This window comes from Erpetoichthys calabaricus, chromosome 3, assembly GCF_900747795.2.
Source record: "Erpetoichthys calabaricus chromosome 3, fErpCal1.3, whole genome shotgun sequence".
Lineage (NCBI taxonomy): Eukaryota > Metazoa > Chordata > Cladistia > Polypteriformes > Polypteridae > Erpetoichthys > Erpetoichthys calabaricus.
In genome coordinates, this window is record NC_041396.2 from 248,646,140 (window position 1) to 248,714,640 (window position 68,501).

General features: G+C 38.3%; 1 protein-coding gene across 8 annotated transcripts; it reads left to right on the top strand.

The window, feature by feature from the left end:
* Positions 1–6,486: 6,486 nt before the first annotated feature.
* zgc:92664 (uncharacterized protein LOC436695 homolog) lies at positions 6,487–37,461 on the top strand. 8 transcript variants are annotated; one of them, XM_028797985.2, is made up of 6 exons: positions 6,487–6,949; positions 12,616–12,710; positions 18,795–18,896; positions 29,078–29,292; positions 34,400–34,507; positions 36,868–37,461. In XM_028797985.2, the coding sequence occupies exons 1-6, from the start codon at positions 6,929–6,931 to the stop codon at positions 36,930–36,932; spliced, it is 606 nt and encodes a 201-aa protein (XP_028653818.1). In that variant the 5' UTR covers positions 6,487–6,928; the 3' UTR covers positions 36,933–37,461. The 8 variants fall into 8 exon arrangements, with proteins under 8 accessions (XP_028653818.1, XP_028653820.1, XP_028653819.1 ...); XM_028797987.2 differs by having other exon boundaries at positions 34,403–34,507; XM_028797986.2 differs by having other exon boundaries at positions 29,081–29,292.
* Positions 37,462–68,501: the final 31,040 nt, after the last annotated feature.

A 68,501-nucleotide genomic window follows, 5' to 3' on the forward strand; every position in this document is an offset into this window, starting at 1 on the left:
TGTCACTTAAGCAATATGTGCTTCATCAGCAATAATTGAGTTCTCGTTAAGGAACTGGGTTGGAACAAAAAACCTGCACATACTGTGGCACTCCAGGACCGACGTTGCCTACCCCTGATCTAGCAGACAGTGGCTTTAGGTAGCAATGAAGTTCAATCAATATTCAGTGTATTAATACATAACCTGCTAATGAAATACTCTCTCATATACTCTGTATATGAGCTCTGTAAGTAGCTCTGTATTTAAATATGATTTCACAGCTTGATTTGGACAGGAAGCATTTTCTAATCCTGTATCAAAAACTTTTCTGTATAATAGTTCTGAGTTTACTGCATCGCTGTCTGCACTCTTAAAAGCATGGATACATTTAACCATAAACTGTTCATTAGTTCCTGTTTCTGAGGACATGACAAACTAAAGAAATTAGTTTTGGATTTTTATTTTAGAATATAATCTGCCACTGCCTACTACTTTATATTTTACTATATTAATAAAAGGTCTAATACATTTTTGCAGCAGATGTCAAAACTTTGACCACAGCAGCTCCCATATGTTCCACTTCTTGCTGTATTGTGAATAACTAGAGTAAATGAGCAGTCATACTTTTTTTTTTTTTTTATTTAAAAAATAAAAAAGGACATCCTTATACTCTTTAGCTCAATGAAAATGTGGGTACAAGTGGATGAAGTATGAGAAGATGATGTAATGCAACAGTATGGTCTAAGAAAATAGCTGACAGACAACATCGCAGAGTGTCGCTTAAGATTGGGCCTTACTGTGTAAACCCAGGCTTTCTCTGACAATCAAAGAGCTTACAGAGATGATGCATAGAGCACAAAGCCAACACAGTTCAATGAAGTGAGTGCTGTTAGTTTGGCGGTACCTTGTTTTAATACAATTGCTTATCATGAGATTACCTTACTCTGTATATTTTTCTCATCATTATCTGATTCCTACATTCCTGGATGTCTGCTTAGTCACCAATATTTTCTAATGCCTAATGAACATTGATAAGATTCTAATGGATATAAATACCACGTTACCTTCACCCAAGAGGCATATCGGCCACCTGGCCAAAGGAACAACCCGATCTTTAATTTATCTGTAGCATTTGTACCCTCTGGCTTGTAAATTCTATCAATGTTTTTTTTTGTGCTTAGTGGGCATAAATAATCTCTTATTGGACATGATCACCTTTCCTCCCTTATCTCTTAACCTAAGAGGCATTTGGCCATCTAGCCACAGGAGTGTCCATCTCTTATTTACTTGGCCTATTCTTAACATCTCTCTTGTAAATATTGGTGGCCTCCCAGAATTCTTGGACAACAGGTATGGGCATTACCCTTTAATTCTTACACTGCCTGAGGCTATCGATTACAATATGTGAATAAAATGAATTCTTTATATATTTTCTTTATATAATATGAATTCTGCACCTATTTTATCTATTAGCACAGCACACCATGAAACTGCTCTGCTTTGAGTAACTGATGTTTGTTTTATGGCAGCAGACTCTGGACTAACCAGCATATTGATTCTGATAGACATCTGCGCAGAATTTGACAGTGTCAAGCATGATAATGTACTATCCAGAATGGAGAACATTCTGTGTGTCTCTGGCACTGCCTTCCGGTTGTTTAAGTCCTATCTGACTGATAGGAAAGAGTTTGTTAGTCTTGGCAACAGCAGCTGGTCACACAAGTAGTTCTGCAGGGCTCTGTCCTCGGCCCTCTGCTCTTCTTGATCTACATGCTTCTGCTTGGCCATATTATTTATAGCATTGGCCTGGGTTATCATTTTTATACGGATGGTACTCCGGTCTGTTGCAGTGTTAAAAGTGAAAGTTCATCAGAGATTTCTCGGGTCACAACTTCCCTTGGTGAAGTTAAAACCTGGATGGAATATAACTCTTAAAAATTAATCTGCAACAAAGTCATGCTAATCAGCACTAAGCCCACCTTAAGAAAATGAACTCATTCACAGTTATCCTTGGTGGTAAAGTCAAACCTTTTTCTTCTGCTTGGAATCTTGGTGTCATTTTCAGTTTCTCCCTTTATTATTCTACCCCCATTCATCACTTAAAAAAAAAACCTTCTTATTACAACCTCTGTAACATATCCCGTGTCCACTCATTCCTCTCCTTTTCCAATGCTGAGAAACTTGTCCCTGCTTTTATTACATCTTCTCATTGACTACTGTACCTTCTGACACGCAGATGGCCCTTCTTTTATCACAGCTCCAGTTGGTTCAGACCTCGACTTCATGAGTCCTTACACAGTGTAAGAGCCATTTGCTAGTTATTTAAGTTAGATGAAATGTTTGCCTATATGTTAGTGCATAGTCTATTGGAGATTCTTACTACCCCCCCCCCCCCCCCCCCCCCCCCAACAAGCTGATTTGAATTGGTATATTCTATTTCTTAGTCTCAGATAGTGACCTGCCTTGCTGTGTGTAAGGCATGGAGGGCACACGGTTTTAAATCGTGCCTTAATGTGCCCAATAGTATAAAATCAACGCGCTGTATTAAACTTGCTGTGCTGTACATTTAGAGCGTACTAAAGGCAAAGTAAAGCATGTATAAGTATAAAAAAGCTGAAGTTTGGCAAGAAAGGCTAACTTTAGAGAAGAGACTTTTCCCTATTTTTTCCCATTTATTCTACGTGTGTAACAAACAACCTTCTTTCTTTATTCTTGTGTGGACTGTGCTTTGAATTTTCACTAAATATTTTAAAATGAACTTTTGAACTGAGAGATTTCTTTTGGCTTGTGTTTGACTCGTGCTTGATCCTGCCTTACTCACCAGCAACTACACACAGACCTGCCATAACGAGCACTGAACATCCATCCTGCCATGCCTTCACTGGTTCTCTGTGTCTTACCAAACTGAATATAAAATTATATTACTAACCTATAAAGCTTTACATGGCCTTGCATCAGAATGCATCAATAACCTCTTTCATCATTAAGTCTGCCAACTAAGGTCCACGGATTCTGGAAACACCGTTGAGCTCCAAACTAATCTGTGCTCTGTGGGTGACAGAGCCTTTACCTCTATAGTGCCCAGACATTGGAATGACTTTCCTAAATTAATGAGATCAGCCACATTAGTGCATTATTCTTTGTTTTTGTCCATGACTGTAAGTTGCCTTTGTTATCTTCCATGTGTTTTGTGGGTAGTTCCCCAAGAAGCTGGACTACCTACCAATCACTTGCAGGAACTGTCCTCCACCCTATAAATATGGAGGGTCCCCCATAGTTCCTGGTGGTTCATTTTGAATATGGAGTGGAGTCAAGTGTTTACTTATGTTTGCTGTGGTTTGCATCTTTGTAATTACTGGATTATTGAACCTGTACTCTCTGTTTCTGACTTCACTTTGGGATTCTGTATTGGGGCTGTTTGCGCTACAGATTACCTTGCCTTCTCAGGTAATTCTATTTGTGTTGCTCGGCTCTTCTTGTGCTACAGAGCATTTTTTAATCTTTTATAAAGATTCTTCTTGGCACTTTGTGTTTCTAGTTGGTGTTTTGACAGTAATCCCCCTAGTGGTCAATTTTAAGTATTTATGGGATTCAAGTGCTTTTGGGACTCTTAATTCATGACAGAAAATGACTGGGCATAATTACAAGTTTGATGTGCTAAAAAGGAGATGGACTAAGCTAACGCCCCTGAACCAATTGAATAGAATTCCCTCCCCTCCCACTGCTACCTTCTTCCAGTGACCAGTCCTACACATCAACCCTACTACATCATCAACTCCTACCACGTCAACTGGAATGGCCAGTGATGAGTCCACCTTTGAACCATCAGTGTGGGCTGTCCATAACTGAAGACCAAGTAAGGAAACAACTGAGGAAGCTACACACATGAAAACCCACAGGACCAAATGGAATCAGTCCTCAAATTCTTAAGACCAGCGCTGACCAACTTTGTGTCCTCTGTCAACTGTTCAGTCTGCCAATAAGGCTCCAGAAAGTATCACTGCTGTGGAAAACATCCTGCATTGTACCTGTTCCAAAGAAAGTGGGCGTCTTCACCTAATGACTACAGGACCAGTGGCACTTACGTCTCACATCATGAATAACTTGGATAGGTCCTGGATTATATGAGTCTTCTTGTGGTAGTCCACTGCAGTTTGCCTGTCGGTCAAAGATTTGAGTGGGGGAAGCAATTATCCATCTCCACAAGGTTTAGACTCACCTAGACAAAGCTGGCAGTGCTTTGAGGATAATTTTTTAAAATTTCTTCAGTCCCTTTAATACAATCCAGCCATTAAGGGGTAAGCTCAGTGATATGCAGGTGGATGAGCCTATGGTGTCCTGGATAATGGGCAATCTGTTGTGCAGACCGCTGTTTTTAAGATTCAAAGACTATGTTTATGATTCAGATGTGAGAAACACTGGAGCACGGCAAGGAATAGTTCTGTCTCCTTTTTTCTTTACTTTGTACATCTCAGACATGGACATGTCACTTGAAGAAATTCTCAGATGATTCTACACTTATAAGGTGTATTGATAAGGGGAAGAGACAAAGTATAGGAGTCAGATGAAGAATTTTAATTCTTGGTGCGGAAAAAATTGTAACTTAACATCAGCAAAACCAAGGAACTGGTTATTGACTTTCAACGCACCAAAAAGCCTCTCTGTCTAATCACTATTCAGGGAGTACATGTTGAGGTGGTGCACTCCTACAAGTACTTTGGGGTCCACATCAATGACTTGTAACACAGAGAAACTATATAAGAAAGGGCAGAGCTGGCTCTTTCTTTTTAGAAGACTGCTTTCCTGTAATGTGGTAATCTGACATCCTTCACATCTTCTATAACTTTGTGATGGCCACTGTGATTTTCTATGCTGTAGTTTGCTGCACTGGTAAAAGTACTTCAAGAGAGGCCCAACGAATCAACAAGCTAATTGATAATGAGACACACTTTGGACCACCTGGAGTGAGTAGCAGGAGGAGAGAATTAAACAAAACTGAGTGTCATTATAAGCAATGCTACATATCCTCTCTCTAACACATTAACAATGAAGACTTTCAGTCAACAAATTATTCAGTAGAAGCGTGTCAAGAAGCGCTACTGGAGCTCCTTTATACCAATAACAGTACACCTGTATAATACCTCACTGTGAATGGTCAAGTCAGAAGATTTAGTTTTTTTTTTTATTGCTGTCTGTCAATCAACATATAATAACATAACATATAATAATGATGTCCAATTTGTACAAATGTTGTTCCTTGTTCTACATTTTCAACATAAAAAATTACCCCTCTGTATTATTATATTGTCATATTAATTGCCTAAATGCACTGTGGCCCTGGGAAACGAAATTTTATACCACTGTATACTGTACCAAGGTAAGTGTATAGATGGTACGACAATAAAGCCTAAATACTTCAGATTCTTTTAATTTTCTTTTTTTTTTCTACATAAACCCTTCCATGGATATTATTCTGTCAATAAAAACAATATATTCAGTTTATTAAGTAGATAATTGAACACTTCCCCAGAACAATTTCAGAGACCAGTTTCAATTCATATAATTAAATCTTGCATTTGAGCAAATGTAACATTTCTTTCCTTCTTCCATACAGCGCCAGTAATTGCATTATCTTCTAAAACAGTACTGTAAACCAGCTTTTTTACGTTAAGTAAATCATTCAAAATTGTGTTGAATAAAACGGCACAACATTGTGAGGTATCATTAACAGCGTTTATTTCTACAGACAACCCACTGCCCATTTAAATTTATACACCTTTTTGCCATGAAACACCAATCCACCCAAACATTACCCCATAACACGCTTTTAAGCCTTTGTTTGTTCAAACCATGCCATACGATATAATGTATATACAAAAATAATATTTAAACAGCAATTCAGAATCCCAAACTGGTAATCCAGGCCTATAATATTTATTCTTTATAACCTACGCTGATAAGCATTACAAACTATTGCACATTTCTTATTTACTCCATTATTTTACATATATTTGAAGGGATTACGTGTGTTCTATTGGCCACCTTCTGCTGGATTTAGGAATGCACACCAAGTTTATAGCATTAATAAATGGACTGTTCATAAGGTTCAGGTGTATTTTCAATACAGTGCTGGGGCTAACGGAGGAATAGTCGGTTGGACAGAACGCCGTCAATCATCGCATTCAACCAATCAGAATTATGGAGTTAAATTTATTACCGAAAAAAGCAAAGGCGGGTATTTGCATCCTTCCACTTAACCGCGTTAAATATAAACATATCTTTTGTATCGGTTACTTATTTTGGTTGAAGAACAACATTCTTGTGCAAATGGAAAGATTATAATGCTACTGTAACAGTTATCCGTAGAACGAGCGCGAAGCGTCACTTCCGGATCCAGTCGCGGTTATAACGCCCTGGTATGTATTCTGAACCAATCAGAATTTAAGAAAAAATTTCTTTGTTTTTCATTGGTTGTAAAATTGGATTGACGTGTGTGTTTACCAATCTGTGCATGCCAGATAAGGCGCCAGACCAATAGGCGCCTAAAGTGCGACAACAGCGGGGTCTTCTGTTTGTTTTTTTTATTTACTTTGTTTTAAGTTTTTTTTTCTTTCGCTGAATTAGGATGCTACCATGAATGAAAGTAAAAAAAGTTGCTATCATTTGTGATAGCAACCTGTTTCCCTCAAGGAAGATCCTTCAACTGACACAGCTGTGGTGTCTAAAGCCAGTAGCGAGGCCTGTGATTATTGCCCGCTAGTGCCCGGCAAGTAAAGCCGTCCGTTTGGCGCTAGGTGCCAGTCTGTCGGTCTGTTTTGGATAGTTTAACTTGTGGGGTACAGTTCAAAAGTGAGCCAGCGGGACGGAACGACATGCAAGCGAGCAGCTAACCAGCACACTTCAGCCTAACTCTGGCTTTTTGGTTATTTATTGTATCTAAAGGAGCAGCATGACGTCGGCTTCCACAAAGGTAAGAGTGGTGCGGCTTTGCTTGCTTCTCCGCTAGCGTGTTTGAAAGTGATGGGGAGCAGTAGCTGGGCAAAAAGAACCATGTCTTTGTTTTATATAGTGCCTTTTATAACAAGCTGTATTTGAAAACCCACTAGAGAGCAAATCAAATTGTAAAACAGTCTATTAGTTATACTGTATATGTACACACAAAATGAAATTATAGGTAGTACGGAAAAGCGATCAGATTAATATACCTATATGATAAGGTGTATGCTGGCTCTCTGATTACATACATTGGACTTTGTTTGTCCCCAGAAGCGAAATTTGGCGATTATGCCGTGTAATATAAAATGTGTTATCAGTTCAGTCGTTTTATAAATGTGTCAGAGAAACTGTATTTTAATTAAACATTTAAATTTAAGTAAAAGAAAAAAAACAAACAATTGAGGCATCACAGTTTAAAAGGATGGTCCTGTTTATGTCCACTTTTCCATGCAGTTGTGATGCTGAAATTCATTTATTAGTATTCGGTAATGACGTCTTTAGGTTGCCACTCGTGGGGCTTAAGATTGCTGGCAGGCACTTTGGCACATGTAGAACTGAACAAGAGCCCTGGAAACCTGCCCCAGAAATTTGCACCCTGCAGTATTTCTATCAATAATATTTGCTTTTTTTTTTTGTCCTTTCTCTTACCAGTCATCTTGCTCCATGTTTAGCTTTTTTACATAATTCACAAAGGGGAACCAAATGCATATGGCCCAAATCACAGTTGCAGATTCACTGTCATACTCTAAATCCTAAGCTTGTATAGTGCCTTTCCCACTTAGCACACTTCTTATGCATTTTTCACAACAAATTTAAAGTGATTCTAAAGTATAAAACAAAATGCTTATCTGTAAATTGTTTCATAATGCTAATGTTAAGCAGTTTAGGTGTTTTTCATGTAAACTAGAATATCTCTAACTTAACGACATGGGGGAAATTCTTCATTTAGATAGATAGATACTTTAATAATCCCAAGGGGAAATTCACATACTCCAGCAGCAGCATACTGATACAAAAAACAATATTAAATTAAAGATTGATAATAATGCAGGTAAAAACAGACAATAACTTTGTATAATGTTAATGTTTATCCCCCCCCGGGTGGAATTGAAGAGTCACATAGTTTGGGGAGGAACGATCTTCTCAGTCTGTCAGTGGAGCAGGACAGTGACAGCAGTCTGTCGCTGAAGCTGCTCCTCTGTCTGGAGATGACACTGTTTAGTGGATGCAGTGGATTTTGCATGATTGATGGGAGCCTGCTGAGCGCCCTTCGCTCTGCCACGGATGTCAAACTGTCCAGCTCCATGCCAACAATAGAGCCTGCCTTCCTCACCAGTTTGTCCAGGTGTGAGGCATCCTTCTTCTTAATGCTGCCTCCCCAGTACACCACCGCATAGAAGAGGGTGCTCGCCACAACCGTCTGATAGAACATCTGCAGCATCTTATTGCAGATGTTGATGGACGCCAGCCTTCTAAGGAAGTATAACTGGCTCTGTCCTTTCTTACACAGAGCATCAGTATTGGCAATCCAGTCCAGTTTATCATCCAGCTGCACTCCCAGGTATTTATAGGTCTGCACCATCTGCACACAGTCACCTCTGATGATCATGGGATCCGTGAGGGGTCTGGGCCTCCTAAAATCCACCACCAGCTCCTTGGTTTTGCTGGTGTTCAGGTGTAGGTGGTTTGAGTCGCACCATTTAACAAAGTCATTGATTAGGTCCCTATACTCCTCCTCCTGCCCACTTCTGATGCAACCCATGATAGCAGTGTCGTCAGCGAACTTTTGCACGTGGCAGGACTCCGAGTTGTATTGGAAGTCCGATGTATATAGGCTGAACAGGACAGGAGAAAGTACAGTCCCCTGTGGCGCTCCTGTGTTGCTGACCACAATGTCAGACGTGCAGTTCCCAAGATGCACATACTGAGGTCTATCTTTAAGATAGTCCACGATCCATGCCACCAGGTATGAATCTACTCCCATCTCTGTCAGCTTGTCCCTAAGGAGCAGAGGTTGGATTGTATTGAAGGCGCTAGAGAAGTCTAGAAACATAATTCTTACAGCACCACTGCATCTGTTCAAGTGGGAGAGGGATCAGTGTAGCATATAGATGATGGCATCCTCCGCTCCCACCTTCTCCTGATATGCAAACTGCAGAGGGTCGAGGGCGTGTTGAACCTGTGGCCTCAGGTGGTGAAGCAGCAGCCTCTTCATGGTCTTCATCACATGTGATGTCAGAGCAACAGGCCGGAAGTCATTCAGCTCACTAGGACGTGATACCTTTGGGACTGGAGTGATGCAAGATGTTTTCCAAAGCCTCGGGACTCTCCCCTGTTCCAGGCTCAGGTTGAAGATGCGCTGTAGAGGACCCCCCCAGCTCCGATGCACAGACCTTCAGCAGTCGTGGCGATACTCCATCTGGACCCCGCTGCTTTGCTGGCACGAAGTCTCCTCTGCTCACCTGCGCTGTTGTAATTATGGGTGGGGAGGTCTCTCCTATGCTGGTATCAGCAGAAGGATGTGTGGAGGGTGCAGTACTCTGAGGTGAGAGTGAGAGTGGGTTAGGGTGGTCAAACCTGTTAAAGAAGTTGTTCATTTGGTTTGCTCTCTTAATGTCTCTCTCGATGGTGGTACCCCACTTCGAGCTGCAGCCAGTGATGATCTTCATCCCATCCCACACTTCCTTCATGCTGTTATTCTGCAACTTCTTCTCCAGCTTTCTCCTGTACTGCTCCTTCGCCGCCCTGAGCTGGACTCGGAGTTCCTTCTGCACGCGCTTGAGCTCATGCTGATCACCGCCTTTAAAAGTCCTTTTCTTCTGGTTCAAAAGGCCCTTGATGTCACTTGTAATCCATGGCTTGTTGTTAGCATAGCAGCGTACAGTTCTTACTGGAACTACAATGTCCATACAGAAGTTGATGTAGTCAGTAGTGCAGTCAACAACTTCCTCAATGTTCTCACTATGAGATCCCTGCAGGATATCCCAGTCTGTAGTTCCAAAGCATTCTCTCAGAGCCTTCTCTGCCACCGGGGACCACTTCCAGAATGAGCGTGTGGTTGTAGGTAGGACCCTCACTCTTGGTTTGTAGTGAGGCTGAAGCAGAACCAGGTTATGATCTGCTTTCTCAAGCACAGGCAGCGGGGTGGCGCTATATGCATCTTTAACGTTTGCATACAGTAAATCAATAGTCTTATTTCCCCGGGTGTTACAGTCCACATACTGGGAGAAGGCAGGTAATGTTTTGTCCAGCGTCACATGGTTAAAGTCTCCAGCGATTAGCACAAGCGCTTCAGGGTGCTGCGTTTGTAACTTAGCAACAGCAGAATGGATGATGTCACTCGCTATCTCCACGTCCGCCCGAGGAGGGATGTACACGATGACAACAATGACGTGTCCAAACTCTCTGGGCAAGTAATAGGGACTCAAACTTACGACCAACAGTTCGATGTCCCTGCAGCAAGTGGAGACTTTGACGTTAACATGTCCAGAGTTACACCACCGTGTATTAACATAAAGAGCGAGTCCTCCTCCTTTGTGCTTCCCGCAGATACTTGCATCTCTGTCCGCTCTAACTGTGCTAAACCCGGGTAGCTCCACGTTAGCATCTGGGATGGTGGTAGTTAGCCACGTTTCACAAAAGCACAACAAACTGCATTCTCTGTAGGTTCTGACATTTTTCACCAGCGCAGCCAATTTGTTGATCTTATTTGAGATTGAGTTCACATTTCCCAGAATCACAGAAGGCACTGAAGGCTTAAAACGCCACTTTCTCGCAAGCCGCTTCATTTTTAGCTTAGTGCCGGCTCTGCTGCCACGATACCACCTTCTTACCTCGTTGGGTAAATAAGGAACCACACCGGCACTGGCATTTGTTCTCGGCGCTCAAAGTTGAGTACTTGAATAGACGAGTCTATTGTAAAAGTAAGTGTGTACAGGAACAAATCCACATAAAATAAAGTAATAGGAGTGATCAATAAAAAAGAGAAAAATAAAAGTAGAAAAATAAAGTTGTACACAGAGCTGCTGAAAAGGCTGCCACTCTCTGCGGCGCCTGAGTCATAAGTCATAATTTATTGGCACAGAGTAAACGTAATTAATGAGAAATTAACTAGTTCTGTAGTGGGTGGCACATGTGGGTGCATGTTCTTCCTATGTCCGTGTGTGTTTCCTTTAAGTGGTCTGGTGTCCTCTTACATTCCAAAGATGCAGGTTAGGTGGAATGTCAGTGCTATATTGGCCCTAGGGTGTGCGTGTATGTGTTCAACCAGTTATTGACTGGCGCCCTGTCCAGGGATTGTTCGTGCCTTGCTCCCCATGCTTGTTGTGATAGACTCCATCTTCCTCGTGACTCAACTCAGGATAAAGTGGGTTTAGAAAATGGATTGATGGATTGTTCTACAATGCCTGTATAGAGGTTGTGGTACCATGGTGATGTTTCATTTCCCTGGTTATGTGTGGGCTGGGTGTTAGTTATCAAGCTGTCAAGTTCCCTGCAGTAGGTGCTGAAGAATAGCATAGTTAATATATGAGGATATGTATATTCAGAACCTTTATAACCAATTAATAGATAACGTGACATCTTAACCACAGTATTCAGACTCCACATGTTTTTATAACAAAGAGATGTCGGCACAATAACAGTGAAACATTTCACATATTTATTTTCTTTTCCAATTGTTTATAATTGTTTCAAATAAATGTATTGGCTCCTACCAACAAGCAATGAGTTTTTACACTGCCTATAATAAAATTATATCTAGCATCCAGACAAGAGTAAACATGGCAAGTGTTATAAGATGATACAATTACAAATACTAAAAGTACAAGTTACGTTTTTTTCTTTTATGTTTCCCGCCTCATTTTTCTTACATTTTTGATGAAATAGGAGTTTAAGCACTGCAGAAATCAAAGGGGATAAGGACTTTCAATGCATTCCTTTTATAATGATGAAATGTATGTTGAATTATGTTTAGAGCAAATAGTTTTATAGTTACTTTCTTCTAACTGCTCAGCAATTTTTTTATGCCTCCCAACTAGACTACCATTATTTGATGGTGGAGAGGATAATTCTCGTGGGTAAACTGGTATTTTATTAACATGTCAGACAGACCTTAATGCCTTTGTTACCATAGAGACATACATTTTTGAGTAATAACATATTTATCTATTGGGTTTTCTGAATCTTTTTTCTTTTTTAGTTAATAGATCTTAGAGTATCTTGCCATTGGGTATCGCCACGACTGCTGAAGGTCTGTGCATCGGAGCTGGGGGGTCCTCTACAGCGCATCTTGCAAACCTTGGATAGGATGCTGTTTTGTTAAGACAGACTTGCATACTATTTTAGAACCTAAGGTGTATTTCGGTCATCTCACTCTTTTCAAAGATGTGTATAAATTAGCTTAGTGAAATGTGGAAAAGGAAAAGTTTTAAACTTGACATTAACCAACAAAACATTAGATACCAATTAATATGGTTCTTTTGCTGTAAACAGTTGTGGAAAAATTTTTTTCCCATTTTGCAAGTTCTTCATACTTATGTTTTATGTACAGTGGTGTATATTTTTACGTATGTAAGCAGAAGGTAGATACTGAGATAACTAACCAAATTCTACAACTTAGTGTGCTTTTCTTCTTTTCAGGTCGGAGAGATCTTCTCTGCAGCAGGAGCTGCTTTCACTAAACTTGGAGAGCTGACCATGCAGCTTCACCCAGTGGCAGATTCCAGCCCAGCTGGGTAGGTTGTGCCTCTTAAAGTTTATCTGTAAAACCCTGTCTGACTTCTTTCTTATTGGCTCCAAATAAAGTGATTTGTTACTGAAAAATACATCAATTTCCATGACATTTTAATTTGTGTGTATATAAGTTCAGTTAGTAGATGGTCAGACACACTTTCTCTGCTTATTACTTTAAAAGAAATGACTAAGTCAAATGGTTCTGGGCATGGCACTTATTTCACACCACCTTGAACAAACTTTTATGTTCAAAACTTCAAGGGTCAGAACAGAAATAAACATTTTAGGTTGATATTTTTATCTGGTAGGGGTGCCATTTATGAAGCTCAAAGAGGTAATAAAGGCTTCATAAATAGTTTGTGTTATTTCATAACTGATTTAAAGTGTTCACTTGAAAATACCGATTTTGTTAAGCACATGACTTTGAAAAAAAAAAAAACTTTAGGGAGTCGTAAAATATTGGAGTACATTGTGTACAAAAATGCAAAATCATTACGTCTTTACAGCAAAATCTAGTGGAGTCATTTTGCTCCAAATCAATAGGATTCTCAGTTTATAATAGCAAAAAGTTTACTAGTTTTTTAGAAAGGTGCTTTTTTACCGTGTACATAGACTTAGCATACCGTGATTTTCTAACAAATCAGTAACCTTTTAGCAGTATACATTGATGATAATTTTGCCAGTTTTTTATTTGGAATGGTTCTTTTCTAATTTGTCTTGTTTATAGATTTGTATTCTTTCACATACACAAACAGATCACTCTGAAAGTGATCAAATCATAATCCGGATGCTTACAATGTGTAAATCTGTTGAAACCTCCAGGTTGATCTTATATATATTATATAATATGATAGGTGATCAAAACATGCTGTAGATGTCTTGACATTTTCATAATTGGTATAGAACATCCCATAGAGAACCGATAGGTTGGGAAACAGGTGGTTGTTGCATATTCCCAAGTCTTAAGAATGTGGTGGGAGTAGCATCACTTCAATTTCACAATTTCCCAGAGTAGCCTTTAAAATCCATGCAACGTCAGTGGGGCCATTGCTTTAAAGTAACTGGGAAGATGGTGGACTTCTTTTCTTTTTCGTGATTGTCTGTTGCAGGCTAGATCAGACCAGTACAATATTGACTAGTTATGTGGGTATTTTGATGCATGTAATCCATTATGCACTGTACCCTCAATACCATAAACATTTAGACATACTATCTGCTTGTATTTAATTTCTTTGGCATTTAGAGAATTATAATTTTTCCATTGTTTTGATTGTTGTTTGGATCATAGTGATGTCTCCCCAATTATGAAACACTTGTTAGCTTGAGATTCTCCATGACATTTTAGATGCAGTGATGCTTAATTTTGGGAGTCAACATTTTGGACTCCCATACAGTACATTCAAATGATGCATAACTAATCCCTGGTAGTGTTTGCTATTTTGTGCACTATCGGTCTTTGATATTCCATTATGATTGACTCCATGGTGGTAACATTTTCTTCTGTCATTAGTGTTGTAGTCCAACCAGATCTTGAGTCCTGTTCAAGAGACACCCTTGCATGACAGAATGCTGAAGGCCTAGACTGTGGTACACTTTAATTAGGCAAGAATGAATGTCCAAAGACATATTGTTCTCTAGCTTTTGAAATTCACTCCTATCAAATTACCTGATTTTTCCAGTTTTCAGCATCTATGTTTACTTGGTTCTGAAACAGGACAGATGCATTATAAACCACAAATGCTAGAAACCATTAATTCACATATTTTACTTCACAGGGGCTAATTGTTGGCCACTTACAAAACTGGTACCTTGGATTTCTGGTTCAGGGTCAGAACGTTTTAAACACCTCTTTTTATATTTGTGCATGTGTAAAAGTAAATTTTTCTTAACTAGGGGGCTTTGCCCCCTGCTCACTTTGCTCGTCAGCCCCCGTTTTTGTTTTTCCGGATACACACTTTTAAGATTTTTTTTTTTTTTTTCTTTGAGTTGTTGCTATTTCATTAGTTTCACTTTTATTTCAGAACTTCTGTAAAAACTGTATTTGGAATCTTTCGAGTCCCAACGTGCTGAATCTTTTTAATGAGGTCAGTGAGACATGTGTTTAATGACTTTGTACCACAATTCAGGATAGTTCTCTCTGTTTGGAATTTCAGCACAGACAAAACGATCTACATCATCAGCAGTTAATAATTTTTTTTGCAAAGTAACCAATAAATGCATGTGAGGTAAACTCTGTTTTTGAAATTCTCTTGACTTAAACTTCAAAGTCTTACAATATTTACATACTTCTGACATATCACCTGTGTCCATATATTCAATCTTAATTCGCCTTTTCGTTATTTCTCCCGAGTAATAATTTATCTTTCTTTGTGCTAATGCGATGTTTACTTTCTTTTTTTGACACTGTCATTTTTTTCTTCTTTCATATTCTGTATCTTGCTCTACATGTGTTTTGTTTTTTTTGAGTCTTTTGAATTCCAGTTTTCATTATCTCTAACCTGCTCTGCATGTGTTTGGTCCCCTTGTTTTTTAAACTTTTTAAGATGTTTTACTTTGTTTTCTACTCTTCTTTATTTCTGACCACGCTTTATCCTGCTTTTTTTTTTTTTTTAATGACACCGGGTCCGTGGTGATTATTTTCTCTTTTTCGATTAATAATTTCCGTTTGTTTGTGCTCCTGTGATCTTTACTTTCTTTTTTTTATACTTTCTAGTTTTCCTACTTTCATATTCTTTAACTTTCTCCACAGGTGTATCGCGCCAACTATTTTTTTTTTTTTTTTTTTTTTTTGAGCCTTTCGAATTCCATTGCTTTCATAAGCTCTAACCCTCTCTGCATGTGTATAGCGCCAATGTCCCGATGGGACGTGCTTTTTTTTCAATTCCACTTGTTCCGGGTTGATAATTACTTTCCTTATTTTCTGAATTTGCACCTAGATTATTCTTTTTGTCTCTCCAATGCTTTTGAGTCCCTTTTCTCTGCGCTGCTTTCTTCTTTGCTTTGTTGTCTACGTTTCATTTATAACGTATTGTCCTTATACGCTTTATATGCGCTGAGAGCCCTGGATCTGTGTGTACTCAAAGCCAAAACATGATTGTGTGTGTGTTACTGGCTGCCCCTGCTCTTATTTATTTGTAAGTAGGGCGTGTCTTGCAAGAATCTCATGTTCTACGTCATCGCAAGACGGTCCTGGGTCAGTCTCTTGGCACAAAGTCTCATGTTTAAGGTCCCCGCGAGATGCTCCGTGGCCAATCTCTCTAGTCTCACGGGTCTTTTAAGTGTCTTCCGTGATCTTAATGTGAAGATCACGTATCGTAGCCGTACTGTTTCTCTACAGGATTTTTTTTTTTTTATAATAGAGAGATATATACAGTACATAATGTACATCTGCATAAATACAGTAAATGTAGGAATGGAAAAGGACATTAACAAAAACTGAAAATGTGTTACTGAGGTAGTCGGAATTAAAAATGTAAAAATTAAACAAATACATTCCTACCATCATTGTTTTTTTTCTGTTCTTGCAAAAACACATGTGCATTACCACTTTATTTTTTTTCATAGATTCTTTGGGAAATTACTTGGGAAGATGATTTCAGGATGTAAAATGTATTTTGCAAGTTTAGCAAGGCTCGGCTACTAGTGTGCAATTCTAAATTTTAAGCCTTTTAATCATTATATTTAAAATAGTGTAACTCATACTATTGTTGTAAATAACATTCTAAAGTTCATAATACATGTTTATCATTTTTAAATAGTTCTGCAGTAATTAATTTTTATATATTCTTGGTAGAGCTCTTCATAGCTGGTTGCCTGAGAATGCTGAACATAATAGATCAGATGTATTAGCAAATTATTGAAATGTACAGTGCGTTAAAGGTAAATAAGCGACAAAAAGCCCTCTCATGGGTTACAAGGCCAGTTTCCCACTTTGGCATTCTTGGGCATATTTTAAAATACAATAGGAAAAACTAAAGTAAGTTGACAGATAGAGATGTTGTGGTATGCAGGACATTAACTGCAAGTTAATTAAACACCAAAGTCACTTTCTCGTAACCACGTATTTCACTAGTTGAAAATAGAGGGGGGTTTTTTTTGTTTTTTTTTTCCATAAATCTTTCAAAACTAATAATAAAGGAACAATGAGTGCCAAACAAGAAAGAACTTATATTAAATCATTTTATTGACTACAATTCATAGGTTATGAAATTGGAAATTGCAAAGGAAGTGTGCCTTGCAATGTTCTGCAATCGTAAGTGGAAAGCTGAAAAGAAAAAAAGCCATTCAGTAAATAATCTGCAACACAATTACATTTTACAGGTCCTCTCTTGCATTTAGGTTATCCAAAGAATTTACTGGTACATTTCTGGATCAAATGAATATCTGAATAAAGCCCAGGCAAAAATCCCAGTAAAGTTGGTCTATTGATTACCAAGGTCAGGTCTTGTGTCGGAACTTCTCAGGTTGGCATATGTGTGAACTTGGTCTAAAAATTACTGGGTACAGCACTTAAGACATCACACATGCAATGATGCTTGTTGGTAAAAAGAAGTGAAAATAGCTCAACCATTTTGTAGAAGTTTTTGTTTAATACAAAACTATTTAGAATGTGTCTGTAAACCAGGCAGATTTTAAAATAATATGACCTCCATTAAAAAGAAGGAAAAACTTTAATAACTTCTCACCAGATACAGCATTGTGCTGTCTGCTTCACACCTGTTGTTTTCTACCAGTGTAAGGAGAGGTCTATTCCAGCTAAAGTAAACATGGCACATGTTAAGTAGAATCTGAGTTTATATGGAGTAGCACCTATGTTTAGATCTTAGCTGCTTTAGATTTTTCTTTGGTGTTTTTAAGTTTCCCATTAAGACCTGTGTATTTCCTAAACCTTTTATTTGCTTACAATGTAAAAAATTAGTCAAGTATAGTCAAAGTGCATAAATATAATGAAGGCAGTATTGAACCAGTGCAGCTCACATTAGTGTTTTATTTTAGTCAAAGGGGGGGAAATACTGCCATCAGCAATCTAACCTGGCATAATAGTCTTACATGTAAATGCTATCAACCTGGTAATTTACTAAGTTGCCCTGGTATGCTGGAATGAATCCCAGTAAATTTTAGGAATAGTTAACCTGGAATTTTCCTAGGCTGCATCTGTGAAAGGGGTTATTTTTTCAGTACTGAGCTGGAATTTAAAGTTTTTGTCAAGCCTTATTGCGGTTTAGTTTACAAATAGTGTCATTTTCCAATGTGGTATATTGGTGGCTGTTAGATTAAAGAGGCGAATTGGCAAGCAATGAATTATATAGAAAACATAATCAGGAGTGCATTAACAGTCTAATAAAGTACAAAATTAAATTGAACAATCTGGGGATGGATGGACCTGCAGCCAGCTGAGAAACTAGTTCACCTTGTGTAGTGATTTTTGCGTGCATTGAAAGATGCATGACTGTTTCATCTTGCATGAAAAAAAAAAAATCACCTTAGGATATGTAGTAATGTTAAATCAGCCTGATGCAAGTATGCCCCAACATTGAGTAGTGTCTCATCCAAGTTAGCATGTTTCTTGTACACATTGCTGCCCTGATAGGCTTCATCTCCAGTTTCTTTTGACTCTGAAATACTATAAACAAGCTTCAAACGATGAATGGATAGCTGAGTATTGAAGTTGGCTTTTAAATGCTGCTAATTTTGTATTCTATCTTTATTTCTATGTGAAGAGTATGTTACTCTTTCCTAACCATGTGGGGGAAAAAAAGGTGCCTGGTTTAAGATGTGAACAACAGACTGGGGAAGAAATTGAGTTATCATTAGCAATTGATAGTGCCTTGGATTCAGTTGTGGTTTTCTTTGTTGTTATTGAAGCTTACCTTATTGGACCTTGCTGTTTTTCTATTTCATTTTCTGTATGTCCACTTTATTTAACTATGAGAGAGTGCCCCACTGTTGTAAATAGTGGCTAAGACCGGGTCAGATAGTAATAGGACAAGCAGATAGCTTGCAGTCTGTCTAAGTTAAATAGGAGGCTGCATCTGGTTATTGGCTCAGTGATACTGATGTGTCCTCTCCCTGCTATTTTCCTGCAGAGCCAAGTGGACGGAGACGGAGATTGAGATGTTGCGCTCTGCTGTGCGTCGCTTTGGAGAGGATTTAAACCGAATCAGCTCCGTCATCAAGGAGCGTACCGTGTAAGGCACTTTCCCTGGCTACCTTTATCTTAATGATCAGCCCAGTCCAGAAGTTTAAAATGTAGTTTTGCTGTGTTATACAGTATGATGAAGACGCAGTTAAAGTAAATATTTTAAATCTTCTGTGTGAAGTCTGACTGGAACAGATTTCTAATGTGGTAGCTAGACTGGCTGAAACTGAAAAAGTGGTGAAATATTAAAATTTCCTGCATGACAGAGGAAAATGAGCCAAAAGTTTTAATGGTACTTTTTGTTGAAAATAAGATTCAGGTCAAAAATTCAGATCTGCCTTTCAGATTTATTTAGAACTAAAATTATAGAATTATAATTTATATCATATAGCCAGCGCATTGCATTTTAGGTATTTTTATCACAGATAAAAATTTTCTGTGTATATAAAAAAAAAAAAAAAATAAATAAATAAAATTAAGTGTATAATCTGAAAAATGTTTAATGCAGAGAAATACATCCGTACCCTATAATGGAGCAGCACTAACTGTAAATAGTCTATACAATTTAAACCCACACACATACAGTTTCACAAAGGATTAATTATGTCATTATCTTAGCATTTGACAATATTTAAATTTTTCTTCCATCCACTCATTTTCATATCTGATTATTTCAGTTCTTTGTTGTTGTTGTGCACATAATGGAAATCGGCATGGTGCCATTATGAGGTCCTTTAACTCACACATTCACACTTGATCTACCTGACTTTGGTACAATGTTAATGGATACTGACTGTGATTGGATTTGAAACTCACTTGAAAATCACCACAGTGCTTCACATTGCTATCATTTTCATTTGAACAAATTCTTTTTTTTATGTTACAGAGTTGCCTTAAAGCTAATCTGAATCCCACTCTGAATTGTAGCTTTTATTGTGTTAAGGTGTTTATGGTTATCCAAAAATCGGGCGCTGGGCAAGTTGTACTTTGGTTCCATTACAAAGGTATTCTACAGTACGTATTGTAAAAGTATTGTGGTTCACAGGGTGTAAGAGATAAAATGTCATAACCTTAATTTAATCCAGTCTATCAGAGCAGCAGAGACCTAATTCTAATGTAAATGTTAAAGCATTATGCCACAAAAGACAACTTTGGAAATTATTATTATTTAACTGTGCATGGGAGTTCTATAAGGTATATTCCTGTACTGTAGTAAACTAAACTAGGCAGAACAGCAGGTAACATAGAATCCGTCGAATCGTTACAGAAGGACCTGAATGAAATATAGGTTGGGCAGATTAAGGTGGATGGAATTTCATGTAAATATATGTAGGCCAGAAGAGTGTCAGATGTGAATACACAATTAAGAGTTTTGAATCTATACAATATGAGAAGAACAGTTATAGAGGATCCTACACTTTCTGCATCCAGAAATTGTGTACAAGTGATAAAAAGCTGGTAGGTTTTAATCACTGGTAACCCAGTGTGTAGAGTACAAATCCATGAAGATTTGATTAAGCTAAATAATGCACTGGTGAGGCCTCACCTGGGTCTCCATATAACAAAAAATATATACCAGGGCTAGAGAAAATCCAGATGAGAACAACTAGGCTTATTCAAACACTGCAATATGTGATCTATGAGGAAAGGTTTAAGGATCTGATTCTGTTTAAGTAAACGAAAAGTTAAAATGTGACATGACTGAATTGTTTAAAAAAAAAAAAAAAATTGAGGGGAATTACTACACCAGATCCCAGATGTTACTTCAAAACAAATTCTTCAACAAGAACATGAGAACACACATACAACATTTTTAAGAGTAGAAATCACACAAACTTTAGGATGGTTTTCTTTTCACAGAAAACCAAAGACATCAGGGCTTGACTATTGCTTGGTACTATGGATTTTGTTTCTACTATTTAAAAATATTGCTTGGTTTAACTTAAAGTAAGTCATGCTGCTCTGTTTAAGGCAAAAGGCTTTTCATCATTGGTTTCTTCATCCCATTATGAAATTTAGATGAGAAATAATAATTCTTAAAAATAAAAGCATATGATTCATGTGTGCTTTGAGAATGCAACCATGTGACCAATTAACAATTCACTTCAATTTTTAACCTTACAATGTCATGCATCTAAGAGAATTGAAATGGTGATGAGATTATTAGCTTTTTTAAGAAAATGCCTTTAAATGCTTCAATAATTAAAACAAGGCTTTGCATTCATCCTCAGAGATTTATTACAATTATTTCTCCATTTACTAACTGGCTTATCTAGTTCAGCATCATTGGGAGACTGGGCCTATCCTGGCTGCACTGGGCACGAGACAGGATCCAACCTTAGATGGGGCACCATTCTTGCATATATCCAGACATCTATCTACAATTGTGACAAAATTTACCTAATCCATATGTTCATCCCAAAATTTAGTTATAATGTTTGAAAACTTTCACATTGGTTAGCCTTTAATGTTTTGATGCCTTTGGAAAATCTCTCCAGTGTCATCCCATTAAGAATCCTATTAAATAAAGTCATTGATGCCTAGTTTAAAAAATGTTAAACTTTATTCATTCATTTGTGTGGCTGAATCAAAGATAGAAAATAACATCAATAAAAATAATTTTCTCCTCCTGTGCTTCTCTGGTTGCTTGCTTCAAGAATGGCGGCCATCAAAATTTTTAATGTGTGGAAGCCTTTGTAAGATGTCAGTTATCTCCTGAACCAATAAAGATTCTCGAATGATTCAAATAAACTTTTTTTTCTCAGTATAAAGTAATGATTCTTTTTCACTTATTGTAGTGATTTTTGTTATGCCTACTATTTTTTGATTAAGTTACTCCTGTTGATCTTATCAGCGCTTATTCACATTCCACCAAATTAGTTATCATATTGTAGAATGTCCAGGAAGAAATTAGGTTACCGTTTGACCTGGGTCAGAAAGATTTTATTTTGCTCAGTCCCTAGCTGAATTCAGATTTTTTTTTCCTTTTTTTCCCCTCTGGAATTTAGTTATTCTGTATTCTTAACTGTGCATTTATTAATATTATTACACAGTTTTTTTCTGTTCTCCTTTTTCAGCTCAATTATATTATTTTGTAATTTAATCAACACCCTCCTTTAACCGTCACCTTATTGTGGTGGAGGGGTTTGCGTGTCCCAATGATCCTAGGAGCTCTGTTGTCCGGGGCTTTATGCCCCTGGTAGGGCCACCCAGGGCAAACTGGTCCTAGGTGAGGGATGAGACAAAGAGCGGTTAAACAAACCTCCTATGAAGAAAAACCATTTTGGACGGCATTTTCCCTTGCCCGGACGCGGGTCACCGGGGCCCCACTCTGGAGCCAGGCCTGGAGGTGGGGCTCGATGGCGAGCGCCTGGTGGCCGGGCCTGCACCCATGGGGCTCGGCCGGGCACAGCCCGAAGAGGCAACGTGGGTCCCCCTTCCCATGGGCTCACCACCTATGGGAGGGGCCAAGGAGGTCGGGTGCAGTGTGAGTTGGGTGGTGGCCGAAGGCGGGGACCTTGGCGGTCCGATCCTCGGCTACAGAAACTGGCTCTTGGGACGTGGAATGTCACCTCTCTGAAGGGGAAGGAGCCTGAGCTAGTGCGCGAAGTTGAGAGGTTCCGGCTAGATATAGTCGGGCTCACCTCGACGCACAGCTTGGACTCTGGAACCAATCTCCTTGAGAGGGGCTGGACTCTCTACCACTCTGGAGTTGCCCCCGGTGAGAGGCGCCGAGCAGGTGTGGGTATACTTATTGCCCCCCAACTTGGAGCCTGTACATTGGGGTTTACCCCGGTGGACGAGAGGGTAGCCTCCCTTCGCCTTCGGGTGGGGGGACGGGTCCTAACTGTTGTTTGTGCGTATGCACCGAACAGCAGTTCGGAGTACCCACCCTTTTTGGAGTCCCTGGAGGGGGTGCTAGAGGGCATACCTTCTGGGGACTCCCTCGTTCTGCTGGGAGACTTCAATGCTCACGTGGGCAATGACAGTGAGACCTGGAAGGGCGTGATTGGGAGGAATGGCCCCCCTGATCTGAACCCGAGCGGTGTTTTGTTATTGGACTTCTGTGCTCGTCACGGATTGTCCATAACGAACACCATGTTCAAGCATAGGGGTGTTCATATGTGCACTTGGCACCAGGACACCCTAGGCCTCAGTTCGATGATCAACTTTGTGGTCGTGTCGTCGGACTTGCGGCCACATGTCTTGGACACTCGGGTGAAGAGAGGGGCGGAGCTGTCAACTGATCACCACCTGGTGGTGAGTTGGCTTCGATGGTGGGGGAGGATGCCGGTCAGGCGTGGTAGGCCCAAACGTGTTGTGAGGGTCTGCTGGGAACGTCTGGCAGAGCCCCCTGTCAGAAGTAGCTTCAACTCCCACCTCCGGCAGAACTTCGACCACATCCCGAGGGAGGTGGGGGACATTGAGTCCGAATGGGCCATGTTCCGTGCCTCTATTGTTGAGGCAGCTGACCAGAGCTGTGGCCGTAAGGTGGTCGGTGCCTGTCGTGGCGGCAATCCCCGAACCCGCTGGTGGACACTGGCGGTGAAGGATGCCGTCAAGCTGAAGAAGGAGTCCTACAGGACCCTTTTGTCCTGTGGGACCCCGGAGGCAGCTGATAGGTACCGGCAGGCCAAGCGGAATGCGGCTTTGGTGGTTGCTGAGGCAAAAACTCGGGCGTGGGAGGAGTTTGGGGAGGCCATGGAGAATGACTTTCGGACGGCTTCGAGGAGATTCTGGTCCACCATCCGGCGTCTCAGGAAGGGGAAGCAGTGCAGTGTCAACACTGTATATGGTGGGGATGGTGCGCTGCTGACCTCGACTCGGGACGTTGTGGGTCGGTGGGGGGAATACTTCGAAGACCTCCTCAATCCCATTAACATGCCTTCCAATGAGGAAGCAGAGCCTGGGGACTCAGAGGTGGGCTCCCCCATCTCTGGGACTGAGGTCACCGAGGTGGTCAAAAAACTCCTTGGTGGCAGGGCCCCGGGGGTGGATGAGATACGCCCGGAGTTCCTCAAGGCTCTGGATGTTGTAGGACTGTCTTGGCTGACACGCCTCTGCAACATCGCATGGACATCAGGGACAGTGCCTCTGGATTGGCAGACCGGGGTGGTGGTCCCCCTCTTTAAGAAGGGGGATCGGAGGGTGTGTTCCAACTACAGAGGGATCACACTCCTCAGCCTCCCTGGAAAAGTCTATTCAGGGGTCCTGGAGAGGAGGGTCCGTCGGATAGTCGAGCCTCGGATTCAGGAGGAACAGTGTGGTTTTCGTCCTGGTCGCGGAACAGTGGACCAGCTCTATACCCTTAGCAGGGTCCTGGAGGGTGCATGGGAGTTTGCCCAACCAGTCTACATGTGTTTTGTGGACTTAGAAAAGGCATTCGACCGTGTCCCTCGGGGAATCCTGTGGGGGGTACTCCGAGAGTATGGGGTACCGGCCCCCCTGATAAGGGCTGTTCAGTCCCTGTACGATCAGTGCCAGAGCTTGGTCCGCATTGCCGGCAGTAAGTCGAACCCGTTTCCAGTGAGAGTTGGACTCCGCCAGGGCTGCCCTTTGTCACCGATTCTGTTCATAACTTTTATGGACAGAATTTCTAGGCGCAGCCAGGGTGTTGAGGGGGTCCGGTTTGGTGGGCTCAGGATTGGGTCACTGCTTTTTGCAGATGATGTTGTCCTGTTTGCTTCATCAGGCCGTGATCTTCAGCTCTCTCTGGATCGGTTCGCAGCCGAGTGTGAAGCGGCTGGGATGAGAATCAGCACCTCCAAATCCGAGACCATGGTCCTCAACCGGAAAAGGGTGGAGTGCCCTCTCAGGGTTGGTAGCGAGATCCTGCCCCAAGTGGAGGAGTTCAAGTATCTCGGGGTCTTGTTCACGAGTGAGGGAAGAATGGAGCGTGAGATCGACAGGCGGATCGGTGCGGCATCCGCAGTAATGCAGGCGTTACATCGGTCTGTCGTGGTGAAAAAGGAGCTGAGCCGCAAGGCGAAGCTCTCAATTTACCAGTCGATCTATGTTCCTACCCTCACCTATGGTCATGAGCTATGGGTAGTGACCGAAAGAACGAGATCGCGAATACAAGCGGCTGAAATGAGTTTCCTCCGCAGGGTGTCTGGGCTTTCCCTTAAAGATAGGGTGAGAAGCTCAGTCATCCGGGAGGGGCTCAGAGTAGAGCCGCTGCTCCTCCGCATCGAGAGGAGTCAGATGAGGTGGCTCGGGCATCTGATCAGGATGCCTCCTGGACGCCTCCCTGGTGAGGTGTTCCGGGCACGTCCAACCGGGAGGAGGCCCCGGGGAAGACCCAGGACACGCTGGAGGGACTATGTCTCTCGACTGGCCTGGGAACGCCTTGGGATTCTCCCGGAAGAGCTAGAAGAAGTGGCCGGGGAGAGGGAAGTCTGGGCATCTCTGCTCAAGCTGCTGCCCCCGCGACCCGACCTCGGATAAGCGGGAGACAATGGATGGATGGATGAATTTAATCAACAATACCAGTGTTTCCTTACCATTGAAATTATTGGGTGGGCTACCCACCTAGTATTGTATAGCCATCGACTCTACTTTCGGTAAACATACTGTGCCATCCAATCTTGAAGTAAATAGAATTAATTCATTAAAACACTGTGCATTTTCAAATTGGAAACACTTTAACTAAATTATCTATTTTGTTTGTTTGTTTACTTTCACATAGATCTCAATAGTACTTCTGACATTCTTGACCTGCAAAAAACACCTTAGCCTTTCAATACTCTACATGATGTAGTACAAGACTGTTTCCAAGTTTTCACACTTATTCAAAGTCTGTAATTAATAACCATGACAGCTCCTGCAACTGAGGAGGAAAGAGATTTTAGCAACTGCAATATTGAAATGTGATATCTCTTCCATGTAAATTCCATAAAAATATTTTTCTGTCTCTCTCACTCTTAATCACATATGCTGCTGCTGCCACTGCTACAAACACAACAGAAGGCATGACTTTTTCTTGTCCCACCTTCCATTGTGCTTTGTTACACCAATCAGGTTGAACAGCACAGTAATATCCTTAAGGAGTGTACTCGTTTACTACTTAGTTTACAGTCAATACACTAAACATTACCTTTAAGACATGAATACACTGACAGAAAATCACAGTTCCTGTTTTCTTTTTGCATGCACAGATCTAAACTTTTTTTTTTTTTGTTGTGGTATGGATTTATTTAAAAAAAAATAAAAAACAAGAATTTTGTTGTTTTTTATTTTATGTGGACATTTTATTGATTGTAAGTTAAAACAATATATATTGTTGCTGTAGTAATGTAGTTAGAGTGTTAGATTAATAGAACTTGATCCTTGAAGGGGTATTAACCCATTGCAGCAGAAATATAAAACATAAAAAGGTGCAAAACTGTTTAAATAAAAAATACAAACTATTACTTAAGTGTAAGACTTGGACCAATATGTCATGTAGTTTTCTAACCCACTTAATCCAAACCTGGGTTGCGAGGGGGCCTGAAGCCTCTCCCAGATTACATAGGGCACAAGGCAGGAACAAACCTGGGAAAGGGCAACCGTCCATTGCAGGGAGAACACACTCACACATACACTACACAGGAAACTGGAGCTACCAGAGGAAACTCTCATAGACACCGGGAGAACATGCAAACTCCACACAGGAAAGACCTGGGATGCAAGCCCTGGTCTCTGTGAGGCAGCAGCGCTACCATTACATCACCGTGTTACCGCTTGGAAATATATGCACGAAATAATATTAGTGATAATATCAAAGAAATATTGCCCCTGTGCCTATGTGAGTATTATAGCTGACTAGAATGAAAGTGAGGATAATAGGAAAGGGCATGTTTGATGGCTGCATACAAAAAAAGACTCAGTAGTGCCTCTTGCCATGCTCTGACGGAGTGAGCCTGCGACTAAACGTGTTCCAGGATAGCACATTTTGAAGAGGATGGCCAGCATGAGTCACAGTGGTGTCTAATTTTACTAACCTCCTTTGCCACAGACTCCAGTGATCAATATGGTAAAATAATTAAATTATCGGAGCAAACATTATGGCTGTTAAGTTTTACTCTGTACTGTATACTGGTAATTACCTACACTGCAGACTGTGGAGAGAAATTCTGTGAAACTATAATAAAAAACAGTTGTGTTATACAAATTCACAGTGGTATAGCTAAATGACTTGCCTGGTCAGCAATACAGGAGCATCCTTCTATTTCCACAGCGCTTGCTGTATGGATTTCAACCCATGCTTGGTTCTGCTTACCTTTATTTGTCTGGCTGAACTTTAGCAACAATTTCAGAAAGACCAAATCCCTACAGTGAAGGTATTATTATTATTATAGGTCATTGCTTATGCAGTTTTTTTTTTTATTATTATAATCACTGTACAACATCACTTGTAGGCATTTGTGTAGGTCATCCTTCCAGTTTCTTAGTCATTGTGAATTTGGGATCATTTTTCAACTTGATCTTATTAAATTCAATACATGAAAGTGTGCACATTCTCTTTACCATTTTGTTGTCCCAAACAGGATTCTAACACTAAATCACTTGGGCATTTTTATAAAAGACTATAGGTCATGCATAATTTGGATAGCTGATCAACTTGAATTAATGTAATCAGAAGCACACTGTATTAATTTAGAACTTTATTTAAACACCAATAATGTTACAGCACTCTTACTTTTGAGAGTAACTACAAAACCGTTTAGGCTAAGGGGCCCAGTCTAAACAAATTTGACATGCTTGTTCTTTGTTTTTATTTCAGCAAAACAGATGTGAGAATTATTGCTTTTAGTTAGAATCTGTCTTTCTTTTAGTAGTAGCCCAAAAATGATGAATGTACCATCCAACTATTTAGTTGTGTACCCTGCCAGTATGCAGTAATGCTCAGTAAAATGCTTTAACGTGGCAAAGTTTTAGCCTTAATATATTGATTATTGGTTACTTTCTTGAAGTTACTCACTTCATTGTCCATGCTCTAAATTCACCAAGGAGAATAACCACCTCCTCCAGCGCACAATAAAATGGTCAAGTGTTTGTATACCAAATTCACAAAAGGGACCAATTCGATGAAATGACTGGGTGTATGTATATAGAAATGATTTGTTAAAAGTAAAATCAATTCCCTGTTAAGGAGTTCTATTAATTAAGTCACCCGGCTTGGGTGTCTTGCCAATAGATATGTTCTACTAGGCTGTTATTGATTACGAGTATGAGTAAAAGCTGTCTAGATGCTTATTATGTACTGTTAGTGTAAGCAGCAGTGTCTGCCGTGTAAAAAAAAATTCTACAACTTTATTTAATTGTTAAAGTAATAGAGCAATGGCAAATCTATATTGAAAGTTAAACTTAAAACAGACTCAACAAGACTGATACATGGAATGATGTTAGAGGCCAGTTGTGCATTTTGTTTTTATTTTATATTATTTTTTTTAACATTAACCTTATTGGATTATACATTAGGTGACATGAGTGTACTATCCTCCAATCAGCACCACCTCACCCTTTCTTTATGCCTTTATTGGTTACAAGTGGCTGATTACAGGAGTGTGGATAACTACTTATGTGACTTTGGTAATGTTCAGAATGTAATGAGATTTTCCATGACATGTTAACATTGCAAATTATCTATGGTCAAATAACATAAAATACACGAGAAATAAAAATCAAAAGAAAAAATGTTTAATTTGGAGTTTATTTATTTGTTTATTTATTTTAAGGATACACAGGATTTAAAAAGCAGTGTAAAATTTAAATATTCATGTATACTACTGTTATGAAGATGTTATGAAAATGAAAAAGTTGTATATTTTTTGGATAAAATTAGTAATAATCATTTAGCATGTTTTCTGTAGTGGTCATATGTTAAGGTTTTTGGTATTCTACAAAAATACAAAAAGTCAGTTCTGATTAGCTTGTATAGTCTCTTTCCTTTATCCAAGGCTTTTTTTTTCTCCAGTTTCTAGTGCTAATGTGATGGCTCTAGAAAGCATTCAAATCTTTCTTTTTTTATATATGCCATTAAAACAACTTTCTGTTCTTTGGATATAACAGTATCAATATTACTTTCCTCAGGATCAGTATTTTAAACATCTGTTTTGATGACTGTGGATTTTTCAGTAATGTTATTTTAGCTGAACCCGAGATACCATCAAATGTATTCTAAAGTTCCAAGTAGTTGTTTTGTTTTTGTTGTAAGTTGTGCTGTAACAGGTTCCCTTCTCACCCAAGCAGTGCCCAGATCAAGACAACAGCAAAACGCAAGCTTTATGAAGACAGTGGTGTACCTCTCCCATCGGAATCACCTAAGAAAGTTCAGAAGAAAATGCAGGCATCCTTGACAGCAACCCCAGCAGTCATTGCAGTACCAGCGGGGCAGGTGGTTGTGGGGGCAGGATTACAGGAGGCTTCAGCCACCCAAGCAATTAAAAAGCAGAAAACTTCAGGTAATTTTATAAACGTGTCCAAGTTGTACAACCACATATGCAGTATAAAATGTGTTCTTACTGACTTAACAGAGATTTTCTACAGAAATCCATTTGTTACAGTAGGGGTGCGTTGAATACAAGAACAATTAACATTCGGCAGGGTGCCAGAATTAGTTTTCCTTTTCAGATTTTTGCAGCTGAAAGAAATCCTTTTGCATTTATGAAATACCTACCCCTTCAGTGTTTCTCAGTCAAACAGTTGGTAGTTGAAACAAATCACAGTTAAAGATGTCAAAGCTAAAAGTGGCAACTAAGAAAAGATTTAGTAGTGACAGAAGCAGTAATAGCAGTAGGAGGTACTGTCTACATTTCACAACCATAAGGAGCAAAGGTTTTGGCAGAAGTGGCTCATATGGTGAAAATACTGCTGTACCTAAGAGAAATGGTTGAGGTGGGGCTTGACAGAGAGGCACAGATGTGTCTCTTGAATAGGTTCTTCATGGAAGAAAGTAGTTCTGTAGATTTAGAAGAGGTTAGTTAAGTTGATAGGAGATGATATGTTTATCCAAATACATTTTATTAAGGTCTTAAACTGTTTCTGACCAGCAGATATTAGTTTGGAGATCATTGACAGGCATGGTGTGTTGCATTTCTATACTTCAGAAAAAGCTTTGACGTATAATTAGAGCTTTACTAATCAGGAGATGATTGCCTTTGTAACTATATGACTAATGGGAAAGCAGTAACTGACTATTAGAACCATGCAAGTTCTTTTCTTCACCCAACAATATTCCCCTTTTATTATTTACTGAATTTGACAATTAGCCTTTAGATATTCAGTTTTTTTTTTATCTGCTTAAATAATATGGGAATGGAAAGGACATTTTCTGTGATTTTATCTTGTCTAATATGGTGTATTCTTTAAAGAGCAGCAGGTAACTGGTACAGAGTTATGTGTTTGTTTTCTACCTGCATATTTGTCAAGTATGGTCTTCATCTGGTCTCTCTGAATTAAAACTGAGCAAATTATTTTTACAATAATACGGACTATTTATAACACTACATAAATTAGTGATCTATATGTTGTTGGTATGATTGCTGCTAGTTACAAACGCTGACATATCACAGATTAATACTACAGATTTCCACATGGATGAAGTAATTCAAGAACTCTGAGTTCCATGCCTCAATCTTTTGGGGAATGGGGAATATGCACACTACTTGCAACATGTAGGATTTGCACAGTTAGATTCATGAATCTTTATTAAGTTGGCTGTTGGACAGTTGGTGGCTTCAGTTGTGAGCTTTCAGCTTGACCCTTCCTTGTAGTGCCATATTTATTGATGTTTGCAGTGTTCCTTGAAATATATAAAAAGAATGTCATCCGAATTCTTTTAATTACTTTACTAATCTGTAAATTTGTATATGAAAATCATGGTGACTTTTTTTTATTGACCCTCTTTTGAGCCATGAATTATCTTTGCACTTTACGAATAAGAAACCTTTTCATATAATCCAACATAAATGGTTATTTTGACTTTGTACATGATTTTAATTATTTTACCTAAAAAATGTTTTCACCTAAAATTGATGGTTGCAAGGAGCTTACTAAAGTTGAAAAAGGTGTGATGTGATTTATCTTGATTTAAGTTTTATTTAAAAAAAAAAAAGAAAAAAAAAAAAAAAGACATTTCAGTAAGGATATACATTTTTTATATCCACTTTGGATCTACAAATGAACACATAAAGTTGCCCAGTCTATGTATCCTATCTTGCACTGATCCTTTTTCATCTTTTCAAAAGGTCATGCATAATCTATGTATGTGTATTTGTGTGTGTTTCAGCATCACTTCTGGACGGCTGGACCGATTTTCATGAAACTTGGTACACGTTTCTCATTGGTCGAGTAAAAATACTACAGGGTGAAATCAGCCCTAACACACCCCCTTCTGGGTAGGGTGGGGGGGGGGGGGGGGGGGTGATGATCTTGCAGTCTTGTATGCATGTTATCATCCAGTTGACACTGGGAACTACCACCAGAGGGCGAACTGGAGGTGACTGCCAGCATTCTTTGTTTGAGCACCACTGCGCCCCTGTTGCTGTTGAAATTAAATAGAGCTGGCCGTATCAACTGGATGATAACATACAAAGGAGACCAAAAGACAAGCACATTAGTGAGTCTTCATTGTTTGTAAATTTATTTTTATTTTTAAAGTTTTTTTTTTTTTTCTCAAACAAAAAAAAAACACTTGAGTTTCCTCCCAAGCAACACTGGGTATTTCAGCTAGTTTTATATAAAAGAAGGTTATGTCTTTTTAGAATTGGTTTTAATATACAGGTTTACTTGAACTATCCATATCTAAAGGTTTGGTAGAACTGGAGCAAAAAAATATTAAGTATAAAATATTAAAAATGATTACCTCAATTAAGTTACAGACAGATACACACCGTGATGGATATAGAATTATGTTCCATTTGCAACTGTCATAGTTGTACACACTTTAAAATACTGAAAAAGTTAAGCCCACAACCCCAAAAAGTTTGCCAACATGGGCTGTTGGGTTAAAAAAACCCTAAAATTTACTACTTGTATTTTCTGTATTTTTTTGAATATCTGCTTTAATTGGTCAAAAGAAATTGAGAACATTTCTAAAATAAAATACAATTGATACTGCCCTCTTGTGGAAAGCATATGTACTACATAATGCACATTATTGTTTTTTTTTCTATTTTGTAGAACTGTAAAGTTTGTTTTTATTATGTAAAGTTATAATATGTCATTTTTAAAGAGCTAAATATTTAAACATCCTTAAAATGATCCAGATCCAGTTTTATCCAGAGCAGCCCTTCATGTTTAAAAACAACCATTTTGCATGTAATGCCACTTTGGTATTTGAATACACTATTTTTAGAAGACACTTCATGTTTGGAGTAAAGTTTGTAGTCACTCTAATACTGTATCTTTGTATCTATATATTTTGTTATGTGTAAATATGTTTAGTCATTTTCTGTATTTAAACATTCTGTTATCACATAGAGTCATTAAATTTCAGCATTTCTTTTTGATTTCTTTGAGCATGTTCCTTAAGGCTGGTGTGTATTGTGGAAGGTAACATTTCAACAGAAGTATACATCTTTGCTGATAAACATTGTCATTGTCATTCTTTTGAAACTAGCTTATAAGTGCAGGGTTGTGTCAGGCCTGAGCCTACCCCAGCAGTAGTGGGTGCAAGGCAGAAATTAGCCTTAGACAAGGCATAGGGGTCCACTGATACTCGCCCTCATAATCTCACAGGGGAAGAATGTGCGGAGGCCACACAGACAATGTCCAGGCACAGAATGCAAACTGAGAATGGTGGATTTTCTAAATGTTCTGCCTACAATGGGGATCTTTTTGCCATGAAGTTAACATGTGATTAGTGAATAAGAAAGACAGTAATATCCGCTTGTTTGAGAAAAATAGTTTGTTTATATGAGAAATGTATGCTAAGTATAAAAACTATTCTTCCATTTTCTGTCAGTTTGTGGCAAACCACAATCTTTCAGATGTCATATCTTTTTTTTTTTCCTTTTTTCACTGGCTGCCCATGTTCTTCATACAGCATACTTCGCTTATTCCATATTTTCTTTTAACTGTTTAAAAAAAAAAAAAAAAAAAAGTCCAGTCTACATTGCAAAACAATGCAGTTACACTTCTTAGTAGCTTCTGCATTTTTCCCTATTCATATTCATTAATAAGTATTTGGTGCCCTTTGAAGTTTTGAATGGAAGTTTTAAACTGAAGAAATGTCTTATAGTTTAGAAATCAAAGAATTTAAACATTGTGTGAATTTGTGTGATTTCTCACTGACACGAACTTATGACTGATTAAACAACAAGCACATTTAATTACACAAGCTTTTAATTTAAAAATCGCAATATACAAAAAAAACTACAAAAAATAAAACTTCCCATTATAATAGATCATCTTTACAAGCTTGTGTGTTTTTATTTTTTCTACCAATTTTGTTGTAAGAAAATAGAACACTATATTCCAGTGCAAAATGTCACTTATTTTACACAAAAATCCCAAGGACCTACATGGCAAGAAATATTAATATAAATAAATGGAATTATTATTTTTGTGGTACTAGTATTAGTGTTGCATCTTGGAACTGTAATTGTTAAACTAGTTTCAAACAAATGTACTGTATTATAATTTTCACAGTTGGAATCATTTTAAAAGGAACTATATAAAATTGAAGAGGCGGTCAAGAATAAAGCAATACTTGGAAAACATGTAGATACTCAATACATCAGAAAATAGCAAAGATATAGGTGAAAAGAAGCAATTTATAAAGTAATTAAATATTTAATTTTGATTTTCTTCAAACAGTTACAGAGCGAGTTTTTGAAAACAAAAGTACTGGATCTTAAAAATATCGGTGAGAATGTTATGTGACCATTCGGACACAAGAGCAGACTGGGCTCCACAAAGCGGAGTGTACCACATAACAAGTAAAATCTACTGTCTTCTGCTAGTGTAGGAGACTCTGCTCACGGGGTCTTGAATGTTAATTCAGGTTTAATGGTCTAGATAAGAAGTAGCAGCAACAGCCTCTTATGATACTGATTTACACAGTGCAGTAGGGTAGTGCACTTCAAGGAGGCTTTCTGGTTGATCCATGTTTAATTTTTATTTGTGCTATAAAGTGTGTGCCTGTACAACCAAGCACACTATATATTCTACAGCAATCATGTGAAGATACAGAAGGAAGAAAGTAAAGCATTATCTCATAATTAAATATGAACTAAGGAGTACATTTATATTTTTATGCCTGTCAATTCTAAGGATTGGGTTAAAATTGTTATTTGTATCTTTTTTTTTTTTTTTTCTAACAAAGATGTAATTTAGATATGTTGTCATCTATGGCTGTGGGGATTATAAATAAGCATGTATTGAAATCTGGATTTTTTTATTTTAACTTATCTGAGTAGTTAATAGCATGATATAATGAAATAATGGGACAGTGAGGGAGACAGCTATTTACATTTCCAGTAAAATCTAAAATATACCAATTATAAAAATACAGAAGGTCTCTCGTGCCAGATCTGTCAGCTGACTGGAAGACTTTGTCTGTTCCAGCAGATGTTACTCTCAGTGCACTGAACGACTCCGATGTCAACAGTGACCTTGTCGACATAGAAGGACTAGGGGATGGCTCCACTGCAAAGAAGCTCAACTTTGATCAGGGTAAGGAATGAAAGGCACGGAGGTTTAAAAGCTTCAGTGCTAATAGCATCAACGTCAAGCCCCACCTCACCCAAAATGAGAAGGTCTGCAGTACAGGCCCCTTTACGCTTGAGGTGCAATGTGCATGAATAAAGAGTTCTTTTGCTTATGATTTCAGTTCAGAGGGCATAATCAGCATGCAACAAACAAAATATACTTCACAATGGACATAACAAAAAAGTAAAAACAACATTCAAACAAAGTAGTATTTTATATATAAAAAAAAAAAAGTCATGAAAATAATTTTGTTCTGAATTTGTTTTCTAACTTTTTTTCTTTTTTGGTTTAATTCTATTTCTGAAAATTTTCTTTCTTATCACCACTATTTTGTCTTGATTATGGAGTTGTTCAAAGAAATGTTAAATAATGTGAAAGCTAAAAGTAAATCCACATACTGTACTTGATATGGCGTGAGAGGAGCAGTGGCAACTACAGAGCTTTATCTTTAATGATATTTATAGACTTAAACTCCACCAAAAAATATTGTTTTTTTACCTCAAACGTGTTTTGTGATGGCAGAGAAAATTTAATGTCAAGGTTTTTGTGCAGCATGGAGATATAACTGGGGTCTACGGTGACCACGCTGAACAACAGCAAACAGCATCAAAAAAAGAAAGTGCAACCTACTCTGACATAGCAGAGTATTTGAACTGAAGAGACGCCTCTCTGCCTCATTCATTGGTCAGGAGTCCAGCCCAGTGACCGCTTATTCATTGGCTAACATTGCTCTTCATGTGATTATCAATAAAAACGTGCACTGAGAGACACTTGAAACTAAACACTAAAAGGTAAAGAAAAGTGAGTGAAAACATTATTAGGAAGAGAATATGTCTCGTACTTGAGCATATCTGAGATGCTTAAACAAGTAGAAAGTAAATTCAGTGCCGCTAACTAATCGTGAGGTATTCGAGTTGTAGTTCAACGCTACAAATATAAATGTAATGAAGTGAGATGCGGGTCTTTAATTCAAATGCTTATTCACCTTTGAGCACATTCCATTTTTGTTCATGAAAGAGTTTTCTTGAAGTGGTTTATTTAACAATATTTGAGTAACAATATATGTGATTGAGACTTTCTGAGCAAACAACTTGACATCATGGATTTTGTGACACAAGTAGCATGAGTTTTGTTTCATGGACTGTTTTGATGCTGTTGTCCAGAGATGGTCATCATAGACCCCTGTTATGTCAGAAACTTTCTTTCATGAATGCATTAAATTAAAAAAGTTTTTGTCGGCCACCACTACAAACTGCATGGGATAAGTAAAATAAAAATATTTTTGGGTGGGGTTTTCTTTAAAATGGGCCTGTTTTTTTTTTTCGTTTTTTTTAAATGCGATATTAGCTCTATACTAATAACAAATTGGTCAGCATATTCACTTAACCTGATATAGATTGATTTAAACCACTTTAATTTTTAACAATATTTTTAATGTGCAAGATATGTTCTTTTGAACAGAAAGAAGGTTTTGAGGAAATAAAACAGAAAATGAGCACAATCAATGTTCCAGGGTCAATAATGACAAAAATGAAATGGCTTGCAGCCTCTTCCGTGGTGTCCACAGTGACCGGCATAGTTAGAGGGTGCTATAAGTCTGTTGTAGAAGGTACACAATCAGAAGAGTAGACCTTAATTGTTGAAGTAAGGTAATGGTGGCAGATTTTTCTCCGAGGACTTAAGTACAGTTTTCCTGAAACCTTACAGTGTAAATAGATAGGTAGATAGAACTCATCCCCAGGGGGAAATTCCGTTTTTTACATTTGCTCTTTACTAAATAAATACATGAATAGGTACATAATAATTAAATATACACACACTATGGTCTGAACATACACCAGAATGATTATAAAGCAACAAAATTCAAAGGAAAGAAAACTTCTGACTTGGCTGTCCCAGTCACTGTGAGACATTATGCAGATGCATTGCTGTTGGTATAAAGGAGCCCCGCTGCTCAGTAATACATTGGCTGAAAAGTACTCAAGTGTTAGTGTGTCAGAGAAAGGACGTGCAGCCTTGTTCATAATGACACGCAGTTTTGTTTTAATGCCCTCCTTGACTGCGACCTCCAGAGGGCCCAGAGTGTGTCCCATAACTGAGCTTGCCCTTTTAATTGGCTTATGGAGTGATGTTACCAGTCCAGCACACTGGACTGTTACTGGCCGTCACAGTTATAGAAGATAAAATGGCTTCCAGAGAATTGTTTTAACTTGTTCAGCTTCAAAGCTAGTTTTTTTTTTTTTTACTGGCAGACAAATGCAATTCAAGTATTAGTAAATTATTCCTTCTGTGTCTAATGCTCTTTTTTTCTTTCTGGTTTTCAGACAGCTTGAATCTTGACTCAAGTCTCATTATGAACTCCAGTGATCTACCACTTCTGTCTCGCTGAGCCACTGCTGGCTTTACACTTGATTTCAGTTCAAGTGCTCAGTACTGAACTTTTTGTAGGTAGTGGGTTCACTACCATTTTTGCCCTTTATGGATTCATGCAGAAAACTGTTGGCTTTGTCCTGTCAAAGAGCAAAACAATCAGCCACTTTTCTGAGATTTTGGGACTCTACTCCAAGGGACAACACACCAGGGACAGCTTGTAAACACCAAGACCTGACCGTCTGACTGAAGGGTCTGTGCAAAGATTTGTGCACGTTAAGCGTCCAGAAGAGAGCCTCTCCCACCGTCTGTTGGACACATGAATGCTATCACTTTTGATGGCTATAATATTGACTCTTTTAGCAGCAGTTTTAGAGTGTGTTCTGGAATGGGCTGCATCTTCATTTCATGGTCGTTTCCGTCTTATCCTGTTCTTGTGTGATAATCTTTTATAGATGTCCTTGTGCCCCCATTTTATAGTGTGCTGTTTGTTGGAATTTTAACTAATGTGAACATGTAGTAAAGATTGACTTTTTTTTTTCTCTCCACATCCGTGTGCATTACTGCTTTTTTTATATTATTTTTAACACATAAATACACATGCCAGCAAAACATCACAGGCTAATTATTTTCACTTTTAGAACTCTTACATTGTAGCCAGAAGAATTTGAGATCTGTGCAGACCTGGGCAGTTTATGTAGAAAGCGTTTCTATTTGTATATAAATACTTTGTGGATCCTGTGTGATAATGCAATGTTGCACCAGCCTACACATATTAACAGACATCCGACTTACTGCACATAGAACTACGCCATCCACTTTAACTTAGTTGATACATTTTTTCCCATCTCTTTCTATAGCTGATTTGTTTTTAGAACCATTGAAGACAAGGAATTGTCACATATAGCCATCTGTGAACTGTGCTCCAAAAATAGAGATGGAGGTTAAATGTGTTCCTTTCAAGGGTTGCAAAACTCCATCATAGCACAACCTCTCTCAGAAATGACTAAAGGCCTGGCCAACCGTCACCATCAACAACAGATTAATAAAAAAAAAAAAAAGTTGAAAATCTGACATGAATAAGAAATAAAAATGTAATAGTGATTGTGTGTGAAAAAGTACATTATAAGGAATGATCCTGGATCAGGTGAGTTCTTGTTTCATGAGAAGTTGAACAGAGACAAAGAAATGTTAAGAAGAGTTTTGTAACTGGGGTGAGGCCCAACAACAGTTTGGGGTGGATGGAGGGTGGTGGAGAGGAGGCACTTTTTCCAACACCAAAGAAATTTCCAATGTCCAAGTCATTGTTGGTAAGGTCATGTGCATATCTTCTTCATGATATTGAAGGTGCAAGTCTAGTGATGCTAAACTCTGATCCTGGGGGGCTGCAGTGGCTCAGTTTGTTCCAGCCACTTTGTTGATTAGTAAGAAATCACGGCTAAATTTATTTGACTTGCTTTTTAAGATTCAGACCTCCTAATGAGATGTAATGTGAGCCAACAGATGACCACCCAACTTCAGGGTCTCAAATTCCATTTCTGGAAGGCCACAATTTTTCAAAACCAACCCATTTTTTTAATTGGAAGTCAAATCTTGTTAATGAAACACTTCATATCCAGTGCTCATTGGTGAGAGTGGATCAGTACCTGGGATACAAAGTAAGTAAACTAAAATTTAAATTAAACGTTTGTTCAATTAGTAATGTTAACTGGTGACAAATTTGGAGGATTTGTGCTCACCCCTCGTGTGTTTCATGTATCAGATCTCTGAACATAGTTTTTTTTTTTCTTTATCTTCACTTATGCTCTCTTTTTAATTTTGTTACCAAATGAGGGACTAAATCTCCTCTTCCGCTGAATTAGCCTTTCAAATGGAATTTATTTCTAATGTTATTTACACCTTTCATCCAACATGGCATACAGTTTGAGTTCTAATTTTTTCTTTTTTTTTTTTTAGTAATACGCAGTTTGCCTTTTAGACGCAAAATTATTTTTAAAATGTGTCCCTTTTTATTCTGAGCCAAGGATGGAAAATCTTGGATTAAACAGAGCCTTTTTTGTACCCGTTCTGGAGTTCCCACATTTCTCTGCATTTCAAGTAGATGAGGAGTCATGAAGTAGAACCACCCTGTTCATTTACGGTATACTAAAGGGGTTTTATGTTCACATTGCACCATTTGGATTTGAGTGTTGAAGTTGTCCCTACTTCTAGTTGATTGTAAAGCTGCTGTCAGTGACATTGCCAAGCAGAACTGACTGTCTGAAACACCTAACAAGAAAGATGGAGGAGGACGGTCTAAAACAAACAGCATTAATGAAGTTTCACCAAAGCTTTAATATTTGTGTCTTACTTTGTCCCAAACTAGATTTGTTGATGAAGGAACTAGATTTTGTATTGGTTACAAATGACAGGTAAACAGGTAAGTTTATTCAACTATAATAGGAAATATCCATGTTTAATGATTCACTTAGCTGCATTATATATAATATTTGCCATTATGTCATCTTATGAACTGGTGAAACAGCATAAAGTCTTATTTTAACTGGAAAAAACGTTTGCTTTTTACAGTTTGTGTATAAGCTTTTGTAAATTTTGTAATTCTAACCTTCATCACCATGTGTTCTCCTAAGCAGGTCTGAGATGATGTGCAGCATTAACTGAGCTTGTGTGTCAGGCTGGAGATGCCCGCTGTGAAGAAATGAGTTTGGACTTTGGGCTGACGGATTAGCTTGCTTAAAGTAGTCTTGTTACCAGAAATCCAATGACCTTGTGCTGAGCATACAGTTGAACCAGCAGGATTTCAAATGACTTGATGGATAATGGAGATGATAAGGCTATTCCACACATCCTTCTGCTGATACCAGCATAGGAGAGACCTCCCCACCCACAATTACAACTGCGCAGGAGAGCAGAGAGCTGAGGAGACTTCGTGCCAGCAAAGCAGCGGGTCCAGATGGAGTATCGCCACGACTGCTGAAGATCTGTGCATCGGAGCTGGGGGGTCCTCTACAGCGCATCTTCAACCTGAGTCTGGAACAGGGGAGAGTCCCGAGGCTTTGGAAAACATCTTGCATCACCCCAGTCCCAAAGGTATCACGTCCTAGTGAGCTGAAAGACTTCCGGCCTGTTGCTCTGACTTCACACGTGATGAAAACCATGGAGAGGCTGCTGTTTCACCAACTGAGGCCACAGGTTGAACATGCCCTCGAACCTCTGCAGTTTGCATATCAGGCGAAGGTGGGAGCGGAGGATGCCATCATCTATATGCTACACCGATCCCTCTCCCACTTGGACAGAGGCAGTGGTGCTGTACGAATTATGTTTCTGGACTTCTCTAGCGCCTTCAACACAATCCAACCTCTGCTCCTTAGGGACAAGCTGACAGAGATGGGAGTAGATTCATACCTGGTGGCATGGATCGTGGACTATCTTAAAGACAGACCTCAGTATGTGCGTCTTGGGAACTGCACATCTGACATTGTGGTCAGCAACACAGGAGCGCCACAGGGGACTGTACTTTCTCCGGTCCTGTTCAGTCTATATACATCGGACTTCCAATACAACTCGGAGTCCTGCCACATGCAAAAGTTCGCTGATGACACTGCTATCGTGGGCTGTATCAGGAGTGGGCAGGAGGAGGAGTATAGGAAACTAATCAAGGACTTTGTTAAATGGTGCGACTCAAACCACCTACAACTGAACACCAGCAAAACCAAGGAGCTGGTGGTGGATTTTAGGAGGACCAGACCCCTCATGGACCCCGTGATCATCAGAGGTGAATGTGTTCAGATGGTGCAGACCTATAAATACCTGGGAGTGCAGCTGGATGATAAATTAGACTGGACTGCCAATACTGACTGCGGTGGGTTGGCACCCTGCCCAGGATTGGTTCCTGCCTTGTGCCCTGTGTTGGCTGGGATTGGCTCCAGCAGACCCCCGTGACCCTGTTTTCGGATTCAACAGGTTGGACAATGGATGCCAATACTGATGTAAGAGAGGACAGAGCCGGTTATACTTCCTTAGAAGGCTGGCGTCCTTCAACATTTGCAATAAGATGCTGCAGATATTCTATCAGACGGTTGTGGCGAGCGCCCTCTTCTACGCCGTGGTGTGCTGGGGAGGCAGCATTAAGAAGAAAGACGCCTCACGCCTGGACAAACTGGTGAGGAAGGCAGGCTGTATTGTTGGCATGGAGCTGGACAGTTTGACATCTGTGGCAGAGCGACGGGCGCTTAGCAGCCTCCTATCAATTATGGAGAATCCACTGCATCCACTAAACAGTGTCATCTCTAGACGGAAGAGCAGCTTCAGTGACAGACTGAGGAGATCGTTCCTCCCCCACACTATGCGACTCTTCTTCAATTTGGGGGGGGGGATGGGAAATGTTAGCATTATACAAAGTTATTGTCTGTTTTTACCTGCATTGTTATCAATCTTTAATATTGTTTTTTATATCAATATGCTGCTGCTGGAGTATGTAAATTTCCCCTTGCGATTAATAAAGTATCTATTTATCTATCTTTGTAGTAACCCTGAAGGAGGTGGGTATCAAACAAGTGGTTATGGCAGCCTTTCTAGTTCTTGAAATTATCACCAATACTCAATTGGACTAAAGGTTTGCTGGATCTCTGATCCCAGGGTGACGGGTGGTTTTCCTGGGCTTGCATAGATGTGAAACAATAAGAGTGCCATTCTCTGAGAAGATGACCAGCATCTAGAAGACAGGGAATTAATGTACTTATAAACTTTGATAACTTCTGTAGATCAAGTCAATGTGAGTGTCATGCGTGCGTACTGTAGTACAATGAAATGAAATTCTTACTTGAACAGTTAACAAAAAAAATATAAAGACAAATAAATTATATTAATAATATGAAACATAAACAAGGAAACAGGTGCACCACCAGTCCTCAGATAAAGGTTCATATTGAGCAAGCTGAAATTTTCCCATTTTGTCAGTGTTTTATTTTTATTATGAACAAATACTTCACAGTGATTACAATGGTAATGTGTCTTTCCAAAGTTATGCTTATTTGTTGTCCTGCGTTTCTCTGTATCATATATTAAGTGCCTTCCATGATGCACTTGATGCTCAGCAGATGTTGCCTTTCTTCTTTTTCCTTCTTTCCATTATGGAGCTCTTCGTCCTAGTAAATGACCAATAAACACGATGGTTACACTTGTTTATTAATTTGGAAGATGGCTACAATGTATCCTGGGCCAATTCTCAATAGAGGAGCTTGCGAGACTCAAGTTTTTATTGCAGTAAACGTTTCTGCCTACAAGGAAGAAACTTGGCAGCTGGTGCAGCAACCTCAATTTTTTTTTTTTACCTTCCAGAATGTTTTGGGTAAAAAGTAAAGAAGGTTAAAGTTGCAATGCCAGGTGTGTAACTTTCATCAGGTGTGCAACTAAAAAGGAAAGAACCGGTAACACATAGAAGAGGAAGGAAGGAACAAAGCCAAGACAGATGAAACAAGAGAAGGCCAAAACCCAACACTCTAGTTGTGAAACTCTAGAGCTCCACTCCATTGAGGGGGTTGTCACTTTATATTATATGTCCGTGATAACACCTGGTTACACTAAGTTTACGATTAGAGTTGGAGGGGAGAGTTATCTACAACAGAACTATGTAGTTGTGGAGGGCCGCAGCTAGAGAGATTAAGACCTGGAAAAATATGTGATCCCAAGCTGAACACCGCTTCTTCTGTTTTATTTTGAAAAATGCCTTTAAAGCCCTTTGAAAGTAGTGAAAAGTCAAGCAAAATGACACCTTTTATTGGCTAAGATTACAATATGCAAGCTTTCGAGGCAACTCAGGCCCCTTCTTCAGCCAGATGTAATACAGAAACTGGAGTTCCCTGTGTTTATATACACACTCTAGGACAGATACAGCATTGGAAAACCATCTTAAATGTAAAAAATGAATGGACCTCTTCAGGATAAGATTCATTTACCAACAGAGGAGAACAATGTATAGTCAAGATCGTTGGATAAGGTAACTGTCCAACAAAGTCAATTGAAGTTTCTGATGAGTTTTTCAATACAATGTGGGTCTGTGTCAGTCCGAGAGATGCCAACAATCCTCATATCTGGCCATAAAACTCTTGTCTCTATTCAAACCATGTTGTAATGTATTAAATTTTAGCATGAGTTTGAATTCCCATTCTTTTCTCCTTTGCTTTGTTCTGAAGTTGCCCATAAGCACTGTGACTTTAAAGTCCCTCTCACAGTGTCCATGGCTGTTGAAGTGGGCTGCTACAGGAACATCTGTGTTGCCATGGCGGAGTGTTTGTCCAGTTTCTCCCACATAGAGTGCAGCGTCAGGACATTTCATGCAGAGAATGAGGTAGACTACACTAGATGATCTGCTGGAAAATGATCCCATTATGCAATGTTCTGGTCGGCAGTGTGGTATAACTACATGGTCTGTATTATCAATGTGAGCACACATTTTATATCTCTTCTGACTGACACAGACAACCTGTCTACAGACCCACATTGTATTGAAAAACTCATCAGAAGCTTCAAAAGACTGTTGGATAGTTACCTTATCCAATAATACTATACAATTTATTTTTGTATAGCCCAAAATCACACAAGAAGTGCTGCCATGGGCTTTTACAGGCCCTGCCTCTTGACAGCGCCCCAGCCTTAACTCTCTAAGAAGACAAGGAACCCCCCCAAAAAAAAACCTTGTAGGGGAAAAATGGAAAAAACCTTGGGAAAGGCAGTTTAAAGAAAGACCCCTTTCCAGGTACTTTGGGCGTGCAGTGGGTATCAAAAGAAGGGGGTCAATACAATACAATACACTGAACAAATCCTCAATACAGTATAAAAATAAAAATTTTAGAAGTACGGAGTAGAATTTAACAGTAGATAATATCACATAAGAAGATCTGGATATATTTAAATATATATCTTGACCATACATTGTTCTTGCTAAATGAATCTTGGCCTGAAGAGGTCTATTAATTTTTCCACTGCTGTATCTGTCCTAGTGTCTATATAAACACAGGGAACTCCAGTTGAACTGCATGCTTTGGAGTACATACTTATACCTTCTTCATTTACCAAAAGATGAAACATGTATGTAAGCAGTACCACCTCTAGTTAAAACTGACACATGACTTGTTCAGGTCAGTTCTGGTTGGGGAGCATGCACCCACCATATGACGAAACAGTTCAGGATCCTGTTTGGCAATCTCCCCATCCAGACACACAGTCCAATCCTTCCCCAAACCAATAAAAATCACCCATCGATTTGCAGCAGCCAGGCATTACGTGGGCTTCCCTTTGGCCGGGTTCTGCCACTCGGGTCCACAACAATAAGAATTCTGTGAAATGGATTGCCCTCTGGGAATCACGCCACATGACCGCAGTGTTGTAACTGATGCTCCCTCACAATACAGATAATGTGCCTCATCTGTGACTCTGTGAACAACCACTGGTTTGACACAAAGTCAGACCAACAATACCCAAGGATTCTCCGAAGAGACACAGTACAGAAGGAGTCCAGCCTTCATCTCAGTTCACTACAAAGCGCCCATCAAAAGTTCCATCAAGCCATGCACATTGCAACTCATCTTGATAATATTCAGAGTGCCCTGCGAGATGAAACAGCTTGTTCTGGGAACACAGGCAACACAACCCTCAGCAACCTTCAGAGTCTTGTCACTGAATGTCTCCCCCATCAGATTAGGATCCGCAGTTGCACCCAAGTCTTCAAGTTCCTTACACAAACTGCATGCAAACTCATTAAAAACAGCCAGATCTTGGAGTCTGGCCAGGTCCAGCCTCATTCTCCTAGTAGGTGGTAACCTACTGGACCTAAGCTTGATCTTTAGAGTAGCAACAAGTCTGTGGACAGAATTCACAAACTGGGCACTTCTGTAGAACCCACAGTTCTGTAGGACCCTCAAGTGTCTGCCCACAAGGATGTGATCAATCTCCTTCACCACACCACCAGTATTAGAGTACCAAGTTCAACGATCAGGGTGCTGGAACCAGGATCCAGTAATCTGCAGCCTGTGACTTTTTGCAAAGTCAAGAAACATGGAGCCACTTTCACCACAATCCTCATAGCCAGCCCTGTCAATGTCAGTGGTCACACTGAAGTGTCGCCTCGTGGGCACCCATCAACCACTGAGTGAAGTTGTCAATAAAATGACTCCCTGACGGAGACATCACTCACCACAGTCAGAGCATACACTGAGACAACAGAGAAAGCACCCAGAGAGCGCCTTAACCTGAGTCTCATAATACACTTGTTGAAAGAAATGACATTGGACACCATCACAAGGAGCTGATCCTCCACAGCAACAGCTACTCCCCGAGTATGACAGCCATCAGAGCGGCCAGATCAATAAAAGGTGTACCCACCTACAGAGATCTGGCCAGTCCCAGGTCTGCGTACCACAGAGAGTGGCGCCACTGAAATGCAAAGTTTACGAAGCTCCTCTGACAGCAGAGGAAGATGATCATCATGCCAGAGACAACACATAGTGTGCAGAAAAAATTGGGAAATCTAGCAGAGAATGGTTAAGTCAGTTTCCAAACAATGTAATTGCTTATTACTACTTTGTTAACACAAGATTCCTCACTTCTTCACATATTTGTTTGCGGAATATCAGACACATGAGCGAGTTTGTTTTCACAGAAAAAGAGAAGTGGGTTATCACGTGCTTCTAATTGCCCCAGTGGCCTCAGATGTGTCATAAGCTGAATGTCTAAACCATCACGGACCAATAATTCTGCCTTCCAAATATCAGAAAGTTGTGTATTTTCTGAATGCTATAATTAGAGCTAAGAAAATATCAGAATTCTAAACTATGATGGATTTATTATGAAAACTTTCAAACCTTATTTTGTGACAACTGTGGAGGTGCTGTCTATACAAGCATTTAATTATCTACTGCTATAACTAAATTTACATTGTGACATATTGTATTTCTACTGATGTAAACTGGCTATTATGGTATTACTGCTCATGCCTACTTCAAATGGAGATAAGCGTCCATATTCTGACAGAGTTAACAGTCTTCTGAAAACTTCTGCATGTTTCACTTTATAGTATGTACATACTGTATGAATCAATATTAGAACACAAGGAGCTAAGGATGGTTAATTATAAGTAAAATTCAGACTGTGACTCGGAGAGGGACATACTTAACATAGTTGTCAGACAAACTTAAAAAGCCAAGTAAATACAGGTTAGTCTGTCGCAATAAAAATAATCCTTTATTGGCATTAAATTCTACTTCATGCAGAAGAAATGCTGCATCATAACAGATTAATAAGCTCATGTATTGGATGGAATTCTCAACATGTACAGCATTGACCACCTGGTCACAGATGTTCTGCAATGTGTAGGCATTATTTTACAGTGTACAATTATCTTTCTTTTTCCTAATATACAAAAGCACTCCTGCTCTTTCATATGTGTCCAGAAGTCTGTGCAATTTTTAGCTCTAAGTTAAAAATGTAAGACTTGTGAATTGGTCTTACTTTTTGCTTCAGTGTTTCAGTTTTTGAAATGTTTTGGTTATATTTGCATTGCTTTTTTACCTCTCTGGTATAACTGCTTGGTGCCTTAAAACTACAAAAGCCCTTTTCTAAACCTCTAATACCTCTCAGACCATGATGCTATGGTAAGAAATATAGTTGGGTATTTAGCTAATTAGCTATGTTGCTTGTTAACAACATTATTAAATAGAGTTGCTGGTAGCAAGCAGCTGTGATAAGGTATTGAATACACCTTACATTACAAAAGAAGCAACAGGCAATCATGCTGCAATCAAAAAGATTAGTAATTGGACTTACTCTGGAGAAAGCGGGTCATTTTGCTCTCTTTACCTCTTCATATATATTTTCAAAAATATCAAAAGAAGTGCTTCTGGCAATTATAAACTTATTCCAATCAGCAGCACATCAGATTACTGCTGCACAGGTGAAAAAAAATTCTTGCCAGATGAGTATGGTTGTAGAAATAGGTTTGGACAGTAATTGGCATGTCCCAAATATGTAATATGGCCTTCAATAAGCTTGAAGCACCCACAGGCCCTTAATGTTAATAAGATTCTCTGTCTATGGTTACATATCTTTTTTAATTCTCTCAATTCATTTTTGGCAACCCCTTATCAAAAACTGCTCTGGGTAAAAATTAAACTCAAAGTAAATATTTTCTTACCATAATGCCACTGATATGTCCAGCCATATACATAATTATGGTTTCTAAATAATTCAGGGAGGAAAAAAAAATAAATGAAAGTGTAGGTTAAGCATGAATGCCACCATTAAAATCAATGTGTAACTTTTGCCATCTGGGACCCATTTACGATTAGCATACCCGTTGAGGATGGACTTTTTTATTAAAGGTAGACTCTCGGAAACTGAATATATTTTTGTAAAAACCTTTTGGATAAGCTCTTATTTGATTAATTTGTCATCTAAAGAGAAATCAACACAGAAGAGAATTCTACTCATGAAAACGGACACAATACACAAGTTTTAAGGCTTCTGTTTTGTTTGGACTGGTGCTCCTTTGCCATACACTTTAAGGCTCCTCTTGGTGATGTGGTGTAGTAGAAACTGACTAAATGACTATTTCAATGAACAAAGCTAGTCTGAGGTGAATGGTAGAAACTACCTTAATTTCAAAAATGTCTAACTTATCCAAAGAATATGACAAGACTGAAACGGACCTGAAACTAGTAACACACATCTAAATTAATGTAGGTTTCATAAATTGCAACAGGGTCCTGGTAAATTAAGTACAAGGAGGACAGATTTACATACATATAATGTTTATTATTTGTTAAGCAGTCAATTCAAATGATCCAAAAATTAAACGTATGATATACTATTGAAACATTTAAGACATGTACTGGATGACCACTGCAATGTTTGATCACTTCTTTAAAGCTATTTGACAGCATAATTTTTTACAAAATTTTTTTTAAAAAAGCTACAAATTAAAAACTACACCAATAAGCATTTTCTTGTAACAGCCACAAAAGTGTGCTTAAGAGTTCTTCTGAATGAATGTCAAATTTACATCCACCACATTTTTTCTTTAATGCCTTAATAATGCTTATTATGTTGCAATATATGTAGTGTCATGCCATGCTAGAGCAGCACACACAATACTGGCAACCCGTGAGCAATAATCCCAATATTGAAGTGCTGCTAGAGCAGCACACATAAAGACTGTTGTGACAGTGAACTCCAATCTTTTCCACTATACCCTTCCCCCTAAGAGGGAATATATTTATAACTCCAATGAAATGATGAACCAGAACAGCTTAATACCAGATTGTGCTGCAGTTGTATCTTCCAGTCTGTAGTCTTCCCAGTCCTCCCTGTAACAGCACACAATGGTTTGAAATTTTACATTCAGTCTCCAAATCATGATGTGCTGCTGCTGTGAGTAACCAGTGAACAATTAAAATGTTCATAACAAGAAAATTGTTCCCCTTGATGCTTAGTTTGCTGGACAGGTATTCTGTAAACATACACACCGTACTTAACTATGAGAGATAAGGCAAAAATATGGGGCTAACAATTAATGGAATTCACAGTCCAACAGCTACATAATGCTAATCACATAAAATGTTTGTCAGGAGTTTAGGTCCTTGAGAGCTATTGAGTCTTCTGGTCTTCACTGCATTCAAAGCTCCATGGCATAGATTTATTTCAGGTAGTCAAATAGAGTAAAGGCATCATACAGCAGCAAAGCTACAAAATAATGTAGAAACTGCAGAAAATCCACAATTCTAACATTTAGCAATTTTCCCAGGAGCAAAGATGAAGTAAAACTGTGAAAGATAGTCTAGAAAACATACCAAAAATAACTAGTACTTGACACTGGGTGACTTAACCAGAGTGTTTGACTATAACCAAGACAGCAGGTCTCCAGGAAATTACAGAAAGGCCCAAACTGTGAGAAAAGGTCTTAGATAGGTATAATCCACCAACTATTTAGCCAGAGATGAAAACTTCTAGGGACAGTCAGCCGGATTATATGTCATCTCGGGGTATAGACTATGGAAATATAGTGCAAGTATAGCTCTTAAGACAATTTTGGAACTAAGGGAAGTCAAGGATAAACCCTGACGCCAATTCTACCTTTAAGCAAAATATAATTGCAAAAATATGATGGGGACACCTTCAGGTTCAATTAACATTTTTGATCATGAATACTATAGAGTGATATTTCAGAGAAAATTAAATAAACAACATACTCAAAAATACAGTATATTAAAATATAAACATAAATGTGTCACAAAATAGGTTGCCAATTTCTTTATGTATTTAATTAGGTCTTCTTTTATTTAAATACAGCAGCAAACACCACCTGTCAAATTTAAAAGGGTGTGCTCTAGTGAACACTTTTGTTGATTATTAAATTGTCAGTAAAGTGGATGTAGATCTTTGGTCATCAAGTGCCACATTTACAACAGATGCTTTTGGCACAGACTCCTGAGAGGATGATGAATTCAGAGATTCCTGAATTAAAGATGCTGCTTTGCACAGTAATTCTGGGCACCTTTTTGTTGTAGACATATCTGACACAGATTTGCATAGTCACAACTTTGACCATGCACTTTACTTTTCTTGTGAATCATTTGACTCATAGCTCCTAGAGATGGGTCTTTTAGAATTACTCAACCAATTACTAAGCCCTTGTATGCTGATGTGTGAAAATGAGTTTTCAGTTTGTGGCGTATTTAATGTTATGTGCAGTGTTAATGAAATAAACTTAAAAAGAAATAAATACATCAAAATTTCAATAAAATGATATATTTCATAAAACGTAATTATTCAAGCTTTTTTTTTTTTTTTTTTTTTAAATTATTTATGGTCACATTTCACATTACATTTGTTTATTTAATTTTGCCCAAAATATTCTTCCATTAAATATCACCAAACCAGAAAATATTAAAAATAAACAGCTTTATTTACATTATACAGAAAAGAAAATCTGAAAGATATACAAAAACATTGCAAAATGGTCTTTATACCATAACGAAAAGGACCTTACTTTTATCTAACTTGAAGGACAATTTGCCTACTTTCCCAACCCCTCACTTTTGTCTTAACTCCATGCCCTCACCCTCTTGAAGGTCACTTTTCCACCAACCAGAGAAATTTTACAACGGTCTTCCACTCAGATTTCATTGATTATTCCCAACAAGTTGTTATTAATACTCCTTTGTGGAGTTACCAAGATATACAGTATTGCCTCCAAGTATGGCCATGACTCAGAACAAATTCATTCTTAATGCTCAAATGCTGTTATAGGTCTAGGTCCCTCCGAGTACCAAAAGAACATAACCCAACAATACAAAATAAGCAATTACCTCTCTGGAGATCCTCGCTCAGGCAAGATACAGAAGTTCACCACTTTCACTGATCCATGACACTTCCCACTTTGTGCCTTTTTAAAGGTAAAGGTAAAAATCTAGATGGGTATTTTTATAGGTATTTTTTTTAATGAAAAAAGTTCATGGAAATAGAGCTGAAAAAAAATCTTCAAAAACCAAGTTATCAGTATTAGGCTACATTCATAGTATTTAGAAAAACAATTTCAATTATAAATTTGTATTGGCTAAATCATCAGAAGACTAACTTACCATTACTTTTCTCAATCTCTGGGGTGTCCGGACTTCACTCCTATATCAAGCAATATCACAATTGATCAAGAAAGAATAAAAATTGCAAATATATTACAGGGATTGGTCCTTCAACTTGCCACTTAAATGGGAAATATTGTTTCTTAATATTTGGGTCACTTTGTACCTGCCACATCTTGTACCATTCTGCTGTATTATTTGCAGAAGACATGCTTTAAGGAGATTGTTGCACAGGATACTCCACTCTGTTAGAGCAGAGTATTTAAGTGTCACAAAGTGCTACATTAAAAATTATACTTTTTTGTTTACCTTTGTGCTCCCACTGCTTGATTTGAAATTATTAACCAACATTTAAAGTACACATTTTTTCAGGTGATTGTTTCTGGTAATGTACTGTATAATTTGGACCTGTTGGTTATGTGGCACAGCAGGCAATTACACATATTTGCTTGTGTCGAAAATGGGGTTTCTGGTACCATGCACCTGGTACTAAATTGATACCTAGAGTTTGAAATGAAGATGTTATTAAATGGAAGCTGGCTAAGGGTGTACCAACTGCTAATGGGCATTTCACAGCAATATATGCTACTTTCCAAATACAAATCTATTTAATCACCTATGAAGGTTTCTGGAGAAAAACAAATGAAGACAAGGCAGGTGAAGGAGGCTCTTTAAGGCAGTGTGTCATATGATACTTAACAGAGTGACAAATGAAAGTATCACAGAGTTTTCTCGAAACACAACAAACAAAAAAGTTGAAATTAAAACCAGAACAATAATCATACTCTATTGCGAGGCAAGCATGTCATATTCAAATTACATGGCATTATGAACTCTCTTGAAAAAGCTCAGATGAATGAAACCCAAGTAGGAAAAATAGCTAAGATACAAAATGGTTTAGTATGCAATAATAATTATAAGAAAGAGGTGTGTACAACACAAAGTAAAAACAAACAAGTGACATACTCCTTGCTGGAAATATCTGAACAGGATATACTAGACTAACTGTCTAGTGGGGTAGCTAATCTACCTCCTCTGCCATCATAGTACTTACACCCAAACTCCTTGTAATATCTCTCTGACCACATATATGACCCCTCTTCTTTCTACCAGTTGAAACCTGGTATCCTGCCTCAAAATGTCCTAGGTTCTAAAATGATTAGGAGATGGCTTTAACTTTCCCTTCCTGGTATTGCTCAAAATTATATCCGAATTAAAGGCATATCTATATTTGGTCCACGAGTTACAAGCTAGTACTCATCTTCGCTGATCCTGGTGTGATTGTAAACCTGGTCCAATTATTGGCATAAATGAGGACACAAAATCTTCCCCACCCAATTCTATAATGAATTGGGAAGGAAACTTCAAAAGTGCTTACCTAGGCACAGTTCCTTCAACACTTCAAGACTCTGAATAGCCATGTCCCTGCTTCAAAGCATTGCATATCACCTGCTATACTAATTCTGGCTTGCCACTACCTTTACATATCAAATGAACAAAAGACTGAACACTGTATGGTAAATTTAATACAATATATACTGATATAGCTCAGAAAGTTTTTATTAAACTGGAAATTTAAAAAATCTTCTGCATTCACAGTAAATTACTGCAGGCAACAATTAAATTGAAGATAATAGTATTAAATATTTTGTACATTTTCAAAACCTTCCCTAATAAATGATGAGCAAATGTTAGTTTGCAAAACATCACACAGTCACTGTAGATAAACCCTATTCTTACCATATAGAATGAAACAAATTGGAAGCCAAAGAATGTTAAAAACTTGAAATTTTAAAAACTAAAATCCATACCATATGGCTTAAATAAACTATAGATAGATAGATAGATAGATAGATAGATAGATAGATAGATAGATAGATAGATAGATAGATACTTTATTAATCCCAATGGGAAATTCACAATATATTGTTACATCTTGTTGGGAATAAATAATTTGGAATCTAATGGGCACCTTATTAAAAATATGTAACAGAATTAAAAATTGAATTTTACACATAAGAATTTCACTGTACATGTGACAATGACCCAATACCACCCCCACCCCCCCCCACCCCATCACACACACACAATGGTGATACTTTATTATATCTGTTTTAATTAACAGAGGTGAGAGTTAAACACTTAAAAATAATTCTTTTGCTTAGATTTACCCATATTATTACTCCATATTTTTCTGCCTTCTGGAACTTACCCAATGTTAATCTTACTGATATATCAGAATACTACAGTCAATTTTGCAGACCAACCTTACACATTCATCCTTTAAACCTTCTTACAATGCATTTACTGCACTTTACAAGAGAGTCAGATTTTTTATATACTACAGTATATATTCTAAACCAATTCAGAGATGTGTAGGCGTGGATTCTGTACACAATAGCATGTCACTAACACAAATTAATAGAAATAGGAAATTATTCCCTACTTGATTATGTGTTAAATAAAAAAGATTATAAGATGATGTTTAGAAATGTGGATTTAAAAAGTACTACAAATATCACTAAAGAAATCTTATATAGTGTTAGTCAGGAATTATGCGGTTAAACATCTGGAAAAATGGTAATGAATTTAGGTTATGAAAAGCAATCATTAGAAGATCCTGAATAATCAGTGTTTTATTTTATATATACTATAAGAATTCTACAACACATTTTGAAGAATGGCAATAACTTCAGTTAAGTGTTTTTAACAGAACACTCCTTTGCAAGCCAAAACTATCACTACTGCAGACTGGGGGTTTGAGGCTTCAATGTTACAACAGTGAATGTGTACACAATGACTGTTATGTCAGTAGCATAGAGAAAGTAACTCTTATAGGACAACTTGTCAAACATTAGCTGTTGCTCAGATAATGTGTGTTACTGAACTGATATGTCACTAGATTTGAGATTCATTTAATATATTCAGTTTTGAAAAGAAAAAAAAACATAACCAACATAGCTTGGCAATTTTGCACATATTAATAAGATATAAGACCATATATGAGGATATATAGATTCAAGTAAAGAGAATTCAGTAAAGCATTGCTAAAGTCTATTAACATGCAGAATTGGTGGACAAACCAAACTACAGCATTGGAGATGGCAAAGAGCCAGAATTTTCAGAGATAAAAACATTTCTTCTGGTTCTCTACATTCAGGCTCACCTATTCCCAATAACAGGTATGAATATGATACAAAGACATAAAAATGCCAATGAATTAAAGGCTTTCTTCAATTTTGACTTCTTCTGGAATACTATATGCAAATTACCACTAACAAATGCTTGTGAATTAATGCTCTGCTCATTTCATAGCCATAGTACAGATCACAAGCTACCCTAATAGTGTCTTCAAAAAAGAAACAACCTAACAGGTATAGGTGGTTAATACGGAAACTGAACATCTAAACATCTACAGCCAAGAGTCTTATTTTACAGCAGGATGTAAGCTAGCTTCTGCCGCAAATATATGTGCTTAAAAAAAGAAAAAGCAACCAAGCTTTTTTTTTTTTTTTTATAAATATCAGACTGAGAGGGCTGAGCACCTCAAGCTAAACAAAAGCTTTGCTTGAGCAGCATAAGATGGAGGAACAGAGACAAAATGGAGGATATGTATCTTGTAAATGTGGCAGAAGTGATTAAATAAAAAAAAAAAAAAAAAACTGCTTCAAATACAGAGGAGCTGAAAAACTTTGTTAGCTTTTGTTGTTCTTTTTGTAACTTAAACAGTCAAGCCATAAAACAACAATAATAATAATAATACTATGGCGAATGCAGATATTCAGTTAAAGAACAAAACTTACAGGATGCGGGCAGTGTTTTGTGAAGAAAGTGAATTTGAGAAGGTTTTAAAATTATGGCTAAAGTTTCAAACACTCCATATTCCTGTATATAGTTCTTTCACTGTTCAAACCCAATAATACTTCAAAGATTAAGACACAAGAAAGTAGGGCAGTACATCTGAATCTCTGTTTAATGCGGATTTAAAAGAAAGAACAACAAATGGAAAGCTACCAGAGGATGGTGATTAAAGTGTCCTTTTAGACAAAGCAAACAAAATCTTAAGTACCTTTTTTTTATTATGACCCCCCCCCCCCCATTAAATGTGTCATATCACAAACAAAACATTATAGCTCTTTAAATATGAATATGTTAATCTTACCTGTGTAAAACCTCCACTTAACTGACAAAAGATGTTTCAGACTTAAATTATTGAAACAATTCAACAATTATTTTAACCTAATTCTGTCTGTTGTAAATAATGATTATTTCTGTTGTATTTCTTACATGTGTAAAAAAACTACAAACTTATTCAATGCTTATATTTTACAAAAAAATATGTATTCTGAGCACAAATTTTTGGCAAGTATTTTTTTTTGTTTTTAAATGTTAAAGAGCAATACACTTAACTATACTCCCATGTAATAACTGGGTTTATTTACATACAATAGTAAGATGTGTGTTAGACATTGATAATTTACACATATACCATTAATTTTATCTTTGTGCCTGGAATCAGCACATTTACTCATGTTAAGGTGTGAAAAGAAGAATAGTACTTATCAATGCATATCATATCAGAATGGTATGACATTTAAACAGTACTTGTTTAGCCATTAAAAAATGTGCAATATTTTAAAACACACACGTGCCAATTAATAGCAGTAGAAATAAACAAACTTTCTAGTCTTCAAATATTTAAGTCTAAAGACGACATCCAGAAATTACTTTAATATTTTGTATTTATTTATGTATTTACTTGAATGTGATGTTATTGAGTGAATTTAAAATTCATAACTTTTAAATGATGGTCTCTAAAAATCACCACTAAGAAGAATTATTATAGCGCAACAAATTATTTTAATACTTACAACTGTCTAATAAGATTGCCAACAATCATTAAATAATTGTCATTAAGCTGATGGCAGCAACAAAACTGTAGCAATTTAATATTAAGAAAAGACAAAATAAAAAACATATTAAAAGAAAAATGTCAAGGCATCTGTATTAGATCTCTCTAATTTGCACTGCACTTCAGGCTTTTTTATTCATTTTTTTCAAAAACAATACTTTATAACCAGGGAAAAATGTTCTGAAATTCTTTTAAAGGTGCAATGACAAAATGACACACAGCATTGACCAAAGATACCATTGAAAGAAAATGAACATTAATAGTTTGTGAATGATTTACAAATCAATCATAATTAGACAGAAAAAAAGTCGTTCTCATATACATATTTCCACTTTTAAGGGAGCCTTCAGAGTAAAATAAAAAATATCAAGTGGCAGCACCAACGCAACCACACTTTAAGGTGATAATCTCTCCAGGGTGGCCCAGTAAATAGTAAGAAAATCTGGGGAAAAAGGGCACACCACAATTAATAAGAAACAAGCTTAATTTTGTTTTGCAGTAAAATAAAAGCATACAAAGACTACAACAATAAACATTTTTTCTTGGCAGAAAACTGGTATTTAAATAAAACTGCATTCCTAAAATGTTAAGTTTCTAAACTAATAAACATACACTGCATTGTAGTGTGAATATATCTATATCTATCTCTATATTTTATATATATATATATATATATATATATATATATATATATATATATATATATATAAACACATTACAGTGTTTATCATACATACATACTGTATTTTCCTTTACAATTTTACAAACGAAAGCTTGCCAGCTTTTAGGTAGTCTACATTCGCCACACCCAATGGGCATAGAAGTATTTATTTTCACAAACTCCTTTAGAGATAAATGAAAAAAAAATCATACATTCAGAATATATACATATTAATGTATACATTATTCACAAAATATCAATACTTAATAAACAAAAAAATTTAAACACAAAAAATGTCTGTAGCCCCCCTTCCTCCCATTACTTCCCAAAATAAATCTTCCTAATTGTTTGGAATCACCACAGTGTTAAAAAGTCATTAAATAAACAGTAAGAAAACTAAAACGTCAGCAGTTCACCCTCAGCCCATATTCAAACCAGCCTCTTTACAGCTCTGTCTTCCTACAAGCTAGCAACACCCTGCTAACTAGTCACAGGCCGTCTGTACAACTCAACAGGAGCTACCCTACTTGTACTCAAAATTAAGGATAATGAAAAAGGAGGTGAGGGGGAAAAAAACAAAAAAAAAAAAAAAACACCTAGAACCTTATCCTGAAGGAGAAAATGAAGCCTAAAGTAAAAAGTAAACACACTCAACTTACCTTAAATGTTAATCATAATTCTAAATATATATATATATATGTATAATTGGCTAAAAAAGATAAATCGGGGGTGCCTGGATGGCCGTATCTGGAATTAAAAACGCAATGCCCATCCTAGAGCTATGTGCACCAGCCCAGCTCACGAGAAAAAGGACAGCTCACAGGGAGGTAAAAAAAAAAAAAAAAAAAAAAAAAATCAAGCCACTTTTCTCATTTAAGGCTACCCACAAATGCAATTTCCCAGTCTAAACAGCCTGCACCAAGGTCCCCAAAGCCTTTGAGAACCCTCTCCATTTCTAATCAGGTCAAATGTACCCCCCAAAATTTACCCCCCAGGCCACCCTACCTCCTCCAAAACTCCTGTGCTTCTCAACCTCTCCTGTGCAGTTGTGGTGGAAGAGAATCGAAGGGCTGGTAGGCAAAAGGGTTGCTTGTAACTTTTTCCCCCGGCATCACTTTCTACACTTAAAATGCACCTCTTAGGGCAGCTTGAAAAATCTAAAAAAAAATTAGGGGCTACCCCTCGGACTGCTTTAGGGGTGTGAGAAATTTGAGGGCTGTGGGTTGAGCCGTTAGAGAGTAAAAAATTTGTATCTGTGTGCATTTGGATTGCGCCAATGCTAGCGAGTGAAGCCTGACTCTTGTGTCTTTGCCAAAACACAGACACTGCAACAGGCAGGAGAGTCTGCACGATAACCACAGCTCAGCTTGATTAACTACAAGCACAAGCAACAGCAGGAGGTGTCACATATCTTCTCTATATAGTAGACATTTTATTTCCCCCTTTTCTTTTTGTGAAATGTAAAGAAAAGAAACCCAACTTTGTGGGATGGGTGGTTTGGCTACAGTTCAGTTTGTAAAATGAGCCAATTTTTTCACAGAAAACTTGTTCACTGTGCATTATTTCTTAACTTTCATGAAGATTTTTTACTTCCTTATTCTTTATTATCATAATTTCTAGCTGAAATGGCTTCCTAGCTGTGCTTTTAAATTTACATTTTGTTTTTTTACTCAAGCACGACAAGGAAAGGTGGGCAAAGAGTGAAAGAGCATTGTTGAATCTGCTGCGTGCTTACAGCAGTAGCATTTACCTAACAATCACCAGTATAATCAGAACTGCACTGTGAATTACAAACCTTCCTAGCCTGAACTAGAAAGAAACAAAATACCCCCAAAATGTAGTTATAAAATGTATAACTGCTAAACAATGTTTAGTCTGATGGCACAATTTCGGTTTTAAAACACAAGGTTGCTGGTTCATTCTACATATCATTCTTACCAAGTGACCCTGACCAAGTCATTTAATGTGCCAGGCCACCAACTAATCTCTAAAATAAAAAAACAAAGCAAACAAAAAAAAGAAGGAAAAATACAAAAAACAAAAACAAAAAACACACACACAAAGGATAAAAATATAAATATATAGCTGTACATGTAAAGCAACCTAGCATTTTTTTTTACTATAAAAAGCACTAAACAAAATTCTTTAATTAATGTTTTTCTTTGCAGAGTCTCATTAGTGTGTCTATTAAAGAGATAGTGGTCAATAATCTTCTATAAAAACAAAACACAGTTAACTTAATGATGGGATACACTCGTCCTCTTCCACACAGACCCCATCTAATTAAAGTCAGCCATCTAAAAAAGAAAATAAATCCTTGGCCAGCTTATTTCTACATTAGCACTATTTCATTACATTCCATTTATTTTTTATTTGGCGGACGCCTTTATCCAGGGTGACTTACACCATTTATGATACATTTGGTTACATTTCTTTAGCTTTTTCCTTTTGGAGTACAGGCAGGTCAAATGACTTGCTCATGGTCACACAGTGTCAATAGTGGGATTTGAACCAACAACCTCAGGGTTTGAAGTCAAAATCCTTAACAGTGGAATGCTTTGAAATGCAAGACTTTGTATTTTTAGAAGTTGATGGCCAGATTGAAAGAACTTTTAATTTCTATATTATCCTCCAGGTTCATATACCTTAAATCATTAACTTAGAGATAAGGCCACAGTCCCACTGAAAGGGTTTCTATTTATTTATTTTCATTATATTGACTGGCAAAGAATGAATAATTCACAATTGCAAAGCAAAAGTGAAAGATTAGACAAGATCTAAAACCTTTTTTTTTTTCTTTTCTTTAAAAGCTTATGTCATGAGGAAAAATACCATAGACAGAATTAAAATGTGGGATATACATACAACATAAAAAATCATTTGACGAATGGCTTTGTGTAACAGTAAAAGAGTCAAAACCATTTGTGTCAAAACTATGAAAATGATGACTTTGAATTAAAGAATAATGATTACATCAATTAATTCAATTAAACGGTGTACAGCTATTAAATATACAACTAAAAAATATTTTCTTGTTACTAACCAGAAGTGTTTTGTTTTATAATGCCCTTAATTCTATTTAATAATATTACTTAAAGGCTAAATATCAACTTAAAGGCTAAATATCAACTTAATCTATGTATTGAAACATTTTGCCAGTTTACAGACTTGGGGAGATGATGAGATACAGCCTAGGTCATCATATATCTTTGGGATGCTGGGAGAATACACAAACTCTGCATACTGGCTGGGAATTGAAGACAATTTCCTGAACACTGTATGATTTAGAAAAACATTTTACAAAGTATTGCCAAAGCCAATAAAAAGTATTTCTTATGCTGGCACCCAACCTTTCTCTACCAGAAACATACTTGCATATCATGTGTTGCTAATTTTTTTCTCTTAGTTTCATAATTGAGTTTTTTAGTACTACATGCTGTTATGTTGATACAGTTACCCTACACGTAGAGCTGCATATATTCAGCTTACTGACTTTAAACAACATTCATTAAAAAGTAATACATGCTAGCGTTACAAAAATGTACATTTCTGTAAAAGAATTACTGACTCACCAATACACAAACACACATGTACACTTGCTTACTGTGTGTGTATATACACAAGTTCAGTATTATGTTTATGTTAAATAACTACTGTATAGCAATAGAATATTGCATGTGTGTCATTTGAATAGAATTTTACTTTATGAGAATGAAGTGAATTGAGCAAATTTATGGATTATCGGTAATGCAGAAATGTTTCAAATCATGGTGCTTATACACCAACTTCTGGATCAGATCACTTGATGTTTATTAAATTTACACTTAGCCAGTAATTTTATGTTCTATAATGTATTTCTTAGTAATATACATGTTTTTCCAAATGATTAATCACAAACACATTTGGTTGTGTCCTACAGCTAAAACCTTAAATTACTTGCATATTGCGGCCCTACTTTTTAAGCATTACAGTTTCCTTTTTCTACTCTCTGCATTACCAATGAACACCAATTATAAAGTAAAGTCAACCACCTCCCTTTCAATTTTTGTGTTTAATTGCGTTAGATGACATATCAGACCATCACTTTAGTGCACATACGTGAGCGATTGATTCATAAATGAACACACGTCTATGTTATGACCCTGTCGTCGGGATGGGTCGAGCGCGAGTCGAGTGTGCCCCAACCCTGCTATGGTGTCCCGTCCGGGGTTGGCTCCTGATTTACGGAAAATGCTACCTGGGCAGGAGAGCATTACAATTCAAACACACAAAAGTGCTGAACAGTTATATACAAACAAGTCATCGTTAATATTAGACTTCATTAAATTCGTTAAGTAAAAACAGCAAAATAAATAAATAATAACGCGAAAACACGTTATAACGGAACATTTTATATATATATATATATATATATATATATACACATATACACAAACGTTTTTAACAACGATCATAAATAACCTGCTCTCCAGATATTTTTAATTAGGAACGATATTTTAATGAGATATGGCACTTTTCACATTAATCAGTCATGGACACAATGAACCACAGGAAAAAAATTTAATCGATCTGGTCAAATTTCAGCCAAAACGCTGAAATTATGTGATATTTACAAGAGAAAGACGTGCTTTGGAGAGTAAATATCCACAAAAGTACTGTTGAGAGCTTTGGGGGATACGTTTTGTCAATAAATAAACACCCCTGCTCTTCACTTTCAATTAAATCCATTTGAAATTTAAAGTGAAGAGTAACTGTGCAGGAGCTGGCGCCGTTATCAACAAATTTAATTTTTCCATGTGTTCGGTTCGGTTGGACCTCAGCATGCACCGGCCTCGGGTTTCAAGTGCAGGGGCGGGCGGAAGGCCGGGAAACGGGGCCACTTTCTCCAGCGAAATTTTACCCCCCCCCCCCCCAAAAAAAAAAAGCACACAGAAGGCCTGCGGGAAGGCAGTTCAATCCTTAGGCGGCATACACAGCATTTGCTCGAAAGCGCTCGAGTTCGCCCATCTTCGGAACCTTCCATAGTAGTTTTGTGACTACTTTTTATTTATAACCCTCCCCATAATTTTATTGTCTGACTGACTTGATATCCTATTTTTGTTTTATTTATCAGCATCGTGTTCCACGACCCCGTCATTGTGTAATAGCCGCAGAGACCCGAAGCACTGGAGCTTAGGGCTGCTTAGCCTGCCTTCCATTGTCATCCGCTTGTCTCCATTATGAACGCCACACTCTTTTGGGCTCTTCATACACGATTTCGGGTGGCATAGCCATAAGCCATTGTAACAAATCAAAATCTTACCCATAAATCAAATAATTATTAAAACTATAATACCTATGTAATTTTAGTAATCTTCAAAATAAAAAAGCCTTACCTTTTAAAAAAGCAGTGGTAAATCTCGGATCTTGAAGTCGGAAAAATTATGAAAGTGAGCATTCTTACAATTTTAAGCACGAAAAATTCAAATCCTCAAGTAGAATAATTTTAAAAGTATTTTTCTTATAATCCGCCTGAGTCGGCACTGACCGAGTTTGAAAATGGCGCCAAACACTCTGACTCAGGCGAGTGGCTTCTCTAGCTAGCCACACGAAAAAAATTAATTAAAATTCCAAACGGGCGTTATATATTTTTTGAAAAGCGGCATCTGGCCGATTGCATTGCAATTCAATGAACTGTAGCTTTTTTGAAGTATATTTTTGCTTCCTCAATATTTTATTTATTTTTTGTTTAATTAAAATGACCGTTAAAGAGCTGCCGCAAAGGACCACGGGAGGAGACTTCTCCATTTGAAACCAAACAACTTAACGCGCTAATGCAGCGACGTCACGTGTCAGCCTGCAGGGCTCGGCTGGAGAGCTCATCTTGTTGTCTGGGGTTCTCAAGCTTTCCGTAGATTCAACAAAAAGGCTTTCTTATCACTATCGGCAAAGAAGTGCATGGTAGGAACGTTACGGATGCAATCATTTTGTTTTATCAGCCGTTACTTAAGGTGCAAGGCTTAAAATATTTTTTTTTCCTTTTTCATTGCAGCCCTAAATGTACAAAATATACACCTGTTAACAACTGCGTCATAACATTTAAAGCATTTGTAATCAATAGGTAAGTAAAGCAGGTATTCTGTCGTATATAACACTATGACATATAACAGACAGGGGCACAAAACACTGCAAATTCTGCCAATACATGCAAGGTTAGTACAAAAGCCCATTTGAAAGACATTTTATGTATAGAAAATACAATATAGTATTCATTAATAAATGTTATTGACTTATTTAAGCAGTAGTGCTGAAATAATTTTTTAGGACTGAGATTATTTCCATATGTCTTAAAAAATGATATGTAAAAATTGTGCCATGAAAAGTGGCAGTCCCTTTTCCCCAGGTTTATTTCTGGTTGGGGTGCCAGCAAGTCTGTCTTACTGATCCAGTACTCGTTCTTGCCTTTAGGCTCACTGCTAGTTTCTATCTGAGTACAGAAAATGATTTTATTTATATATATATACTGTATATATATATATATATATATATATATATATATATATATATATATATATATATATATATGTGTGTGTGTGTTTGTTTCTGTGTGTACACATATGTGTTTTTATATATATATATATATATATATATATAGAGTGGTGGATGGCCGGGGCCCTTGCCTAGCAGGGTCGGCCTTATAATGGAAGGTCTTGGGGAGATAGCACTAATACAGACCATTACCTCTCCTGCTGCGCTAGAGGGCAGCCCCCCTGGTATGCAGCAGTGCCATGGGGATGTAGCATAAAGCTCAACCCAGCTGGGGCCCGTGGTCACCGCCAGGGGGCGCCAGGAGAACTGCTGAGCCCTTGTTTGCAATACTTCCGCCACACCCATAAGTGCTGCTGGAAGTACGTCAATGAGCACCTGGAGCACCTCTGGGTGCCTTATAAAAGGAGCCAGCAGTCACTACTCTGAGAGCCAGATTTGGGAGGAAGCGGACAAAGCTTGAGGAAGGAGTGGAGGTGGAAGAAATCAGGAGAGAGAAATGGACTGTGGACCGTGCACTTTGGCTCTCTGTAAAGTGCTGTGATCTGGGGAGTGAAGAAAAGCGCTTTCCTAGTCTTGAATAAAAGTGTGTTTTGTGCTGCACTTGTATCTCTGCCTGTCTGTGTCGGTTTAGGGCAGCTGTATGTTCCCCGATGGTCCACTATATATATATATACTGTGTATATATATATATATATACTGTGTATATATATATATATATATATTGTCACAAGAATGACAAAAGGTCATTGGAAAGGTTTGGGGCAGCCATACATATAATATTTCCCAGCTGCAAAATTGATTAAATAGAACAGACATGTTCACACGACATGAGTCCAAAACAGAACTGACTGCTGCCTTAAGATGGCGGCTTTTAAATGCAAGTAGAGGAAGTGATGTGATCAGGGCCGGAACCGGAAGTGACATCTTTGGTTGCCCCAGAACTGGGCAGGACTTTCCGAGAATGGTCTGCAAGGAATTGAGAGAGAGAATCAGTGCACTTTGTCGCCCCCTGGTCAGGTATGGAATTACATTTATTCAAGCCCTTTAGTTGTCCCCTAGTCACACGTGTGTGACAATATATATACAGTTAGGTCCATAAATATTTGGACAGAGACAACTTTTTTCTAATTTTGGTTCTGTACATTACCACAATGAATTTTAAATGAAACAACTCAGATGCAGCTGAAGTGCAGACTTTTAGCTTTAATTCAGTAGGGTGAACAAAACGATTGCATAAAAATGTGAGGCAACTAAAGCATTTTTTTAACACAATCCCTTCATTTCAGGGGCTCAAAAGTAATTGGACAATTGACTCAAAGGCTATTTCATAGGCAGGTGTGGGCAAGTCCGTCATTATGTCATTACCAATTAAGCAGATAAAAGGCCTGGAGTTGATTTGAGGTGTGGTGCTTGCATGTGGAAGATTTTGCTGTGAACAGACAACATGCGGTCAAAGGAGCTCTCCATGCAGGTGAAAGAAGCCATCCTTAAGCTGCGAAAACAGAAAAAACCCATCCGAGAAATTGCTACAATATTACGAGTGACAAAATCTACAGTTTGGTACATCCTGAGAAAGAAAGCAAGCACTGGTGAACTCAGCAACGCAAAAATACCTGGACGTCCACGGAAGACAACAGTGGTGGATGATCGCAGAATCATTTCCATGGTGAAGAAAAACCCCTTCACAACAGCCAACCAAGTGAACAACACTCTCCAGGGAGTAGGCGTATCGATATCCAAGTCTACCATAAAGAGAAGACTGCATGAAAGTAAATACAGAGGGTGCACTGCAAGGTGCAAGCCACTCATAAGCCTCAAGAATAGAAAGGCTAGATTGGACTTTGCTAAAGAACATCTAAAAAAGCCAGCACAGTTCTGGAAAAACATTCTTTGGACAGAATAAACCAAGATCAACCTCTACCAGAATGATGGCAAGAGAAAAGTATGGAGAAGGCATGGAACAGCTCATTATCCAAAGCATACCACATCATCTGTAAAACACAGTGGAGGCAGTGTGATGGCTTGGGCGTGCATGGCTGCCAGTGGCACTGGGACACTAGTGTTTATTGATGATGAGGACAGAAGCAGCCAAATGAATTCTGAGGTGTTCAGAGACATACTGTCTGCTCAAATCCAGCTAAACGCAGTCAAATTGATTGGGCGGCGTTTCATGATACAGATGGACAATGACCCAAAACATACAGCCAAAGCGACCCAGGAGTTTATTAAAGCAAAGAAGTGGAAAATTCTTGAATGGCCAAGTCAATCACCTGATCTTAACCCAATTGAGCATGCATTTCACTTGTTGAAGACTAAACTTCAGACAGAAAGACCCACAAACAAACAGCAACTGAAAGCCGCTGCAGTAAAGGCCTGGCAGAGCATTAAAAAGGAGGAAAAACAGCATCTGGTTGTGTCCATGAGTTCAAGACTGCAGGCTGTCATTGCCAGCGAAGGGTTTTCAACCAAGTATTAGAAATGAACATTTTATTTCCAGTAATTTAATTTGTCCAATTACTATTGAGCCCCTGAAATGAAGGGATTGTGTTAAAAAAATGCTTTAGTTACCTCACATTTTTATGTAATCGTTTTGTTCACCCCACTGAATTAAAGCTGAAAGTCTGCACTTCAACTGCATGTGAGTTGTTTCATTTAAAATTCATTGTGGTAATGTACAGAACCAAAATTAGAAAAAAGTTGTCGCTGTCCAAATATTTATGGACCTAACTGTGTATATATATATATATATATATATATATATATATATATATATATATATATATATTGCCGCGGCAGCACAAACTGGCGGGCAACAATGGTAATGTTGCTACCGAAATCAAATAAGGCTGTAGTCTTGTGTCCATTGACGATCACCACACCAGTATGTGGGACCGCCAACGGATTAGTCAGAGCACACCAACCCTTCCTCGCCCACCACCTGCATTCCTCGCGTCCAAGCGGCTTGCGCGCCCATGGCTCTGGGGACACCGATACAAGCTCCGGGTTGTACAGGGGGGGCTAGGTCTTGGGACGTACTTCGACTGAGTTCGGACTGAGTTCGATAAAGGGACGGTTCTGCTCCCTCTGATTGTGAGGCCGCCCTTTGTGTCCCCAGAAGCTCTATGAGCTCTGCCAAGTTCTTAAACTGCTTACCCCAGACTGGCTGGGTGAAACCACGGGGAAGCGTTTTCAGGAGCAGATGGCAGACTACCTGCTCTTTTACCTGGGAGGGCTTATTTTCATTTGACCGTAACCACTGCCCTACCCTTGCCCATAAGGACCAGGCTTGTTTGAGGATTGGCCGCTCTGGGTCCAACCTCCAGTTTTTTACCTTACTCACCTGCCAGTCTGGGGCACCCCTAGGTGGAAATTGGGGGTCTGGTCTCACAGGGAGGTGGACACTCTCCTCCGAGAGAACATAATAAGCCCCATTTGCCTTCCCCTGCCGGGGTAGCCCAATTCTGTGTGCCCCTCCCACACATTCCCTGGCCTCTCCAGGTTGCCTAGTTAAGTGTGCCGGGAGCGGAGCTCGCACCGGGTCTTGCCGAAACACGGGACACCCTCCCCGCCTGAACACTCGGCCCTGGTACGCTCCCACCTGGGTTCATTGCAGGTCCTGTCCCCTTCTCTTCTGGGACTTCTCCATCCTGCCGACTACGCCACTGTCACAAACTCGAGACAGAGTCATATAAAGGTTTGGGCAGCCACCCGTATAATTTGGTTTCCTGGTTGCAAAATTGCTTTCTGAGTATTACGGCACTGATGTGCACAAAACCGAGTCCAAACAGAACTAAAGGAGTAGGGAAAAGGTGGAGGCTTTAAAGGGGAAGACAGAAAGTGAAGTCATCGGGCTCTTGTAAGTCTTCTGCCATTGGTGCGAGCCCGCACGTGACATCACAGGGGCTGGAGCCGGCAAGTCTTCTTCCATTGGCTCAGTCCCAGAAGTGACGTCAAGAGGACCAGGTGGAATCTCACGTGAATGGTCTGCAGGCAAGGGAGAAAAAGAGTCAGTGCACTCTTCCACATCCCGGTATGTCTCGGAACTGTCTGTACTCAAGCCCTTTAGCTGCCTCCCATGCGCACGTGTGTAACAATATATACTGGTATATATATATATATATATATATATATATATATATATATATATATTGTCACACACGTGTGTTTAGGAGACAGCTAAAGGGCTTAAATACAGGTAGTTCCATGCCAGGCCAGGGGGTGGCGGAGTGCATTAATTTTCCCTCTCGATCTTTTGCAGACCATTCTAGGGAAATCCCACCTGGCTCTGGGGCAGCCACTGACATCACTTCTGGTTCCGGTTTTGATGACATCACTTCCACTACTGGCCTTTAAAGCTGCCATCTTGCTTCCTGGAGATCAATTCTGTTTTGGACTCGGTTGAATGAGCATGTCTCTGTTTTTTGATCAATTTAGCAGCCGTAAACGATTAAATGGGTGGCTGCCCCAAACCTTCTCGATGTCTTTTGGTCGTTTTTCTGACAATATATATACATGTGTATATGTATATAGCACTTCTAGCTATTTGTGTCTATACAGTCTATATATATATATATATATATATATATATATATATATAAAATATATATATATCTATATATATATATCTATACATATTAGTAAAAGGCAAAGCCCTCACTGACTGACTGACTGACTCATCACTAATTCTCGAACTTCCCATGTAGGTGGAAGGCTGAAATTTGGCAGGCTCATTCCTTACAGCTTACTTACAAAAGTTAGGCAGGTTTCATTTCGAAATTCTACGCGTAATGGTCATAACTGGAACATATTTTTTGTCCATATACTCTAATGGAGGAGGCGGAGTCACGTATCGCGTCATCACGCCTCCTACGTGATCACGTGAACTAAAAACAAGGAAGAGATTTACAGCACGAGTCAAACGCGGGAACGAAGGTAAATGACGTTAATTTTTGACTGTCTTTTAATACTGTGTAAGCATACATATTAACACATGTGCAATTAAACGTGTGCATTTACGGGGTGATTTCTCAGGCTTTAAAGCTCGCCTTTTATCAAACGCGGGAACAAAGGTAACTGACGTTGTTCACTGTCTTTTAATACTGTGTAACCATACATATTTACACATGTGCAATTAAACGTGTGCATTTACGGGGTGATTTCTCAGGCTTAAAAGCTCGCCTTTTACTAAAAAGGTAAATGCAAAACTATTTTCAATCATTCTATGATCTGCTCCTCACAACTGAAGGCACCATGGTTGATGGTAAATGACGTTAATTTTTGAGTGTCTTTTAATACTGTGTAAGCATACATATTAACACGTGCAATTAAACGTGTGCATTTACGGGGTGATTTCTCAGGCTTAAAAGCTCGCCTTTTATCAAACGCGGGAACAAAGGTAAATCACGTTCTTCACTGTCTTTTAATACTGTGTAACCATACATATTAACACATGTGCAATTAAACGTGTGCATTTACGGGGTGATTTCTAAGGCTTAAAAGCTCGCCTTTTACTAAAAAGGTAAATGCAAAACTGTTTTCAATCATTCTATGATCTGCTTCTCACAACTGAAGGCACCGTGGCTGAAGTTACGTCACTTGCTGTCCAACCATAAGCTTTACCCGGTGGTTAACCGGACACTCACTTCACTCCCTTTCGGGAATCGAAGCTCTGAGATTTTCTTTTGTTCTTAATTAAAATTTAAAAGCAATACTTCACCGCTGCTAAGCCCCTCTAGCGCTGACGTCCGAGGTTCGATTACCGTAAGCAAGTGCAGTGAGTGTGTAATTACATTCACGGCATTCGTAGTCTGATTCACAATCTGATTGTATGGGTGGTTACCTACGAGGTAACGC

Coding starts and splice junctions, on each gene's coding strand:
- zgc:92664 (XM_028797985.2), top strand. CDS start 6,929: ATGACGTCGGCTTCCACAAAG. Junction 12,711..18,794: donor GCAGATTCCAGCCCAGCTGG/GTAGGTTGTGCC, acceptor ATTTTCCTGCAG/AGCCAAGTGGACGGAGACGG. Junction 29,293..34,399: donor TAAAAAGCAGAAAACTTCAG/GTAATTTTATAA, acceptor TGTCTGTTCCAG/CAGATGTTACTCTCAGTGCA.